The sequence below is a fragment of the Aphis gossypii genome, chromosome 1 (assembly GCF_020184175.1).
Source record: "Aphis gossypii isolate Hap1 chromosome 1, ASM2018417v2, whole genome shotgun sequence".
Classification (NCBI taxonomy): Eukaryota; Metazoa; Arthropoda; class Insecta; order Hemiptera; family Aphididae; genus Aphis; species Aphis gossypii.
Window position 1 is genome coordinate 74,475,077 of NC_065530.1, and position 66,918 is coordinate 74,541,994.

Consider the following 66,918-nt stretch of genomic DNA (forward strand, 5'->3'; position numbering starts at 1 on the left):
TACTCATGATTCATTCAAAAATTAAAATATCGTAAAAAACCAACGAGAAAATACAGAAAAAGTTCTTACCACTTTAAACTTTGATAAAAAGCCAATTCACTCTAATATCAAAACTAAAAGCTCACTATTGAAACTGAAGAACGAAAATTTACTTTGTCGTACGTGTGTGGACGGCGGCAACACATATGGGTGCGACGTTCCCTTAAGCACCTATTATAAGTCGTTGGTAACCTACATTTTTTTTCTGAATATTTTATCCTATTTGTTTTTTCGTGAGTTGTTTAAATAAGAAATTTCAATTCAATTTTTGAAAGTAATATTTTTGTAACATTATATATATATATATATAATATATTGTACTTAATTTTGAAGTAGTCGAATGCGTATAATTTAATCTAACCTTAAAGTTAAATATAACTATAAGTTAAATCACACGGGATTGTTGATAATCCTACAAAAAACACTCAAAATTGTAATGTTTAAAATATGAATATAAGTATATGTAACGGTATAATATCAGAAATAAAAATAACACACTACTAATATGGCACTTTAATAATTTATCACACTTGTCATATAACTATAATACATTTATATACGTACGTGTAAGGTGACACAATAAATTTATCAAAATATACCTGGATATTTTTGTCGCTGTATAATAAATGTAATAATATACTTAACAGAAAGTGTAAATAATATAAAATACTATAAAATACATCGTAATAAAAGTAGGTACTAAAGTTTTCACATATATAAATATTTAAATTTATATTTATTGTTGCACGTGTCGGGTGTCGGTTGAGCGAGTCTACAGATTTAACACATTTCGAATCGTACGACCCACGTTATATTATGTTAATATGTATAATACTACGTAACGATGGTGTATTGCAGATCTCGCAAAAGGTTTGTCACCGCATACTTCGCTTAATCTTTCTTTTAGCCAAACGGAAACGTCTGGTTGTTGCTCTCAAGCTCGCGCGTACGATATCTTAGGTCGTGATCTACAATCATTCTCTCGGCCGGGGGTGGTACACACATAATTATAATATATTATAGCTTTTACAATAATACTACGTACCTAATGCGGTTATATAATATTGTAGGTACTGTATATTACAATATCAGGCACCCGATCCGGTATCGATATACACCCGACTAGTGCCACAAATGGGTAAAACCAAGGAGGAGGGAGGAAGTAATTTATTCACAAAAATCGAAATCATAACCTAATCGTCGTCTGTTTTTCAAAAAAGTCTTATAATTTTTTTTTTATGTATTAGAAACAATCGTAGATAGGTACCTACCCACCCACATATCACTAAATGATATTACGGCGGTATATTAAGTTTACACACATGCGCAATTAAAAAAAGAAAAATATGACATAACTTGTTTGAGAAATTTATATGATAATAATATTGCGATCATAATAATTCATGAGATTATATTATAGGATTATTTTTGTAACTCAAATGGTGTGATAACGTTAACAGAATGTATTATTATTATACAACAGGAAAATGTGAAATAAACGTACTTTATGCACTAGTTTGAAAAAAAAGTATTTTTTATCTCATGATAAATATATATATATATATATTGCATTGTTTCTTTATAGTTTAGGGGCAAGTTCCCACTTGCCCTTCCCAATTACACCACTGAACCCACCTGCAGGAGACGAGCGTGGTCGTACTTATAAATGTATATCGAGCGTACAATATGTTATATATATACGTGGTTGCCGGAGGTCAGTGACTGAGAACCACGGTCAAGAGAAAAGAGTCAAGACCACCATCGTGGTATATTATTGAAAAAAAAAACGCGCAGTGTCCTGCATTCGGGGGGCGGCGCGCGACGATCGTGGGAGGCGAGAACCACCGCCGACGCGGTCGTCTTATTCCTGTTGCTTTCGCAACGTGCACGCGACAACTCGCTGCAGCGTCCAGATAACCGCGCGTCGCTGTGACTCGCGTTTCACATAACAGTAATATATTATTTTATTATAATATTGTTTAAAAAAAACACAAATATCAATATGACAACGACGAATATGATGACCGCTGTCGTCGTCGCCGTTTTTTTGTACTCTGTCGTCGCCGGGATCACGACGGGAAACACGATTGAGGTAAGTATTCCACAGACTGTCTGTTGCGATAAAAAATATTTAAAATATTTTAGGTAATATAACTGTACGAACAGTGTCGGAAGTATAGTTTTATAATTTATAAAAATAGTGACGTCGTTAATAAGTGTATAATAGATGAATAATTATTGTTGGTTGTCTTGTTACTAGCCAACATTTAAATATTAGATTATTAGGTAATAGTCGGGGAAGACGTTTTTTTTTTGCATTTGAATTTTTTTTTTTTTTATATATAGTTATACTTGACACACGTAGTTATATTTTTCAGCTATTTTACATTTACTATATAATAATTGTGTATATTATGTATAGTAGTCAAACGAAAGACATACAATAACGTATACACTAGTCGATAGTAACACAACATTTTATATTATACTGTTTTTGTATGTGTAATTTAGGATTTTAAAATTTTTACGTTTATATAAAATTTATGATATGACCATATATTGTGAATTTCAGTAACGTCTAATACAGTAATACGTCAAGTATTATTTTAAATAACTCGTATTTAGATATAAAATACAACTTGAAATAAACCTGATGTTATATAAATGTAGGTATTTATTCTAAAACTTATATTTTTTGTGCATTTTAAAATTCACTTACGCTCATAAAGTTTTGATGATAAAATAATTTATGATTTATTGGTATATGTGAAACGTTTTCAGCTAAAACAATTTTATGACAATTTAGATACTTACATTAAAAAATATTATCCATGGTTATGTGACCTAACCCATGTGTGATATTATCAAGTGATCCAATTTATTTATATTTTTAAGCACTTTTTATAAATAAGTAGTTATTCTTGTTTGAATTTCAAAAGTTTACTCTCGCACTCCTTAACTACACTTAAAATAGTTTTAAAAAGTTTGTAGGGAGGTTTATAATATAGATTTGTATTAAGTACTTAGTTTTGATTTTATTATTTTTTCTATTTTACATACAATTGTTATTTGTTAATAATATATTAAAAATTCTAGAACATATAATTCTGATTATTCAATTTATATTATACACTGACTATAATTATTTATTTTTTTTATTTCTAAATTAGAATTTATACATACTTCCATCTGATTGAATGTTGACGTTTTTCCGAAAAGAAATTTATTACCTACAAGAAAAAATGATCATAAAAAACTAAGTATACCTAATTCCAATTGACCACGTATCACTATCATTGTCACATTTTTTTTAGTTTCATTCAAAGAGTAACATAGTTGTTTATATTATTTTTGTTCGTACCATGAGCTATACATTTTGTAATATTATTGTTCATAGTATTTTATTAATTGAATATCAAATAAGTGTAGACGTGTAGTATACTCTCTGGGTTAGAAATATTATACTTTTACTGAATAAAAAATAAATAGGTACAAGCTTATTTTAGTAACTTATTCTAAATATATACGTATATATAATAATGAAAAATAAAAATAATTTTTTTTAATTGTATAAATACAATTTTGTGTGTTTGAAATATAATAGATTTTATTGATTTTAATATTAAATTAATACTATTATTGCCGTAATTGATCGTATTGATCTATTGTATGATAGAACATATTTATATTCAAGATTTGTAATATGAATCGGGTAAATAAGGTAGTAAGATTATAATTTATAATTATCTATATTACTATATAAAACGTGTTTAAGTATTTACTTTGTCACATAATTAATATTAAACAATAGGTAATATAATCTTTTAATAAATTATTGTTATTATGTGTAATACTTTAGTAGAAGAAAAATCAATCAGATATATTATTGTTATTAAATACACTTCTTTTTGTTGTATAACGTATTTATTATATATTAATATATTACGTGTAATTTATACTCATACGATAAGGACATAATAGGTATAATATGTATGGAAGTGTTTCAAATTAAGTAGGTATATAGGTATGTTGTTAAAATCAATACATAAACTTGAATTGAATTTAAAAGAAACAACACATTTCATGGCCGAATAGAATAAGGATTGTTATTTAACATTTAAAAAAATGTAGATATATGTATTATTACAAATCGTTCCATAAAATGATTAGTCTTAAGAAAGTTTTAAGAAAAAATGTACACTTGTACGATGTGAAAATCAATTGATTTCAGAACAAAAAAAAAAAAATATATAAAATCGTGAAACTTCGAATCTATTGTTAGTACTTACATTGTGTATGTTAAAATTATCAAGAACAATAAAATATTTTGAATTCTTAAAAATTCGTTGAAACGTAACAACTTGATTAATATTGAGATTATTTAGGTATACTTACTTTTACTTTAATATCAATATTATAAATATATAACATTCAATATATAGAAGTTATGTTTAATATATAAATACCTAATAATAACAATGTATGTTATAATATTATGTATTAAAAAATATTATAATGATATACAATTATGTTCTTTAATAATTTATACACACTCAATACCTCAATTTGTAAATATTGTTTTATTTCATTAAGTGATTTTTCTCTAAATTTAATTTGTGTTTGAAAATTTATAGTTTTGTATATCCATAGAGAGTAAATATAAGTGACTATAATCTCGTGAAATATATTTATTTACGTTATATCTATGAATATGATATTTTATTTTAAACGTACATTTTTATCATGGTTGCAACGGTATAATAAACAATTACTTATTAATTGACATAAGTAAATTATTTATATAATATATATATATGTTTAAATTAGTTTTAATTTACTTTTAAATTTCATATTGATTTTATTTTTTTATATCTACTTGTAAAATAGATGTCATGGAACAATTATCTTTTTAGTGTTGGGAAACATTTTTATTGATTGAATATAGAAATACAATTTTATGAAAACTGTTTTATCACTTGACAATTTTTTTGAAAATAAAAGCTTTAAACAGTTTCAGTCATAAGTTATTTTAGTATTTTTTTTTTTTTTTTTGAACGACTCATCATACAATTCATAACTTAGATATTAATGTTTTAACAATTTTTAAGCAAAATATAAAAAGAGGTTTTCCCGTAAATATTTTGGTTTAGATGAAAAAAGCACGAATTTATTTTAACAAAATATTAATTTTGGTAAAAAATCAACCTTTTTTTTAATGAGTTATGTCCAATTAAGAATTCAAAGGTATTATTAAACAATCTTTATAATGTAAATATTGTATTCCATATATAAAATTGGTAGACTCGTCAATATCAAATATGTTCCATTTAATGGGTATGGTATCATTTTCCATAGTCTTAGTACATTATCGCTAGTTTATGTTAGAGTATTTACTAAGACATCTTCTATTAAGTATAGTTTCAATAATAATGAGTACCTTATACCAACCGATGAATTATAACGTAACTACTAACCTTTCTGTCTTCCATAAAGCTTTTGTAATTAATTCTTACCTATTTAATTTTCTATAAAGATGTTTTGATTTTGAAATGTGCAGTTTTAAATTTATTATGCTTAAGTTTGAATTGTTGTATTAACGATGTATTAATTCAAGTATATAGTTGTACCTAAAAGAAAAAAAATATTTAATACATATTTATTAAAGAATAGTATATAAATATAGTGTATAAAACTGTTATAGGTACCGATATTATCGGTTCCTAAATTCTATAAGAATGGGTTTTAAAATTATTAAATTAATAAAAAATGTTCTACAATTAAAGGAAAGGTGAATACCTATAATCATTTAAAAATGATCATAAAAAAGCTTACAATACCCTTAACAGTTTTAATACACATTTTAAGCGATTCCAAACACTAAATATAATAATTTTACGTGAAATTAATGTCTCAAGTAAAAATCTAAATAGTAAATTAATAATTTTAATATTATATTACAATTTAATTTATTTAATATTTTACTTTTTAGATTTATAAATCTAAAATATAATTTTTTTTTTTTTTTTAATAGAGTGGTATTAACAATAAAAATGTGTAAAATCTTTTTTTTTTATTCATTTTTAGACAAGCAAGCCAACTTTTACTGTTGATTACGAAAGAAATGAGTTCCTAAAGGACGGTCAAGTTTTTCGATATGTGTCTGGTTCTTTACACTATTTTAGAGTTCCTAAACCTTATTGGAAGGACAGAATTCAAAAAATGAAAGCAGCTGGTTTAAATGCCATATCAACGTAAGTAAATATTTTATTATATATTTATTATATTTATACTACATAAAATTAAATTCAAAGTACTATTAATAAATATAGTTAGATACCTGTAATAATTAATAGTTATAAAATAAATTGTTAAAATTTATTTTACTATATGTTTACCCCTATTATTATTAAGCAAATATACAAATGGTAATAAAATATGGCAATGTAGTTATATAGAATGGAGTCTACATGAACCATATCCAGGTGTATATAACTTTGATGATATAGCCGATTTGGAGTATTTCTTGAAGTTAGTTAAAGACGAGGGCATGTATTTGTTGCTCAGACCAGGACCATACATTTGCGCCGAAAGAGATTTTGTGAGTAATAATATGCGAAAACGAATTAGAGACCGAATTTAAATTATTGTTTAACGTATTTTAGGGTGGATTTCCATTTTGGTTATTGAATGAGGTGCCTAAAAAACGTCTGAGAACTAATGATCCAAGTACGTACTAAGGGTTTCTATTGTACACGTCGAGCTTTTATTTATTATTTGTATAGATTAATATCCAACAATAAATCAATGTCTTTTATGAAAATATCAATTATAAGAAACAACAGTAACACAATTTTTTTTTTCAATCTTAGGCTATAAACATTACGTTACCAAATGGTTTAATGTTCTCATGCCCAAAATTGACCCCTTTTTGTACGGGAATGGCGGAAATATAATTATGGTTCAGGTATAGTAAATTGATAAATTTATCGTTACACGACACATATTTTGAAAATTAATTTTACTTTTCTGTGTAGGTAGAAAATGAATATGGTAGCTACAACGCTTGTGACCAAGAGTATTTGTTGTGGTTACGAGATTTATATAAAAGTTATGTTGGATATAAAGCTTTATTATACACAACCGATGGCTGTGGATATTCTTATTTTACATGCGGTGCTATACCTGATGTCTACGCAACTGTGGATTTCGGCGCCTCGATTAATGATGGTAAATATCTACCTAAAGTATACACCAGTGGAGTAGCGAAAAATTTAAAGGCCCACGGGTCTATAAGAAACAAAAGCCATTTTCCACACAGAAATGTTGTCTATAATATTTTCCCATTAAATTTTAATAAAAAAAATTAAAATCAAAAATATATTAAATAAGCAATAAAATTTAAATAAAATAGTGATTCTAAGAGCTAATAATAATTGTTTAATAACATAACAAATAATGTATAAATAACATTTTATTATTTATACATTTATAGAAACAATGCTATTAATATATTGTTGTATGATCAACATTTGCATAGCTATTAGGAATTAGATTATTTGAAGACTTAGATGGAACTGATTTTGCCTGTTAGTAAAAAATGTAAAAAATAAGTATTCAATTTTAAGCTATAATACTAAAATACATTCACTTTATCGGTACATATTCTCGACTTCATAAAAAACGAACTGATGCTCGAAATGTTATAATTTGAGCGCACTGTGTAGTAAAAACGGCTTAAAAGTCTACTTACTCTACTAATTATTTTGTTGGTTACATACATTTATGTCTGCTGCAACTACAACTTGTATAAATATATGAAAACATTAGTTTTAGAAAAAAAAATGTCAAATTGAAATAAAATATAATTGAAGCATATTAAATATACACTTAAGGTAATATTATAAAGGTAGGTAATACGCCTAAGTGGTAAAAATGTAGATAAAATTACTAATTGAATATAGGTACAACAATTTGGTTTTAAATTTTAGAATAACATTTATCTTAGTTGAACTATATTATGAGCAAGAAATTTCAATCTACTTACAATATCAGTCGTTTCCTCAGACATGGATTTTTTATTTAAAAAGTTCCACTCAAATGTATAGGTTTAGATATTAATAACGCAGAATAGATTAATTATCAATTGACAAAATAATAATAATAATTGAAAGTATAAATATAATATAAAAGTAAAATATGTAAATATTTTCATTAACAAAACTGTGAAATCCACATGTTATAGTAGTTCGTTACTTTAGAAATAATATTCATGGAATAGTTGTGAATTTTTGTGCTGTAATCACCATTTACCAGGTACAAGCTATGATAATTTAATTTTATAACTATAATCGCATGTTTGAAAACAAATGACACATTGATATTGACGTATAGTATACAGAATAATAAATGCCGTCACTGCACATTTTTTTCGTATTTTAAATAAAATTATTTACAACTTAAGTACAATTTAAGTTTAAATAAAAATGTTCAGTATTTTTTTTAATGCAATGATTAATGCAGGTGGTCCGTGTGACCCGGTCTAAATATGCCACTGGTATACGTATGGAAATTAATATCACATTTTTTATAACTGATTTCATTCTGGATTTTAGTTTCTCAATGTTTTAAATATATGAGAGCAACACAAAAGAGAGGGCCACTAGTGAACTCCGAGTATTATGTTGGTTGGTTATCACATTGGCGCGAACCATCGCCAATCGTCAATAGTTACGACGTTCTGGAAACTATGAAAAACATGTTAGCTTTGAATGCATCGATAAATTTCTATATGTTCCACGGGGGTACAAACTTTGGGTTTACTTCTGGCGCCAACAAATATGAAAAATTAAAAAATTCAGATTATTTGCCTCAATTAACCTCATATGATTACGATTCTCCACTAAACGAAGCTGGAGACCCAACTGAAAAGTATTTTAAAATTAAGAAATTACTTGAAGAAACCGTAAGTCATGATAATATAAATAAAAATTATTCGCTTTAATAATTAAATCCTTGTTAAAGAATTTTGCGGTATCAAATGAAATATCACCCGTACCAGCCCCTAAGGGTAATTATGGAACATTCACAATGATGCCGTTGGTTAGTCTTTTTGAAAAAGCCACGCAACGGATTAAACCGATTGAAAGCGATGTTCCACTTGGATTCGAAATCATGGGTATAAACACGGGATTTGTAATGTACGAAACTATTTTAACAAACGAACAAAAAGACAACAAAGTTCCTGTAAACCTTACAATTAGCACAATCAGAGACCAAGCAACCATATTCTTGGACCAGGTATGCATTATAATACCATATAATAAACGATTTTAATTTTAATGTAAAGAAAAAAAAACAATTGGAATTAGTTATTTCAATATAAATAATGCGCCATACATTTTTTTAGGTACAAGTGAATATAATACCTCGTAAATATGAAAACATACCAGTGAGCTTAAATATAAACAGTACAGTTCAAAAGCTAAGTATCCTAATAGAAAATCAAGGGAGGATCAATTACGGAAGCTTTATGGAAGACAGAAAGGTTGGTCAGGTTACGTTGTAGTTCATTGGTTTGTGATTATTATTGAAATTATACTTTTTTCAGGGTATTTTTGAACCAGTAACATTAGGTAATTATGTACTAGGACCGTGGAAAATGATACCACACCCTTTAAATGAAACATCTTGGCTTTCGACAATTGAACCACAAAAATACGCTGTACTACCAGCGTTCTATAAAACACAATTTACATTACCTGATAATCCTTTGGATACTTATTTAGATGTATCTGGTTGGAAAAAGGTTGGTTTAATAATAAATAGCTGGTGAATATTATTTTTTTATAATGCTTGTTGCATAATTTATTTTATTTTTTATTATTTAAAGGGCGTTGCTTTTGTGAATGGAATAAACGTAGGGCGATATTGGCCATCGGCTGGACCACAAATGACTCTTTATGTTCCAGCTACATTTCTTATCTCATCACCGGGATTAAACACCATTGTCATGTTGGAACTTGAAGAAGTTCCTAAGAACTTGTCAATATCTTTAACTGATAAACCTAATCTCTTCGGTCCTATAAATATCTTGTAAATTAATCATTTACAGTGCTGGGTATACTTGATATTTTTCGTTTATTAAATTTTGGTTAGTGTAGCTAAAATTAGTAGTTTCGTTTATTTTAATATCGTTAACGGTAATATACATCATTTTATTTACTCTGTAGTAATTGTGGGAATTTATTATGCAGTTACTACTATTGTTTGTGTTAAGTATTAATTGGTTAGTATTTTTTCTTTTAATTTTATTATTATTTTTAAATATTTTCAAAAAAGGTAGTTCCGATTCAATACTTTATAGTGAATTTAAAATGTTTTTATTATGTAAAAGGTATATAAGTAATAAGTAGATTATATTTACTAAACATTAATTAGGTATACAATTTGTATTAAATAATATTATTATGAATTTTCAAATTTACTAATTTTAAATCATTATTTTTGAACTTCTGTAAATAATATTAGTGTATTTGTGATATTAAATTACCTAAAAGGACATTACATTATTTTATAAATCCTTTTAAAGCTAATTATTTAATTATTATAATTTTTTTTTTGTCATAACGTCTTAGAAGGATTTATTAATTTAACGTGGTAGGATAATTTAATTACCGGTACCTCATCGTTAAATAGTTATACATTTCTGCAACACATTTTTCGCAATATATTTTATCATTACGTTAATGTAAGTTTTAGTATGTAAGAAATAATATGTTGAAATTACTTATTTAATTTTAGACTTTAAGCTGAAAAAGTGTTGAATTTTATAAAGTGTGTTTTAATTAAAACGTTTTTTAAGCTACACTAAAATTACTTCAAGCCGTATAAGCCTCATAGCCTTATTAGTTATTATCAATCTATAATCTATAGCAAAAAAAAAAATGTATATATATATAAATAACATTTAGCTAACATTTCATGTACCTTTCATAATAATTCTTTTTGAATTACAACAATTTATTTTTAAAAATATGCAGATTAATTTACTAATGTTATCACTTATATGACTAATAAGTTATAGGTAACATAAATATTTTATAATCCTTCCGCATTTGTATGACATTTTGGGCCTTACTTTATACAAATTTATATTTCGAGACATAGCCTAAAAAAAATTGCCTAAGTTCTCACTCCAACTTGAGTCTGGTGGTTAAACATTGTTTAACAAATCAACGATCAAATTTTAATCATTTAGTATTAAACAGTTTGTAATTTAGTTATGATTATTTATTATTTAATCAACAATCAAAATATGGTATTAAAGCTTTTATCCTAGAATATATATTATACAAAATATTATGTATAAATTATATATTATATTTTCATAATTTTTATCAGAGTTAGGTACTATAGTAGAACGTATTATTTTATGTGAAAATTGTTTATTATTAGTTATTAATTAATTTATAATTACTAGTAAAATATTAAATTATATTTTTTTCTATTTTTTTTTAGTTTCTTTGAAACCTCAAACCTTTAATTTGTATCTTGTTTCATACTGTGATTTAATGTCTATGCATTATATTACTTTTGTTTTTAATTTATATTTTCTATACTATGAATTAACTGTTTCTGTGCACCACGATAAAACTTTACTTATGAACTCTATAGTAAAAGGAGTTAACTGGACAGTTAATTTTATAGCAGAAAAAATGATTTGCTAATTAAATTAGTGACAAAGTATAAAACAGTTATTGAATGCTTAAAAGCGGATACTATAAGTTCAAAGTAAGAAAATAAAAATTTCATTTAATACTTATTTGTGATATAATATTTGTATATATATCATATATGTTAGTGGTTAGTCTCTTGTTTTTTTTTTTAGTGATGAAAGTATGAGATGAATTTAAAAGTTAGTTAATAGAAAAACTATGAACTGCAATATTATACTAAAAATTAAATATTAAGATAACATAATTAAATACAATGTGAAGTAGAAATAATTTGCTAATTTCTAATAAAAAATATTCAGTTGAGATACTGATTTAGGATTAATGACAATGTTTCTAATCAATTATGTAGCATTGACGAATTTATAGGTACTAAAAATGTTTTTGATGAAATGATTACAATCATACATTTTTGTAATGTATATTTTTGATGATAGTGGCATACACTTATTGGTTCATTGAAGAATAAAAAAAAAACAATAATAAAATGTTTAATTGTATAATGTCCAAGTATTATTTTTGATAGTTGATAAATATAGTTGTAAAAATGTAAACGATATAATGTAAAGATTGGGCGTTTAACTAAAAATTGTTTTAATAAATCAAAAAAAAAAAAAAAAAAATTTAATAAAGAAATTGATTTACTTATTAAATAAAATTATTATAATTACTGTGAAATAGAAAAAATTGAACATATCTGTCTATGATAGATCATCTACATCTACAAAATTTCGACTGATCAAATTATACTCCTGTTGTTCTAAATCAAGATCAACTTTAAAATTTAGGCTTATGGCAGCTGGTTTATATAATTTACTATGGATGATTATGAGTTGAGATGAAAACTTGATGTTCTTAAAACATTATAATTATTTATTTTCGAAAATTGGATTTGAGTAATATTTCCAGTTTTTCATTATTTTTTTTTTTTTTTGTTTTTCCTGATTAAAAAAAATACTAGGAATTCATTGATTTTGCACCTAGATTAGGTTTTCTATTTGTAAAAACTCCTATAATTTATGACCGAAGCATTTTTACTGTCCTGAAAAGCGATGAGTGATGATAGATAGAAACCTACATAATATTGTAAAATAAATACATTCATTGCTCCGCTTAAAATATAATATGAAAAAACAGAAATTTTTACTCAAGACCAATTATTGACAAAATCGATTTTTTTATTTTATTATCTACTTAATATATAAGTATACTGACATTTTTTTACGTGGTATAGTTTAAAAAATATCTTGACTGAATTATTTATAAACATTTAAAGTTTTTTAATTTTTGGTCTATTTTTTTTTCTCCAATAAGTTTAAATTAATTTTTTTATATGCGTTTTCAGTTTTTTAGAATTGTTTTATCAAATAAGTCTAATTTAAATATAACAGGTTCATAAACCATTAATGTAGCCAAACGAATAGATGAAATTACTTTGAACAGTAGATGGATTTTTCAGTTTTTTCTTATCGTCTATTTCCAAGAACTAACTTGATCGCATTAAACCTATTTTGTTAACTACTTAGTACATCTACTGTAAAAATTTAGAATAATATATTCAATATTAATTTGTGAAATTTGACTAGCGTAGTATTGATAAAGGTATGGCATGTTGAACAAAAAAATAAACTAGTAATTGCGGCCAGTGAATGTGAATAGTAGAAAGTAACAAGACCATTAGTTGATGAGAAACCGGTTGAACATTCCATTTTTTCAGTTTACGCAGCTGAGTATTAAATGTACAGTATCGAATAATGTTAATAATTTATTAATTTAAATTTAAAATTCAAAACACCTAAAGCCAAAAACTATTATATTTAATATAATATATCAAATGATATTATTACGTATATTCATTTTTAATACAGAACAAACATTGCTTTTGGTTTATAAGTTATAGTTTTACAAACTTTCTACCTCATGTTAATATACTGTGATATTTGTTGTTATATTAATTCATTTCATTTCGTTTAACAGTGGTCCCAGTGTATATATGCTATCTATTCTTGCCAACACAACGCAAGGATAAAATATATTAAACTATGTTTAACGAACATTATTTTGTTCAATGACTTTTATGAATAAAAAAAAAAACCACCGAATAAAAATTAATGAAATAAAATTCCATTTTATACAAACAAAATGCAAAACGGAATTATAGCTGTTATAATTTCGAATATTTACCATAATTCAAAATGGACAGATCTATGCATGTTTTAAACACGGCTGTCAGTCTTATCTAAACCATATTCGACTATAGACGTTGAACGTTCTCAACAAATCAACTTATACGAATGACAGGTAGGTATATAAATAACCATAATACACTTTGAAATTTTATTTTTTATAATTTATATTTATGTTTTTCACGGTGAAAATAAAATTTCTTCGATTTTATTTTATTAGACAATATTCATCCGAATAAGAAAGTTTACCATAATTTTGATGCATAAATTGATAATCCAACAGCAAATACCTTCAGTTTTAATACAATATGTCTTTATCCTCTCAAAACGATGAAACAGAGTGAGTACTGCAGTATAATATTCATATTATAAATATGTTCAAATGACTAACACATTAAATTAAAATATAAAGTAGGTAACTGCTTATTTTTTAACTAATTCATTGACTATATTGTTTTAGATATTTGATAAAAAAACGAAAACCAAGGTGTAACCCAAAACTATTGAAGTGTATTTTCATTGCATTAATATTCTGTAAATTGTCACTGGTTTTTATTTTAATTCTATACATTTTAATTAAAAATGGAATTCAATCAGAATCTAAAGAAGCATTAAAGGTATATTACTTGTTAATATTTATAGTTTATATAACTACTTATTATACAAAAAAAATTGTTTTATTAATCAAAACAATTTTTTCCCGATTTTTTTTTTTATATTACAGTCTAACCTAACAGTGATTCTTAACCAAAGTATCACTACACCTTAGTGTATCGTGAATTTGGATTAGAGGCTACGTAGAATTAAGAATATATAAAGCATTCATATATATTATTAAAGTGTGTACCTAGAGGATGGCCCGGGATTATTGTGAAACAACTAAAGGTGCCACAAACAATAAATGCTGAGAATCATTGCAGTGATAAATTAACAATAGAGCAACATAGACTCAACATGTAGGTATTAACACCATTTAATATTTTTATAAAATTTATTTTATTCAAATATAATATTTTCTCAAGCCAACTTAACTGGCTATCCTAGTTAATGAATAACATATATTTTGAAAACATATTTAAATTCGTTAAACAATTTCATTTAAAAACTTTTTTCTTTGTTTATAATTATTTATAGATAGCTGAGAGCACTTTTATTATCGACTATGAACGCAATGAGTTTTTAAAAGATGGTCAAGTATTTCGATATATCTCCTGTTCGTTACATTATTTTAGAACTCCTAAACCTTATTGGAAGGACAAAATTCAGAAAATGAAAGCAGCTGGTTTAAATGCTATATTAACGTAAGTAAAAATTATATATAAAAAAAAAAAAAAAAAACAAATATATAGGTTTAATAAACAATGTTGTTATCATGTAAATTAATTAATTGTTGATATTTATTTTAATGGGTATACGCATTTATACGTATAGTAGATAAATACAACAATAAGACATTTTTTTGTTGTAAATATTCATAAATAAATTTGAAACAGACATTTGAAGTTCAAATTTGGGTGAACCTAGGTATTAAAAACGATTTTAGTTATTTTGTTGTAATTAAAAAATATTATCTGTGAGGACTAAAAACTTTAATATATATTATTATTTATTATATAATATTGTATACCTACAAAACATTTTTAAATTATTTAGATTAATTTTATGCTATTACCTATTTTGATATTTACACCAAAAAAAGTATTTACTCTGTTCTATATAAGCCGAAATTAACTTAAAGGTTTATGATAATCATAAGCATATTAATTGATTTCATTTATATAAAAAATATATTAAAAAAATAAATCTATTGTTTTTTTTTTTTTGGTTAGAATTACGTAAAAAAATATTTTCAAGAATATTAATAGACTTTGAAATAATAAGTGTTATTTGATAAAAGAAACACTCAGTATAGATTTGTGAAAATAAAATAAATGTGTGTACTGTGTATAGATAATGTAAGAAAGAAATATGAACTATGAATAATAATAATTAAACAAAATAAAACAAACATACACAAATGTTTTGTTTTTTGTTGAAAAGGGCGTCGCTTTTGTAAACGGGATGAATATTGGTCGATATTGGCCTTCGTGTGGTCCACAAATTACTCTATACATTCCCGGTTTATTTTTAATTCCTTATCCTGGACTAAACAACATCATAATGTTAGAATTGGAAGGTGTTCCTGAGAACTTGTCAATATCGTTAGTTGACAAACCTAATCTAAATGGTACTGTACACAAAGAATTTTGAATATAAGTTGATATATCGTTTATTTTGTTATTAAATTAATAATGGTTTGATCAATATAGAATATTTATTGTATGAGTTTATGTTTAATTATTACTAAATTTTTTTTTAATAGATAATAATTATCAAAATTATGTTTGTAATTAGTAATAGTTGTATAATATTACTACAATTTTATTTAACATTATTTGTATGATATATGGGTATTTAAATATTTAAAAAATATGTTTATTCAAATCATTTTTAAGACCAAATGAATTAATTTTTCGTACTAGCTACAAATCGTTTGTTTCATGTTCAACAAATTGAAGTTAGTACATGTGCACTTAAGATTTAGAAATATATAGCCATTGGCAATTTATTTTTGTTATGGTATGGATTTTTTACTCTAGATTTGTGAAACACATATTGTTTTATAATAATAAAATAGGAATATGATTTGGTTTTTTAAAAATTAAGAACCTTATTGGTCATTCATCCGGTAGCTTAACATACTGGAATTCTTAACCTCTGCACTAATCAGTCACTACTTCCAAAGACAACGCCTCACTATACCCTAATTTATTATTTTATTTATAATAAAATATAAATTATTAAGAAATGTAGTATTTTAAAAATTAATTTTTATTTTTGATTATTATTTTCTTGAAAATTGTTCAAAAAAATATTGTATTTGCATTTTGTATATAAACGGGACATGACTACATGAGTATAAAATATTAAAATGTATTCTATAAATATACAGTTTTATTAAATATATTATGATTTCAATTTTAAGGTAGGTATAATGAAATTTATTGATATTAACAATAATTTTAATAATATATACCTAGTAACTACCTGTTTGTGTAGAGTATTATGAAGATGAATTGTTAGATTACCTACCGTTTAGTTTATGAATTCATGAAAACTTTGATTATTTGAATTTGTGCACTTGTTTCAATGAAACACTTGACAATTCTTTCGATTAGTTAGGTATGTTATTTGATAAACCAACAATATCATTGTAAATCAATTGTTTATATTTATTATACTTGACATGACTATATAAATGAATATAAAAGTATGTATCAATTTTGTAAATATATGTAGATAAATTTAATAATGATAAAGAATTAACTAAAATTATTCTGTGGAAACAAACGTAAGGATGGCGTACATGAACAATTAATAAATAGTTTACACGATTCGTATCTATTTGAATTATAATAATGTAAATATATTGAACAGTTGTTTGTTACCAATAAAGTATCGTTTTAATATCTAGTTTTTTTTCCAACTGTTAATGTTTTTTTAAGAAATAAAAAAATAAGTGTCATATATTTGTGAAAAGCTTAAAAAATATTTTAAATTTTGATTAAAGTCAACTAATGTTTGTGATTTTTAAAAATTATTTACTGATTCAAAGATATACTATGTTACAATACAGGAATCTTAAAATGCTTATACTGCTTGGTATACATTAGGATTAGTTTTTTATTGTTTAGACCAGGGGTCGTCAATTAAACTCGTGGTAGTCCAGATAATTTTAAAAAATAATTTTGATGACCAGAAAAGATTTAAATATCGGAGTTAACAATCGTTGTATTATTGTGACTATAGATCAAATATTATGTGCGAAAACCCAGCATTGAAAATATATATTTTTAGTGATCCATTTATTTCATCTGCACTGGTTGGGCTTACAATCCAAATTCAAAAATAATTATAAAACTTAATTAATAATTAATATTTCTCGTTTTTATTATTACGGGTACCTATATACTTTTAACGGAGAACAAAACAAACTTTAATAAAATACGTTATTATAGGTTTATTAGTTTTGGTTTTACAAATATTTCTAGTTATCTTTCTAATTTTATGCTACAGATCGTTTTTATACTAATTGTTCACTTGATTTCTTTTAACAGTGGTCCCGGTGCAAATATTATACCTATTTACCTATTCGTCAAAAAGACTCAAGGACAAATACGATTGTATCGTTTAATACACATCATATGATATTACAAGATATAAATAATAACTTATAAAAGAAACTTATAATTTATTATTCTTAGCTATTTACAAATTCAACTATTTTAAGCGGGAATCAAAAAAAAAAACTGGAATTAAAATGAACAATATTTATTCTATTTGATAGCGTATAACACGTTATACGTTTATTGCAATAGATGAATGCATAATTTACATATTCTTATGGCATTCACATCTTAACAGCACTCCACTATACACGTTAATAGTTCTTCTTAGGAAAAAATCTTACAACAAAAAGTATACTTAAAAGAATATTTAATATTAAAATTTTACTTTTTATAATTTGTACTTATTTTTTCTTTTATAATATTAAAATATCTGCTATTTTGTTTAATTAATTACTCATCAATAATTTTGCTGGATAAATTGTTATTTCAACTATAAAATATAATATGGATTTATTGTTTCAAAACAACGAAACACAGTAAGTACAACATCAATACAATAATTAATATTTAATCACATTATTGCTTTAGTTTTAGATTAATTAATTTTTTCGTTCCAGACCGTTGATAAAAAAACAAAAACAAAATTGGAAACAAAAACTTTTGAATCGTCCATATATTGCAATATTATTTGGTTTATTGTTACTGGTTTTTATTTTTCTTCTATACATTTTGATAAGAAATGAAATTCAACCAGAATCCAAACAAACACCAAAGGTAAGAACCACGTGCTATAACCCGTTCAGTTAACCTTGGTAATTGTCAACCGTTTTAGTTATTAAAAACAGTGATTAAAACAATATTATAACTTTCGAAAAAGTGTCATCATCCGACGGACTAAGACGAAAAATGGGATAAGCATATTTTTTTCAATATAAGTAACTAGTATTATTCGTTTTGTTTTCGGACCACTGTTTTTGTAAAACTGGTATGTTGCCAATTGCCCAAATGCCAAGGTTAACTGGATGGGTCATAAGTCTAAGTACAATAAATTATTATAAATACATTATTTTAATTATTATAAACTACATATGTTAGATTATCATTAAAATATACATTAATTAAAATGATTAAATATAATATATTTTTAAAATTATTGATAACAAAAATATTATAGCTATATAAAAATGTAATACAATATAATACATGTAGTGATATATAGGCTATTAGCTAATCTATTTTTTCTCAGAATCATTTTTCGGAAGCAATGATTTATCTTAATTTAATTAATTAAAAGTTAATATTTTAACACGTTCTTAATAATGATTACCAAAGTTAAAACTCGTTATAAGGTTTTTGTTTTTTTTTAAGGTTAGGTCCCTAAAAAATATAAGTAAAAATACTATTAAATACATCAATAATCAAATAATTCATTGAAATATGGCATAATATTTTCTGTTTAATAGTATGTAGTTAAGAAATTAAAAGTAGTATGATGGATAATAGGTAAACACCGATGTAAATCATGTACCTATTAAATAAATTATTTTTAATACACTTTCTCTTGGTGATTTCTGCACATGATAAATTACGATAAATTATTATATTCAGAGAAATGATTGTTCTTTATATATTTAATTATTTTTAGACAGCTGAGAGAACTTTTATCGTTGATTACGAACGAAAAGAGTTCCTAAAAGACGGTCAAGTATTTCGATATTTATCAGGATCGTTACACTATTTTAGAGTTCCAAAACTTTATTGGAAGGATAGAATTCAAAAAATGAAAGCAGCTGGTTTAAATGCTATATCGTCGTGAGTAAATATTTTAAACAAAAAAAATTACAATTACAATTCATATTTTGAAATTATTGAATACGTTATATAAATGATTTATAATATTTATATATAAATGAGTTACCTACACTAATAATATCTATCTGATACCTATCGTATAGTCACATATAGTGAACATCCATAGTATGAAATAAAAAATATAACTTTAAAACAAGTCAATATCCAATAAGTCATGAAGTAACACTTGCTACTTTATAGTAGATAACCGTTCTTGTTGCTTATAAATTGCTTATCAATAATGCAAACATGATATTATTCCTAAAATTAATTTTAACGTATGTAATGTGTATACTTTAGTCTTACATTTTGAATTTGCAATAAATTTGTAATTGCAGTTTAACATTGTTACTGAGAAAAGTAATGTAAAAGGAAATTGTACATTATTTTAAACTTAAATTTTTATAGCCAGGTGATAATTGATGAATGTGTATAATATTTTGACAGATAGAAATAAACAGATAATAATTAATGGAATTTTAGTTATGTAGAATGGAGTTTACACGAGCCTTATCCAGGAGTATACAACTTTGAGGGCATCGCAGATTTAGAGTATTTCCTGAAATTAGTTCAAGATGAAGGGATGTATTTGTTGCTCAGAACCGGGCCATTTATAAGCGCTGAAAGAGATTTTGTGAGAAATAATACATTTTAATAAATTAGAAACAGTATTTAAATGATTGTTGTCCGTACTATTTTAGGGAGGATTTCCATTTTGGTTAATAAATGTTGTGCCCCAAAATTGTCTGAGAACGAACGATCCAAGTAAGTAATAGCGATTTATATTATTGTTGCTAGTGGCTAGTCCTTTGACTATATGGAATAGTCTTTACGATACGTAATTTTACTGCGTTATGTGCATAGATGTATATTCTATAGGTAGGTATAATACCTGATAGGGCAATATTTAGACTATCAGTTACCTAATAGTTATAAATACATAAAAAAATGTTGTTTTTATATTTAAGATTTAAGCATTAAATAAAAGTTCTTTGTTAATTTTTCAACTTATAAATAAAGAAAAAATTCTACCAGTAAACCTAATTATATATTTATGAGTATTTCATGTTCAAATGTTTACGACATTGGATAATCACTAGTAAAATAATTATTTTTCTTTAAACATTTTTTAATATTTTATTCCATTAAAAAAAAAAATAATAATAATAACAATTGATACTTATACTTCTCGCCAAATGTTTACATTAAAAATTATTTATTTTTATTGAGCAATTTTGATGATACATTTTTAATTTTTTTAGTTTATTTTTTCTATAAATATCGATAAAAAATAATTCGTTGGTCAAATTTCTTGAAAATTTTATTCAAAACCCTGTAAAAGTTTTTTATTTGTATTTGTATAAAAATATTAAAAATACATAAGTACACATTTGTTTTAATATGCATTAAAAGAATTTTGTCGATTCATTAATTAACATAGTCCACAGCAAAGTATATGTTTAAAGTACTCGTATATTGGACAAATATTAATTTCAGTATCTATATAAATTTAATACAACAAAAAGTAGGCAAATAAAGTTTCGAGTAGATCGCTATTATATGTTAAATTTTAATTCAATCAATCATCATTGATTTTATTAAAAACGATTCTGAGCAGATAAGGCCAATCAGCTTACGACTTACCGAGTATTATATTTCTAAAATATTTAAAGATAATATATTTTTTTTATTGATTAAGATGTTGAATTTATTTAATAATTCATTTTATTTTTAGTATTTTAGTAGGTTGATGTAATTTCATGACGAGTTTTATAACAATTTAAACTTCAAATGCATGTAAAAAAAAAAATGTGATTATATATTTTTTATAGCTTTTATAAAAATATAAGAACAATTTTCAATTTTGTATTTAATAATCAAGAATTTCGACTATTTTCGTTATTGAGTATTACTGTTGTATACTGATGTACAGTTTCCATATCATTTATAAATTTTAATCATCATTTTATGTAGCTTTTATGATAAGTGGTCAGCATATGAATCATACGTAATTGCTGTATAAGAATATATATCCCGTAAAAATAAAATAAACGTTATTTTTAATGATACAATTAATAGTATTTTTTGATATATATTTTTTTTAAATTTAGGTTATAAATATTACATTGCTAAATGGTTTGATGTACTTATGCCTAAGATTGTTCCTTTTTTATACGGAAATGGTGGAAATATCATTATGGTCCAGGTAAAAATTTATTAGTTATCATTTATTGCCATTATATTTTGGAAATTCATTTTGTATACTGTAGGTAGAAAATGAATATAGAGTTACCTATGCATGTGACCACCAGTATATGATATGGTTAAGAGATTTGTATCAAAGTTATATTAAATCTAAAGCTGTCCTTTATACAACCGATAGCTGTGAAGTGGATACAACCAACCCCTTGAGTTGTGGTTCTGTAGCTGGTGTTTTTGAAACAGTAGATGTGCATGGTTGGACTACAAATAGTAAGTATTTTACATGCAAAAACATAAAAATACATTTTTTGATTTATTTTTCAATGAAATTTTTAGTTTCTCAATGTTTTAAACTGCAAGGACCACCAGCAGTAACCGAGTATCATACAGGTTTGCCGGGACATTGGGGTGAACTACCAAAATCTAACAACATTACTCATATATTTATCAAAAACATGAAATATATGCTGGCTTTGAATGCATCGGTTAATATTTATATGTTTCATGGGGGTACAAATTTCGGGTTTACATCTGGCTCCTACTCATACAAGATAGGTGGTTTTTACCCTGTAGAAACCACATATGATTTTAATTCTCCATTGAACGAATCAGGAGATCCAACTGAATTGTACTTTGAAATAAAAAAATTACTCAAAGAAACTGTAAGTGTTAATAATTGATACATACTAACTATTGTATAAGTATTTAATTTAAACGATGCGTATTGAAGAATTTTGTAGTATCAAATGATATATCACCTATACCAGCATCTAAAGGTGATTATGGAACACTCACAATGCAGCCGTTGGTTAGTCTTTTTGAAAAGGTCACTCAACGAATTAAACCGATTGAAAGCGATGTTCCACTAGGATTCGAAACCATGGGTATAAACTCAGGTTTTGTGATGTACGAGACTATTTTAACAAACGATCAAAAAGAAGTCACAACTCCTGTAAACCTTACAATTAGCACAGTTAGAGATCGAGCAACTGTCTTCTTAGACCAGGTAACTATATGGTATAATAATATACTATTGAAAAAAAAAAATGTAGGTATTAAAAATTTGGTACTTACTTCTAATTATGTACTTTTATATTATTTAAGAATAAATTAAAATTACACAATATTGTATTATTTACAATAGTGCATTAGGTATTTAACCAATTATAGATACTTAATAGTTTATTCACAAAAATCATACTATAACAATGAGTATTTTAAATGTCACTTAAACACACAATTGTCAGGTAATAATAATTGTAATATTTACTATTAATAATATTAATTATATTTTTCACAATTTCCATTTTCATTAGCTTACAAACTTATTATAGTTATTAAAGATCAATGTATGGGGAAGAATCTAGTAAGTTTTCAGAATAAAAAAATTTTTTGTTTTATTTTTTTAAATTGAGAACCAATACAATATTTGTAATAGCTGATAGTCCCCTAAATTAAGTAAGACAATGAAAATCTCTTTCTAGGTCCTCTTAATACAGGATTGGCTTTAATGTACTACTCTTTTTTTTCAGGTCATAGTGAGTATAATATCTCGCAACTATGAAAATAAACCAGTGAGCTTGAATATAAACAGTAAAGTTCAAAAGCTAAGCATTCTAATAGAAAATCAGGGAAGGTTAATTAATTACAGAAATTCTTTAGTAGACAAAAAGGTTAGTTTGTTAGATTCTACTTAACTATTTTTAAATTTATTTTGAATTCATCTCGTATCCAGGGTATTTTGGAACCCGTAAAATTGGGTAACCATGTACTGGGTCCGTGGAAGATGATAGCTTACCCTCTGAATGAAACGTCATGGTTTTCGACCATAGAACCACGCAAATCCGTCGTTTTACCGGCATTTTATAAGACAACATTTACGTTACCAGAAAACTTAACAAAACCTTTAGATACGTTTTTGGACCCTACTGGTTGGAAAAAGGTTTGTTTTTTTATGTATATATATAAGTATGAATTAAAGATTTTTTATTTGATTTTATGAATCATACAAATGTTTTGTTTTTTGTTGAAAAGGGCGTCGCTTTTGTAAACGGGATGAATATTGGTCGATATTGGCCTTCGTGTGGTCCACAAATTACTCTATACATTCCCGGTTTATTTTTAATTCCTTATCCTGGACTAAACAACATCATAATGTTAGAATTGGAAGGTGTTCCTGAGAACTTGTCAATATCGTTAGTTGACAAACCTAATCTAAATGGTACTGTACACAAAGAATTTTGAATATAAGTTGATATATCGTTTATTTTGTTATTAAATTAATAATGGTTTGATCAATATAGAATATTTATTGTATGAGTTTATGTTTAATTATTACTAAATTTTTTTTTAATAGATAATAATTATCAAAATTATGTTTGTAATTAGTAATAGTTGTATAATATTACTACAATTTTATTTAACATTATTTGTATGATATATGGGTATTTAAATATTTAAAAAATATGTTTATTCAAATCATTTTTAAGACCAAATGAATTAATTTTTCGTACTAGCTACAAATCGTTTGTTTCATGTTCAACAAATTGAAGTTAGTACATGTGCACTTAAGATTTAGAAATATATAGCCAATGGCAATTTATTTTTGTTATGGTATGGATTTTTTACTCAAGATTTGTTGAACGGAGCGTCGCTTTTGTGAACGGGATTTATATTGGTTGATATTGACCTTTGGTTGGACCAGGGCCGGTGCAAGCAAATTTTTATGTGTAGGCAAAAATCAAAATCGCGGCCTCTTGTTTTATTATTTTTTCTTATATGCCGCCTCTATATATAAATATAAATTTTGCCGCCATAGGCTTATGCCTACGCCTATAACCGGTCCTGGGTTGGACCACAAACTAGGTACTCTATATATTATTCCCGTTTTATTATTAATTCCTCATCTTGGACTAAACAACATCATTATGTTAAAACTGGAAGGTGTTCTTGTCAATATCGTTAATTAATACCTAATCTTTATGGTAAAATAAGCCAAGGATATTAAATTTCAAAGTATAAGGTAATATAAGTTCATAATTGTTTACTTTATTATTAATATTGGTGTTATTATTATTATGGAATATTTAATACCTATATTGTTATTCATGCAACTGATAAATGTATAACAGTTATCAAAAATATGTTTTTATTTATTTATTTTTTTTGTTTTTAATTAGTAATAGCTTGTTGAATCCATAAAAAAAGTATTTAATTTCTACTGAATATTATTATAACGTTTTTTTAATATATAATATTTCAAAAATTTATTTGTTCGAAGCCATTTTACGTTAATTATAAATTATTTTCTCTACATTCAAAATGTTCAAATTGGTATCTATGTTTTGATTTATGTTAAAATAAAAATAATTAAGACATTTTTTATTCAGTATTTTAAATAATAGTTTTACATTTACAGAATAACTTTTGTAATATTGTATCAGCATTTTGTTTGTAGAAAATTGGTACCTAAATAATGTCGTAATTAATTGTACAAAGTCATTATCTCACAGATTTCAATATAGGTAAAAAGACATGTTTTTGAATCACATTTTTTGTATAAATTATTATAATTTTAAGGTAAGTGTAACAAATATAATTGATAATGATTTATACTTAATACTCTGTTATGGATATATAATATTATGAAGGTAAAATGTTAGATTACAGTTTAGTTAAGAATTCATGAAATATTTGGTTGATTGAATTTGTGCACTTATACCAACAATAAGTTTCCATTTATTTAATTTAAATTGATGAGGCGTGTAACCAGAATTGTTATATTAATTATTGTTAAATAATAATATATATTATGTATAGATTATAGATACTTTAAAGTTATAATAAAAGTTGATTACAATCATTGAATAGATAAAAAAATTCACAAGTAAAACTTATAATTACGAGCAGTCCATTATTAAATATTTATATTTTATTGAATTATGATAAGTGATAACTTAAGTTTACCGAACGATAACAAATATAGATAAGAGTCGTTTGAGTTATTTATTTATTGATATAGTTAAAATAATCTGTCGCAGTGCATAGCTATTAAGCGTTTCATTTTGTATTATTCTCAACTGTGTACAACATATTATTTTATGTTTGAAAATTAACTCATATATTTTAATACAAATGATTTACAATTGTCGTATATAGCTATTAACTATATAACTATTTTATTCATTATTATAATATTCGCTACAATTTGTATGTGTGTTAAGTGTTAACATAACATAAATATATTTACTAGACAACAAAAATATAATATCATTATTAATTGTGTATACGACGTTCGCCATAGTGATTTGACATGGCCCTGCGTAGTCCTATCAAAGCACTGATTATTTCAGAGTTTTTTTTCTTCAGAATGATATTGGATTCGGACGGCTTAATTAAATCGTTTGAAGTACTATCTTCCATGAATCTTTTACTGACAAACTGTAAAAACAAAATGTGTTAATAAATATAACCAGTATTGCTTATATATCTGATTTAAATATATACATATTGATATTAAAGGAAAGTGAATATACAAACCACTAGGTGCTACTTGCTTACTCCCATTTAAGATTTTGAGCAAAAGACAAAAGTATGAATTTTTATAAAGTTAAAATATTTCAAACATCACCTTTAATATTTTTACTGGTATAAAAGTAAATCTAATTAGTACAAGAAGAGGAGAGAGACACTAAAAGAGTTAAATATGGAAATTTTCACACTAAATTAATTTTTGACAAAATCCAGTTTAATATTTTGCTGTGATTAAAAAAATTCTAATGTATAACCCCAGTAACTTATCATGTTTACTAAATATTTATTATAGCTTTTCTACTTATAATTCATAGTATAACTTTTAAAATATTTTGATTAATTTTAAGTTTGGATTAGGGATTTGAAAATTGTTTATTAAGTATTAAAACACTTATTTTTGGTAAAAATATTAGATATTTTATTAAAAAATTCCTCATAAGTTGATAAGTAGCTTTATTTAGAGTTTTAAAAAAGTTAAGTGTTTTACACTATTTTGAAAGAGTTTTCGAAGTTAGAATTTTGAGGAATTTCACCAAAACCCAAAAATTTGCCTTAAAACGTGGTTTTTCATTTAAAAAAATTAGTTGGTATCACCACTCATACAAATAATTAAATCGTATTATACATATTTTATCATTCATTTAAAAATACAGTGCTTAAATATACATAAAAATTATAATTTTAATACGGATTTTGTAAAGAAAAAGTAGTGGTGAACATGTTTACTGAAAAATCCTGTATAATATAGAGTTAACTATTGTTTAACTATATAGATATAAAATAGTACATAATAATTTAATTGGGGAATGGTAATAAATTGCTAGATATATTAAGATTGATTTAAATATATTTTACCAGTGCGGGCTTAGTGTTAATCGGTATGTTTGGTTCCTCAATAATGTAATTGTCGTCCGAACAATAATTAGGACGCAGTGGGTATCCGTTGGTCATGCTGATGAGGTACGTCATATACGTACAGATTAATAATAAGTGATGAATGTAGCCCAAGAGTTTCCTGAAAATTATAAACAAATTTTTAACTTTTGAGAACTGTTTATAAGTGTAATTAATAACAAAATGGCACGAAACTACAATACATAGCAGCCATTGGAATTATTTTATTGTAATTCATAAAATAACAATCTTATAGTGGTTTATTATTATTATTATTATTATTATTATTATTTTCAATATTTTTTTAATATAATATGAGAAAAATTAGAAAAAATTAAAACAATTTTCAAAAAAATTTAGCTACTTTTGTTATACAATATAATATATTTTATACATTATAATATAATGGAATTTTGAAAATTGCAACAATTTGTTTTATTACGAATTAAATGTTCTTTAATGGTAATTTATTATAACACATAACATTGTATTGCTATATAATGTGATAATTTATTTTAAAACAATTAAGTATTCAAATAATTAAAAACGTTACGTTATAAGTATAGTGTTACTTTTAAAATATATTTTATTTAAAAGTCATTGATAAAGTTTAAAAATAAAAGTGATCGTGGAATTTATTTGATTTTAATTTAAACTTATATGAATTTAATGATTATTTATTTTGAATTTAATATAATTAGGTATATCATTATGATTTATTGATGATTTTTAGCTTTTTACACAAATAGGTTAATAAAAAAAATTAAAATAAAAAATTGAACCAACAACTTACTCATAATAAAATATGTTCTACTTACATGTTGTTATCGTACTGTCTTCGATGATTCTGATTTTGCTACCGAAAAAAGGGATATTATATACCGAAAATGGATTGCAGTTATACAATTATATCATCTCATTATTCTGAATACACGTCAATCTAGTATAATATTGTGAGTTAACCGAAAACATTTCACTAGCAGATATAGGTGCTCAACAGGAGTCCACATACAGCACCGTATCCAAGAGGGGTGGTTGGATTAGGGTCGAAAACCCCCATCGCTTTTTTTTTATTGTTATTATTATTATATGACTGTACATTTTATGTAGTCTTATTTATAACTTGAATTTTTTTTGCACAAAAAAAAAAAAGAAATGACGGCTTGTCACATGCAATTCAACATTTTATCAAACTACTTTATTAAAAAATATATCATTGCACCATCGTTTTATGGTTATATTATCATATTTTTTTTTTGTGTATCTTATAATTAGTAGGTACTTATTTGGAACATTTTAAAATATTTTTTTCTCCATTAAACAAGCGTAAATAATTGTATTGAATAAATTTTAGTAAATAGTAATATTCATTACACAACACCATTGAGCGGTATTATTATGCAATAAAATTAATAAACGCACGTGTGTTATATACAGATGTACCTTTCAGATAATATATTACCCAATAATTTGAGACATTTTAAAATAAACTTGTCGAACATGTAATCATGATAAAAAACAATATTCCTAGTTCAATAAACACAAAATATATAACAAGAGAATCATACGATTCACATTATTTTTATACATTATTATTTATTACGACATTGTTTTTCGTTTTATCATTTTGTGAATTGCCACAATTTATCACAATATTAATGTACCTATTTTATACTTTCAGCGACTATCACTGATTATAATTTTTAATCTAATTGTTGCTTATTTGCGTGGCTTTAATGCATTACGCATAAAACTGTACCTACAATTAACGACAACTAAATAACTATAGGCTTATGCCTCAGTCGGTTGAAAAATGTCGAGTTTTATTTATATTAGCTGGTTTGTTCCAAGTTCCAACTCAAAATTTGAGATTAGTTTCCATCTGATCCATAATAATGAATTTGAATATGAATATAATGAAAAATTCTACTGCGCATGCTCCCGACAGTTCTATGATGGTTTGACCGCGTGTTGGAACAAACCTAATAATTTATGCGTCGTCATTACCGTATTTGAGCGTTTCTCCTTTTTTGTGAAATTATGACTAATAAAATGTTAAAGACTGAAGGAGAAAAATATATATATACTTTTATATTTTTTTCAAAGAAAATGGTAAGTCAATATGGAAATATAACAAATATTTAAAAAAAAAAAACAAAAAAAAGTGGGCAAGTGAGTACCGCTCTGCTGTACATTAGGTGCCGTATGGATCATTATTATATATTATAGGAGTGTTAAATTTGAATCCAATGATAGTTATCATTGTATACGAAAAACGATTCTGAACGAAGATGATTTGTCAGCCTAGGATATAATTTCTAGTGGTTGGTAAAAAAGGTGGTTTAAAAAAACCAGCTTATATTAAAAAATATTTTGAAAATTAAATCACGTAAAGAACGCGAATCTTAATAACTGGTAAAATTTTCAAGTATCTACGACTTATACTTTTTGAATAATAACAAATATTTAAAATCGTTTGAGGATAAATCGTTATCGTTACGCTATTTCGTTAAAATTTAAAATTCAAACGCACTTAAAATTTTTCCTATAATGATGCTTCGAGTTTTCTCTATAGATACTTGAAGGTAAACTTATGGAAAACTTAGTGTTGTATTTTTAATCCTTAGTTATAAACACAAAAAATTTTATGATTTTTCAACTTCAAATATTTCGCAAATATTCATAATTTTGACGAATTTTCGTCAAAATTTGAACTTCAAATGCTAATAAAAAAAAATTGTGCCTATGTATTCTTATAATTTTTTAATCAATATAAGAATAACATATGAGGAACTTTGTATTAAATTTTCAAGTATTTTGATAGGGCCAAAAAATTTTTATCGACACTTCAAAAATATTTTTTCAGAAAAATTGAAAATTTCAGTTGTCTATAAATAGCTCAAAAAAAGTCAAAATATTTTGAAATTTAAATCACGTAAAGAAAACGCGAATCTTAATAACTGGTAAAATTTTCAAGTATCTACGACTTATACTTTTTGAATAATAACAAATATCAAAAATCGTTTGAGGCTAAACTGTTATTTAACGCGGTTTTTGTAAAAATTTAAATTTCAAACACTCATAAAAATTTTTTGTCTGAATCCGGTAGAGTTTTTTTTACAGATATTTGAAGAAAAATGTATGAAGAACCTTGTACCAAATTTTCAAAACTTAGTTATAAACGAAAAAAATTTTATGATTTTTCAACTTCAAAATTACTTGCAAATTTTCGCGTTTTCGACAGATTTCGTAAAAATTGAACTAAAAACGCTTATAAAAAAAAGTTGTGACTAACGATTTTTAATTTTTTTTAGCTACATTAAAAACAACTCATAAGGAACCTTGTATTAAATTTTCAAAACTTTTTGGTCATCCAAAAATTTTTATCGACACTATAAAAAAATTTCTCAAAAAAATAGAAAATTTCAGTGGTCTATAAATAACTCAAAAAAAGTCAAAATTTTTTGAAAATTTAACTATATACGGATACCACTGACATTAACATTTGGTGAAAATTTCAAGTATTTTCAGTAATTAGTTTTTGAATTACAACCATAAAAAAAAATCGATTTGGTCGAAAACTGGTTTTGCGTAAAAATTGCCGTTTTTCCGTCATTTTTTTTTTGTTTTTCTCGATTTTTTTGAAAACTGTTGGAAAATGTTAACTTTTTACCTCTATAATGCACCAAGGATATTCACTTTTACATCGGAAACCACCCCCATTGTTTGAAATTGGAGCATTATTTCGACTAGTTATGCTGTACACAGACACAAAAAAAAAAAAAAAAAAAAAACACACATCATTGTAAAATCAATACATTCATCACTTCGTTCAGAATCTAAAATATTGAAGACGCGTTAATTTAAATCACGTAAAAACATTAAAAATATCGACCATGATGATCCAGACCACATTCCAAATTCAATAGACACTAGTCTTAAAAAATACTTAATTTACCAAAATAAATACTTATTAATAACAGTGATGTAAGTTCTCATTATATAGAAAAAATGGGAAGAAAAATTTAGAATTTCAGTATATATACCTATATATATATTACATGTATGTGTGCGGTGGCGGTGGATGAATGTGTGATGAATTGAAGTCGTGATAAATTGATCACGTCGAATTGAAGTATATCCTTTAATACCTTTGAAATTAAGATACATATTTATTCTTATGAAAAAAATGAAATTGTATGTGTTGTGTGATGCTAATTAGTTTATCCATATGAGTAAAAACCTTAGATAAGTTGTATGTGAACATACAGTTAATAAGTAATACTTAATAATTCTTAAGTTTTAAGTTATTACGGAGAAAAATAATAATTTATCTAAGTAAAAAAAAAAGCTAAAAATATATTTTTAATAAAAATCTGTAGAGTTCTACTTCAAATTACCTAATCGAGTATCTAACGATTCTTTTTTAATAATTTAATTAAAATATTGATAAAAATGCATCATGTTAATCCTTTTTATCGCACATCAGCTTTAATGGTTTAAACAATTACATGTTTGTGTCAACTAAAACTAAATTGTTAAATCGTTAAATCAAGGGATATTAATTAATTATAAGCTTGTATTAAAAATGAATGTATATTCAGCGTGATCAAAGCAAAGAAGTAATTCATTAATTATATTAAGTTGGTATTAACTTAAAATATTATTTTTATAACTTTAACAAAATTATAAGTTATTACAATGGAAATCGTATCAAGTTAAATCATATTTTAATCGGAAAATTAAAAATGAAATAATTAGTTGAGTTAAAAAGTTCAATAAATAACTTTTTAAAGTAGCTAAACTTGTTTAGCTATCTATAGTTTGATAGTTAATACCCATATTTTCGTTTTATCCTATAATCGGTTACTTTTTTTTTTACAAAGTCATCTAATAAGCTGTTATTTTTTGCAATTAGTTTTTAATGCAACACTTATTCACAATATACGGGTCGGGTTCAATGAATATTTCCGGTTGAAACTGTAGTCCAGTCTGACCTTGATATTGTGTTTACTGTTTACATTCAGTTTGCTAAATCGATGTACCGTAAATAATTACAGTATATCGCGTGCAAAATATTATATTTTTCGTACTGTTTGCACAAAAATTAATAACTTCTAGGCGCCTAATATCGTGTTTTATAACATATTATTGATATACACATCACTCGCTTGGTAACAACATTGGTGTGTACTAACCAACAAACTGTTAATTTATCGATGTACGAATGTTAAGTTTCGGTTGGATGACAACATCGCATGTCCTGCAGGTAGGTATAATATTATGATGTACCAAAATGGAAGAAAAACGAAAACGTCGAAATAGAGTATCACATCTGTTGATCACTTTATAATAGTTTGAATAAAATAGTAATAATTATATGCTAGCCACAGGTTTACGGTCGAAGACGTGTTAAACAGTTTAAAAAAAATGTTTACGAACCTAGTGGTCAGTACATCCTTATCGAGAACAACGATAAAATATTTCTTTTCCGGTGTATGATCATTTTGTTTTTGCTCCGGCTATAATAACATTCCGATCAAAATTTAAATTACTTTTGAGGTTAAAACCGTTAAAGTATGTACATTGTGCATAAGCGTATTTACTCAAAATACATAATATACTGATGGCTATTATGATGGGGACATACTCATTCAATATTCCTTATACATACTTCATTTTTGATATATATGTATAACCTATACAATACACGGTAATATTATAAAAAAACAACCAAAGTAAAAATACTGTATTTAAATGATAAGGTCATTTTGATTTTTAGAGAGTACTTTATCAAACATTTAAACCACTAAATAGGTAAATAGGATATTGCGGCAAAGTTTAAACCTATAAATAAATGAAACTTTAACACTGTTTAAAAATACATAGGCTAATAAAATTTAACAGACCACATCATTTCCCTTTTATGGTAAACAATCGAATTTTAGTGCTCAAGTAACACTTGTAATTATTGCGTTTAAGAGGTAAAAAAAAAATTAAATTTTCAAATTTAAAATAATATATTCGAATCTATTTTATAATTTCCAGAACTGAATGTATACGTATAACCACTTCAAGTGTACCTATATTATGATAGTAAAAAGTTATCATGTATTTATTTAATTATTTATGTATCATATACATCTGCGTGATTTTTCTGCCTATTGTAGCATGTACACAGCGGGGTGTACATACGTTTGTTAGGCATTTGGTGATTTTTTTTTTTTGATTTTTGATTTTTTCTTTTATATGAAATTTAAAATCTGTACTTAATGGCACAATAAGTAAAGATGATACAGGAAGAAACATATAAGGTATCAAAACACATTAGACATAGGCTAACAGTTTACAATAAATTATACATAGCACATGACGTTACGTTTGATAAAAGCAGCCACCCACTAGTGACATTTACGTGTATTTGGTGATTTAAACGCAGTACAATAATATTTGTTGTGAATGATATTATCATTTTTTTTTCATTTATCATAGAAACAAATGGATTACATTTTTGTGGATTTATAAAAACGTAAAAAACATACCCCACATACCCCTACGCTTCAATTATAGTTATGAACATAAAAATACAAATTATTATTTTTATATGTTTTATTGATAATGCGTTCAATATATATTTTATATAACACAAAAAATACTAGTTTGAATTTTGATTTTAATATGTCAACAGTTTCAGAAATATTAAGCACTAAAGAATTTAGAGTAGAAAAAGGATACCTTTATTTAATAATCAAAAGTTTATCTCTATACACCACTCTTAAGTACCTAATTTTGCAAAAAATCTCTAGCAATTTGAAAATATGGTATTTAAAATAAGTTATTTAAAATTTCTAAAAGACATAATATATATATATGCCTAATTTAAATAAATTTAATATTAAATAAAAAAAATTGGATTGAGTATACTTGATGATCCTGTATATTATAATAGGTAAGGAAACGGAGTACTTGAAAAACACACACATAATATAAGTAATATTACACTGTCGAATCCTATATTACTTCTTTACTAAATTTTCTACCGAAAAAAGGTTTATTCTTATTAACTATGTTTATATTATCTAAAATTTAGATAATAATTTTATAAGGTCTATGAAAATACTATTTTCACTAATCAATATACATATGTAATGCCAAAATTATACTAACCAGTGATTGTATTTTAATTTTAAATACCTGTGAGATTCCAATAATACTTTTTCATCTCTATATTTAGAGTGTATAGTATACACTGTATACCCTATTTTAAATCTTTGGGAAATGCACACATCTCCCCCTATTTTCCTGTACCTGTGTAAATGCATATTTATTATTTTTTTTCATTATTATTATCGAGACAACAATAAGACGACTTTTAAATGCCAAATAACTCGGTTAGCAAATTCAATAAAATCATAATTTTTATACGCGTATGTGAATGTCGTAATTACACCTGGAAATATATTATATTGTGTATTTTTTTTTAAGATTTTCAAACGGAGGGTTTACCTCCGGATGATTAAAAAAAATCTGGTTTGTATATAATTCACACAAACAAAAGTTTTTTCCCCTCCTCGAATAAAAAAAAAATAACCTTCTAGGGTAATTTTTTTTATTCTTTCATAATATATTTATTACTTCAACTGTGCTAAGGCATTTTTTTTACTTGTTGATTATTACCATAATATTTTTTTAATTTTGTTTTTTACTTGATACAATATAACAATACTACTTTATGTTAAATTAGCTAGGTATACCTACCTACTTACGTGACATATACGTTAAAATGTTAGATTGAATTATATAATCATTTTGAAATTTAATGAATTTTAATTTAATTTTTTTTATATTAAAATTTAAAATAATTAACGATATTTTCCAATTATACTTTGTAGGCACATATCCTAAAAATAAATCGATCGCCTTATGGTTTTTATGTGTTCCATTAAATTTCCAATTTAAGTTTATTAAAATATAAGAAATTATAGGTATTAAATGACGGCAAAAAATTATTATTTAATACTAAAGGGTGCAATATGTTCCAATTATTTCAATTAAAACTATAAATTAATTTATCAAACTATAGAGGTGTTAGTTAATAAAGTTGGAAACTAAATTTGATGATTTGACCATTAAAACTTTCATTAAAAAATATTTTATTATCCTCCATTTGAGAAAAAAACAAGTTAATCTGTTGTTTATGCAACTGTGCTATAACATTTTTAAAATGTCATAAACAATTAATCGTTTAAAACTTTAAAATAATGAAACGCGTCATTTTTCCCCTTTTTTAATATTTCCATAATCATTAAAAAAAAACCATGAGTTCAATGACGCATAATAAGTTATACATTATACATGGTGTTTTTTATCATTAACCTGCAGTGAACACTTATTGTTTTAAAAAGTGTAAACTTTTCAAAAAAATTTTAGATACATGTTTATCTAAAACTGTAAAATTTTTTTATTTTTTTCGCCCTTATATTAAATAGTAAAAAAACTATTAACTTTTGATTTTCAAATGGCAACCAATAAAAATAAACAATTGCATAAATTAATAAAGCTCTGTTTTTCATTAAATTTCACTTTCAAATTTTTAACTTTCGTTGATCCGTTGTTGAGTTATTATAGTTACTCAAAGTTGGGTGGTTTTAGAAGGTTTTTATAGGAGTAATACATATATTATATTATAATATTTAGGACCGTCGAAACTAGGATTTTTATTGATGGTAGATTATTAATTGTTTTTAGCTGCACTTTATATTCGACACAGTGTGCGTGTGCTGTGCATGCCTTAAATTATAATAGGTACAAAGTACAATGATTATCAATCATGAATTCAACGATATTAAATTCATTGCTATTATTGTAATCATACTCGTATATTGCATTAGATCAATTATTGTAATTATTGTACTTGCAAATAAAACCTCTAATTCCGACGGTACTGATTTGTATGTATAACACCTAAAAACCTTCTAAAACCAATAGGATGCCATTTTAAAACCAACTTTTTGAAATAATGAGTGTTTAATGACAAAAAAATCACCTTGTATAATGAGTAAAATATGTATATAATGAAAACAAACGCTGAATCACTGTAGGTGATCAGTCTTCTATCTATATCAGGTTATTTTCAATTTTTTTTTTTTTTTTGTAACTGAACAATTTGTGGCTAAATCTTATATTTACTAATATGTGTTTTATTTTTTGTATTAATAGACAATAATTCGTAAACTATTAAGTATAAAAATACATTTATACTTAAATTGTTTTATTTTCCTTAAAAATTATTCCATTTTTAGTATAAATAATATAATCAATATTAGTTATTTTGTTCAAGTATATCAAAAATATAATAAAACATATTTATCGTTATAAACCAATTAATTAACCAATCCTCACCATAAAATTAGAAATAATGTTTTCAATTTTTTTGTTGACTTTATGCTTATTGCATACGCTAAGAACAGAAACAAAAGTTATAGTACACAATAATGTGATGCTAATTTATTGTATATTGTTATTAAATTGTATAAAATAGTATAGATCAGTGAAAGTGCAGGTATATTTTATCAGTTACCAATGTTATCATATTATTTGCTCCACGCATCCCCATTACAAATAAAAATTTAGTGCTTTCGCAAAATGTTTGTTCAAACAAAACTTTTGGTATCTATGTATTAAAATACTCAGTAAAATAATTTATTTCAGAATATTATATTAATATTAAGGGGGCTGTAATTTAAAATAAAGTCACACAGGAAATACAAAACGGGTGTTGGAAACGCGTCTCGCTTCAATCACTTCTATGGGGTCGAATAGTGTTGTACTGTTTCTGTAATTACTTATAGGCAATTATTTTTATAAATTTTAAATCTTCGCATTAAAAAAATGATCCTTAGTTAAAATCGTACTAGCTAGTTACTTTTCTAAAAGTAGGTACCTAAGCAGTTGGTCTGATCATTTTGAAAAATTATATTATTGAAAACCTCCCTTTTAAAGAATTATTTTACAAAATATTTAATCGACATATTTGGGTTGTTTGAAAAGTAATCTTATATTGTTCATTGGAAACAAATATCGCTGTGAAACTAATTTGCACATTGCTCTGCAGAATTTGAATGTCCCTTATTATAATAAAATCTTGAAAAATCAAAGATAACTTTTTACAATTTTTCTGTTGTTATCGTTTATCATAATAGTTTTAAGTCTTTTACTGTGTATGCATAGGCACAACTTGGATCACATTAGAAGGGAGGTTGTTGTCTACATATTGTTTTAATATAATTTTTTATAAAATTTTCTCCATCGTAATTCTATAATAAACTAACAATATTATCTCTTTGCTCAAATTTTAGTAACAGTCTCATAGATAGCATATATGGTTCACAGTATATTTTTAACTCATTCAAAACGTTCGTGATTTATTGACCAATATAGGTAAATATTTGACAGAGCTATAAAATGTATTATTTGAGAGTAGGGCTCATCGACCAAACCCCTATTTAATTGCCCTCGTGCACACCTACTATGCGTTCATTAAAAACCGTATAAATCGTTTATTATTGGGAAAAAATAACTTTAAAATCGACCGAAAAGTAGATAAAATATAACGGTCGGCAACAAGTAAAATATGTATTTTTAAAGTAAAATAATAATATTATAATATATACATCGCGGATATCTGTTCTGAGCGTCTGACACATAATCGTACGCGTCATAAATAATTATTATTTTAATACAGTCGGCCAGTCGTTGTCCACGCGCTTACCTACGCGTGCTACTATTATCATATTATTATACAACAATATAATATTATCATAATAATTTTCTAATCGCCATCATGTACGCGTCTTCGCACCCGTCATAATAATTGCATACGATATATTCATATGGACCCGAGTAAATTGCAGGGCGGCGCACCGCGGTTCGCTTAACCCTTTTCCGCACCGTATCGCTACGATTAAGTGTCGGTTTCCTATCTACCCGTGTACATCTTCTTATATACATAATAATGTATACATATAGCGACGATGATACACAATATCGTTCCGGTGTCGCTCCCACAACGCGCTCGATGGCATAACAACATAATACATCTATATATAAAACAATAAAACGAATTTAACATTTTTATATCACATATAATATATTATATTATACGTACGCACTTTAATATTAAATTATAATAATATATTATTCTACTGCAGACTATACAGGGTGTTCCATATAATGTCCCAGTTTCAAAACGATAGGTACCTACATTGTTTAATAAAGTGTTATATGGGTACATTTATCAAATTGAAGCGGTGACCGATCAAAACTTAATGGGTTATCAAGTTTTTTCTAAATGTTTTTTCCCGTATACGTCCACCTCGCCGTCGGTTATGGGGTCGTAATGCGATGATGACCAAACTCGTCTCAAATCCTGTCTAACGCGTTTGCAGGTGTAGCGTAGGTAGTATTAAGCCGACGGACCCTTTATAGGTTCTTTGCGTCAGTCCTTCGAGACTTGACAGAGGCGGCGCAAAAACTAACGACTCGCCTACAGGTCCATCATATTTTGACAACCGCAACGATAAATCACTCTACAATGACTCACCCTGCAAACAACGAGGAGTTCTAATTTTTTGTTTTTGTTTTGTTTTTTTTTTTTTGAAACCAGGAGTCAAGACATTCTCCAAGGAGCACCCTGTATCGATGTGTTTACACGCGTATAACAAAATATTATGCGCCGTCCGAACTTAATCGAGTGCTGCGGCACAAACGGTGTATGCCATACGTCGTCATCGGTTCCGGACCCGTAACGTTTTTACGGACTAATGCGAGATCACATTATTCACGCATCCCACCGCCGCCGCCGCCGCTGCAGCGGCCGGTCGAAAAGGCGTGACCGACATCTGTTTTCGCGTGGCCTGCGAAATCCTCGTACTCGTTTACCCGTGTATATAACATGTATACGTATTATTCCTACGTGTGTATAATATGTCAGTATATTATACTATTATTATATTATGTATATATTGTATACCTATACGGCGTCGTCGTCACCTGGTCCCGGACCGGCGGCGCGTCCTCCGAGTGAAACGAGCGTTGTCCGAACCTGCAGCATACGAGCGCGGTACGAGTGGCGACGAGGGAAAGAGAAAAGGCCGTACAGAGATAGAATGGAATGAGAAAACAAAAAAAAAAAAAACAAACGTCCAAAATCCTCCCCAAAAACACCGCGACCGATAGCAGCGAACGCGTATATACGATATAATGTACCTATAGTTCTTTTCCAGGACGAATTCTCACGGTACATATACGACCTACCCTCAATGTATTATATGTGGACCGTTAGTGGGCATATAATATATCATATAATGTGCCTGGTGCCATATACGAGTGTATGAAAACAATGTCATGTATTATAATATTATTGTGTATTTAATCAGAGGCGAGCGAAAGAAAAAATACCGACTCGAGTCCAGTATAGATGTTGAGTTATTAGACAACGTTTGGGGGACGTTAAGTTATAACAATTGCATGTATAATATATTTGCTAAACAATCAATTTTAAAGTTTGAAGTCATTGCGAAGAAAACTATTATCTCATCTCCGTTACAAAAAAAGTTGTTTTATTTTTTAATACTGACTGTGAAACTTTCAAAAATGAATCCTATTATTTCTTCTTATTGGATATTAAACACCATCTGTTCATACCTAATAGTTTATTTATTCATAACTCACAGGTCTGTGTTCAATTAATCTATTTATTTACTTCGATTTAAAACCATTGCACATGCAACGCGATTAAACAATTATAAATTTAATTGGCTTTTAGTTTCATCAAAGTTATAGATTTGTATAATATATGTGATTTTAGTACTTACATATTTTTTTTAAAAAAATACTCAAAATGATATCAGCATGGACAACTGTAAATTAATCTAGTGAAGTTATTCAGTTGAGTAATTAGTTGATTAAAAAAAAAAAAAACTTTGGATTATATCAACAAAGCAGTGCCGTTTTAATCGTCCATCGTCTCTACCGAACCACGAACTAACGGTGGTAGCATGACATATTCGTTTTATTTGATTTCTATATTATAAGTATTATACAAAGAACGCTGTCCCTCGCCGATAAAACATATTACCCATTTACCCGTGTATGTATTCGGTTGGCTGAATATTCTGAAAACGATTTTCGAAAGAAAACAGACCGCTATAATGATTGTTATTAAAAATTACACATGGTGCGAAGGTATGTATAGGTAATATAATAATCGGTTATCGATGACGTAGGACGGAAAGAAAAAAAAACCCCGTGCGGAAGCGAATCGTCGGGAGGTCGTCGGACATATTAATATTATTTAAAACATGTGAGTCGTAAGAGCGCGCGTATACATAACACGAGGTACTTTCCCTTAAAAACTATTTACGAATACTTAACAAAAATATATTATAATAAAAATGTATTGTCCGGAGGCGAAAATAATAATAATCGGTTGCCCACGAATACCTATAAACACCCAATTACGAATAGTGCAGTACACACGTCACATAGTCTCACGCGGTATTTAATCAACCGTTAAAAACAATTTGTTTAATTATTATTATATTATATCGACGGTAATATTATTATTTTAATTATTATCATGTATTGTTATATTGATCGCACAACAACAATAATATCTGTATCATGGGTGTACTAACCGCGAGTGTATTATTTACGTATATTAATAATAATAAATATTATAATGGGTACACACACAGCAGGTATATTATGCACGCTGTAATCGAATCAGTATTCAGTTAACTTATTCCCGCGATCGAATTACGACGCTTTTATCGGTGCTCGTGCACTGTACACAATAATAATAATATTCATTACTCGATCGCAAAAATAATTATATTATAATAATTGGAATGATTGTTGATTCTGTCGATTTTATTTCTCAGGGGCGTGGATCGGCGAATTTCGGAACAAGTAAATCAGATTTCGAGAGAACCGTGGCTAATCGATTGCAAACAACTGACATTGTTTACAATCCTACGGGGGGTGTTTTTTTTTTTTATTATTATTATTATTTAATTAAAACGTACCGACGATGTTGAAATAGTTGTTTTGAATGTCCGTGTAAAATAGTCTTAACTTTATTTTAAAACGATAATGATATTTCTTAATTAGAACCAAATTCATTGTAACTTTTTTAAATACGACATTTTAAAATTGCAGTAAATTATTTGCTTTTCAGCAATAACATAAATAAATCAGCAGTAGTAATTTTTAAAAACTAATCGAAACTATCGAATAGTACATTATAAATTTAAATACAACCAATGAGTATAACCATATAGTTATTAGAGGTATACGTTTGGAAATTTGGGAATCATATTTTACAACATGCGGGGTTGTGTACTATTTCAGTAAATATAAACGGACGTTGAAATCGATTCAAATAATATAACAGAGCTATACAACACAATACTCTGAATACATCAAATTCATATGAGTTAGAACGATGATGATCAATGATCGCCGTCAGGATGCATAACATAATAATAATATTGTCTGATATATGTATTTAATGTGATGTGGGAGTGTGTTTTCAACGAAACGCTTTTGCCCAGTCTGCGATACATCGCAAAACGTTCGTTAGCGTCTCATTGTTCGCAAACGAAAACGGTTTCGTACGATATTATAGTTCGCGATACGTCCTAAGTATAAAGTAAACCTATAAATTATAACGCTAATGTAATGTCGACGTGCAATAAACGCTGAAATGAGTACCCTGCACACATCCGCACAAATAAACGGTTAATTATATTACATTTATTGGTATACGATAAAATGTGTAGCACTGAAAAACCATAAGGTTAATAATACGTAGGTTGTTTATATGTTGTAACGTTTACTGCGAGAACATGTATATTATGTACACGAATACAATGCAATTATTCAAATCTGATTTTTGGAAACTTAAATATTATACTTAAAGACCATATTTTTAAATTTTTGATCTAGATGTTTTCATACTAAGCGCTCGAAGAGTGTTTTTAAAATAACAACTCCCCGTCTTTTTTCAACTGTAAATTGTTTAGTGAATAATTTTTTTGAAAATATTGACATATCAAAATAAAAACTTGAATAAGTTAACAACTAGAAAACACTACTCTTTTGAATTGTAAGAATAAGTGATTCTTGTTTGAAAAACCGAAGTTTGTAAAGTAATAGAACACTCCTAACAACTTAGATAAGTAGTATAAACATTTGAAAATATAATCTTAGAAGTAAGTATATATAAAACTTTCAAATATTATAATATGAATAGGTTCATTATTAAATGAAAAATATGTTTAAATAGTTAATTTATTAAGTAAAATAGAAAATTTAACTAATTAGTCGAGTTGAAAAGTTAAAATTGAATGCATTTTGTAAAGCTATAGTTAATGCTCCATCGCCTTTTTATGATGTATATTTTATGTTATAATGCTATAATAGTGTTTTGTATGATCGATTATACTGCATACACATTAACGTTTCATTGTATAATATACAACTCGTACAAAAGTATAAAAGTCTTACAATTAAACGTAGCCATTTTATAAACATTATAATATAAGACAGTAAAAACGAAATCGGTGTTTCGCTTCGGCCTAAGTATATTTCGATCGTTATGCGTAATACGCTTTGCACAGTTTATAAACTCGTGTGCACCTATATATATATATATATTATATATATACACCCGTTGCATATATACACAACGTGTCAGTCCGCAACGGTTTCCCACCGCGAGCACTTACGTGGGCGGCGTGTCTGCTTGTCCCGTAGTAAAACCCCCCTTTTTTTTAAACTCTACTTCCGTCCCTAATATGCACCGTCCGAATTACCATATTACACCGCATAACGACGTCCATTAGTAAAATTACCTGACCCATTGTGGTGACTCCTAAATAATTATTGTCAAATGAATATACCGGTCTGGTTGCTTTACGTGTTGTAAGCACACATGTATATAGGATTCATATTATATAGGATTCTATTCGACATTGACGTTCCATTTAAATATTATGTCATATCCTCCGGACATACAGTTCATGTATATTATATTATTGTATAAACAGGGTAATTCACAGAGATTGTTCTACCACTTTTTTTCTTTTAGCAACGGACGTATTCAAATTCATAGTGTTTGAATTTCGAAGCGTACTTAAATAAAGAACCCGGTTTTAAAATATTTAAATTTATAAATTTCGTGACGATGTTATTTTTTTTTTTCAAATGAAAACCACCATTATTTATTGTAAATTTATAAGGATTTTTTTTTCTTAAATGCTGATACATAATATAAATTTAAATTCAAATGAGTAATTTATGAGTTATTAAAATTTAAGTACCTAATGACTAAGGATAATAGTCCATGCTAGTAGGTTAAGAAGATTGAAGGCTATGATGATTTGAAAATTATAGTAATTACCTATATACCTATTTTAATTTGTAAAAATTGTCAGAGTATAACAAGTAAATTAAATTGAATATTACATACATTTTATATTTAATAACTATTATTAAGTTTAATAATTCAGAAACTTTTCGTTTGGTAAGAAAATACAGTAAAAAAAAATAGTTCTCGTTTGAAAAAAAGAAAATTATATATCCACTGGATACTTTGTAAATTATATAAAATATCTACGTATTTAAAATTATGATTATAATTTTTTTTTTAATTTGAAAATTCAAAAAATTGTAACTGGAAAAAATGGGTATTATTAAAAGTTAAAAGCTAGTAAGTCACCCTGTTTATACGACGTGGTTCGGTAAAAATATTATAATTTTACCACAAGAATGGTCCGGTTATACCTCTCGATAACGGAAACCTCTTTAATGTCGACGAGTTTTTCTTTTCTACGCATCAGATGTATTGTAACACAATATAATATAATAACGGAATCCTTTATTGAATAAATTATGTTCGGTGCCGCCGCCGTGAACCTTTAGGCATGATATATAGACCAAAAGTACTATCGATTTTCGTTTCGGTACTACTTAACAATGCGAACATATTGTAATATTTAAACTGCGCGTCTTGGTAAACGTAGGGAGCAACGAAGCAGCTGAAACGCGTATTTCTGAATTCTATATGTAGAGCGATCATCTGATAATACAATTATATAAATTATTCAAAGAATAGTAATATAATTTTTGTTAATTATAAATAATGATTTTTCAGCATAAATCATTGAAAATCGAATGCACAAGTAAATATATTGTGCAAAGAGATTAATCATTAGACACAAAACAACTAAATTAAACGAACTATTTTAAAATGTACCCATGTAATACATATTTTTATTTTTCAGCTGTGTACATAGCGCGTGTTGTATAATTCAATACGTTTCTCAAATCGCTATCCCCGTGAATCGTCATTACTAATTACAATTCTTTGAAAAAAATTAATGTGTTTTTGAAATTATTTATTAATTTTTCGTTTCGATAATAATCATTCATTACAAGTCATGTTCTAGATGTAATTCAAATTACGATTAACCAATTTAATATTTATTCTTTAATTCGCACAATTATCATAAATAAGACATAAATTTGGTATAGTGTTCTAAAATAATGTGTTTTTTTTTCTGAGTTTAAGGATACAATTTTTTTTTGGCGTCAGTGGATCAATAGTTTTATTATATGGCCCTTCATCTACTCAGTAGATTCTACTGGCTTTCATAATTATTATATTATGTCAAATATATTTAACCACAAAAAATGATATAATATTTGTGGTAGGTGATGTTGAACAATTTTATTAATAAAAAATCTCACAGTTACTTAAAATTAAAGTGTTCAATAATTTCTCAAAAATGTATCGTGTTTAACAAAAATAGTTTTTTTAATCCTACAACAACATTATTTCTTCTTGTTGGTTTATTTCACGTCGTAAGTTTCTATGTTTCACAAAATTCACATAATATATTCCTAGAAAAAAATACTTAATTTATTCAAAGAAAAATGTTTAATAGACATTTTTCGTAAACTACTTTTAACATTTTTTCTAATAATGCTTGTATATCTTTAAAAATTAAAATTGAATAGGGAGATGAAAAATTTTAAATCTGCTATAATTAAAAAGTGACTATCGAAATTTTACTAAATTCATGAAAAGTACAAGACAACATAATATGGAAAATTAATAATAACAAAATAAACTTATTTAGAATAATAGTAAATTTAAATTTGTATGTATACATTTTATGTAAGACGTAAGTGTGTATTTTTTTTTTATAAAAAATCTTTACATTTGAAATGCTTTAAAGCTTTAATTCCCTTTTGAATTATATATATAGAAAACTAGTTAACAAAAATTAATTTTGTTATCTCGTAAAATTTGTCATGATATTGATAAATATATTATTATCTTATACTTTATATTATGTAATAAAATTATATTTCTCGTATTTATGGAAAAAGGTTAGGAAACACCTTTCCCTTTAGATTTCTAAAAACAAAGCTTGTCACTATAATATTATTTTGAAAGCTATAATTAAATAATTATAATATATTCAGTTATACAATTAATTAAATATAATTTAAATATCATAAAAAATATCTCATAAACAAAATTGCTTACTTATGAACAGTAATAATATTAATGATATCACCGAAGAAACAGCTATTGATATAAAATTCATATGTTCTGAAAAATAGTATAAATAATTATTATTATACATCGATAATTATTAATTATTAAAATATCCATACTTTTAATCGTAGTAAATCCAGACCAAGTAGACAATCTATATAATGTAAAAGAGATTTTATTCACGTAAGTATAAATATTTTGTTTTGTATTGTTATTAATCATTGGCCCTGTACTTATGAGAGCTGCAGACAAAAAGTCAGCACTGGGTGTTGAGTTGGTAACTAATGAATAGTAGATTTGTGGTTGTGTTTGATTTTCAGTTACATTTCTGGGCAAAACTGATTCTGTAGTCATGCTTAAGTTTTTTTGTACCTTAATAATGTTGGCCTGAGCCAATGGGCTATCGGCCGTGTTTGCATTTCTGATAATTCTCTTTGAAGTGTTTGTATCTAATTTTTTATTATTATCCATCCAGAAACTATTACATATTTTATTGAAATAGTCTATTGTTTTTTTCAAGTACTCGAAATATCCTCTTTCAAAATTAGTCTCTGAACCATAATCATCAAATATAGCTAAATTTGGTATGTACTCAATTTCTCTTGGTTCCAAAACATTTAAAGAAATATATTTTCCATTTACTTCATCGTGACAACACATCAAAGCTTATAAATATTCAAAAACATAATAATCATAATGAATAAATAGAGAAAAATTATAAAATTAACAATTTTATTTTATAATTTCAGATTGATATTTTAATTAAATAAAAATTAATAGGAAAAAATATAAGTACCTACATACATACATTGTATTATAAATGCTTACGATTATCACCATTATGTAAAAGCAATATTGCCCTTTCTAGTCATTTAAAATTATATTATTTTAATTTTAAACACAGTATCGTATAAACTATACAACTATTATGCCTATATCTGAATAGTACTCAAATATGTCTGAAAATAATTTTAATAGGTACCAAATCTATTCAGTAAATATATTCATAAATTAATAAAACCATATATTATGTTTATTTAAACATAAATTAAAAAAAAAAAAAAATAGAATAATGATGAACACATAAATATTTGAAAACTTAAAAGGTCGTATTTCATTAATTTAACTATGCGTAACCGATATTGATGCTTTGTTATTTGGTTAAGAGTCGTTTAAATCTGAACAGAATAATTTAAGGTGAATAAATAAATAATAATGATATTATTAATGAATAAGACTACCCATAAATCTTTATAACTATACTATGCTGAAAAATACTAAATACGTATTTGTATACTAAACTTATAATTTTACTTACCGACAAAAAAAAGTGAAATGCTGTAAAATATAATACTTTTCATGATTAATATTAAAGAAAAATTTAATTGTAAACAAAAATTCAGGACAAAAGTGAGAACGTAGAACTCAACTTCAAATATAAGACGCAAGTACCTAGTAAGACACTAATTTGACGTGGTAATAGTAGAATTCATATTTAGTTTATTTTTCTAAAATGGTCGTTATGGAAAAAATAATTCATAATATTTGTTATTTATTCATGAAAATAAATACTAAATAGGGTTATTTAATAGTATATATTTGAGTACAATATTTATCATTAAGTATAATTTAAAATATAAAATAAAATATCTCGCTCATGATGATAGTGGTAAAAACTGCATTTTTGGACATCTGACCAAGATTTTTAAACGGTTTTCGGTCGTTCAAATATCAGTATTATAACTTGTAGATAGGTGTTTAATATACCTCCTATTCTTTATTTTCTTGTTTAAATCAAAAAGGTTAAAACATATAAATTACTATACTTAATATTTTACTATTCCTTTCATTAAATTATTTAAAGTAGCATACCATAGAAAATAAGCACGACAAACGATTATGGACACTATTTTATATATTTATAAATTGCTTCTATAATTACTATCTAGGCATATCAGTTATTATCTCAGCTATAATAATAGTAATACTAATAATATTCATTCATAATAATACATAATATTATATCTTATTTTGTTATATTTATGCACTAGTGCTCCTATCTATTACAGATGATATTATTATCATATAAATACAATGAAAAATAAATTGATAATTCAAAAATAAACTATGGGAATAATAATTACATAGATACTTGCATATAGCTAGATATTAATGGTTGTACAAACGTGAATAACATATTACTGTTTTTTAATTAAATTGTACAATTGAAGTACTCAAGGCTCAAGTGAACATGTACAACTGCAGTTTCAAAATTATTATTATAATCTATTCAAAAAATTAAAATAATAAAAATTAATTTTTACTTGATACTTAATAGTGTTTTTGACGTCAACCGTGAAGATTTTAATGTTTACAATATTTAAGATCAGCTGTTGTTTAAGTGTCTGTTACAATTTAGTTAATATACACGTCATGACACTTCTTAAAAATATTTTTATACAGGGAGATTCACAAATCATGATAACCCTTCTCTGTTATCCTTTAATAGTATGTACTTATATTTAAATTCAAATTTTCGAAGTTTGTATTTATATTTTTAAATATTTTGAATAATCGTTCAAATGAGAATTGATTTTTTTATCGTAAATTGTTAAGCAGAGAATTTATTTGAACACTTCGATTCTATTAATATTATTTTAACTAGTATAATTTTATTTTTGAACGATAAAACTTTGTGTACTATAGAGTAGGTATAGATTATAGTCATTTATCATTATTTTTTATAACACACAAAATATATGGTTGTTATATTTAGTTTAGATTTCATTTTAAAGAAATCTGTTTGACAATTTACATTGAAAATATATAATATATAAATATTAAATAAATAATTAATTGTTTTTTTGACTAGAAAAAATGAGTATTTATCGATTTAGAGATCACTCATTATAAAATCATCAAATATCATGATAATACAATTATTTAATGATATAATGTAATTCTAAGTAAAAATATGAAAAAATTCCACCAATAAAAAAAAAATCAGCATTTATGTATAAAATAATACTTTTAAAGAAAAAGCAGGAAAAAACATACTTAACGAGCCAATTTTTATACAAGTTAAGTATTGAAATAATAATATATTCATAAAGATTGTTAAAATTGTTAAATTTTAAAGATTTTTATAAAAGAAAAACATCAAAAATAAGTATAAAGGAAATAGTATATTATGCACAAAAATATTGCATTTAAAGTTTAAACATTCTCATATTTATAATAAGTAATTGGTACTTATAAATTATTTTGAATTTATTATACTTTAAAAATTAAAAGTAGGTATAGGTACTATACAAATTATTTATTATATGGTATAAAAACAAATATTTTCTATACACCACCCATCGTCACTGGATATGAAATTCTATAATGAAATAATATATTTCAAAGGGCACACGGAATGACTTATTAAATAGAGGAATAATAATAATACATATAATATGTATAATATAGTCAGCTATAGTGTGAACGAGCGCCCCCATACGGTTGTGCACCCGCTTTGGGTAGTTTTCATACACACCGATGGGAATTTAATGAGTGTTTTCAAATTATTTTCTAATATTTATATCGTATGCGAAAGCCCCTCAAACAAATGGACTCCCTCGCGTGCATAATATACTAGTCGAAAATGATTTGATATTTTTTTGTCACGATTTGGGTAGTTGGGTACACTATTGAATTGGCTGATTATCTCGTTTTTACCATGCCGTTTTTACTAGGTGATTTCAACGGTAGGTCATGACCTGAACTAAAAATCATAAGCCGGTATAACGAATCTATATACGTTTTAAAAATGAAAAAAAAAATTCAATCTCACTGATGAGACACCCTAAAACGATGAGACTATTTTCTTTCAAAAAAAAAAAATACTAAACTATTATAATGCTGTGTGATTTAGCATTATTTTTTTTCAATTCCGCGGGTTTTTTTTTTTTGTTTAGGGGGAATCTATCGTAGCTTATATTTTGTAAATAGGTACCATTGTGCGGAAATACGCATTTGATTCCCATCATCGCGCATCGGTTCGAATTGTGTTCTATAGTAGAAATTTTAGGTACAGAAGATAATAAATTGTTACAATTATATGTTAAAAATGTTACAACACTTTTTTACTCACATTACGCAGGATGCGGCGCGAAAGAAACATTGTTATTTACACAGTTTATGTGTGTTCACTATGGAATATAAAATAATATATAACGGTTAAACGGTTGGTGAATTCATCTACAATGATGTGCGCACCCTCGAAACTGCGATCAAACGATTTCGTTAAAACTATACATGTGTATCTATACATATATATATATTAGGTGCATAATATTTCGGGAGTCGACGAAATGAACGATTTTTTTTTCTGTCGTCTTTTTCGAGAGTTTAAAAATTATAACAATGATATATTTATGTATAACCGCGTTTGAAAAAAATATAGGACATAATAATATGTGTTGCTATATCCGATCGCGCCAAAGGGGTTTTATGCACGTTCGTATATATACCTATATATTATGTTATATTAGCCATTCATCCGAATATATATTATAATAATATATTGTATGTACACTCGTAGTATAATAATAGGAATATATCGGTCAGTATATATGATAATATTATACTGTTACGTACCCATTGTGACGAATCGTGCCCGAAATAATATAATTTAAACATTTACGAAAGTTAAACGCACCCGCGATATTGTGCAGTAATAATATCACCTTTAGGACATGTAATATTATATAATATGCATATTACATGTACATACGCGAGTCGGGATTCTGCTGCAGCATTTACAACATGTATCGTGTGCAGCTGTCAACGGCACGTGTCGTAAGCACGAAACAATGCGAATAGAGCTAAAAAAAAAAAAAATCTGTCATTCGGTGGGCAGTGACTCGGCATAATTCAATTTGTTCCGGTCAGCGTGAGGTCATATAATATGCAAACGAGCCGTTTAGAGCCACCGCCGCCACCGCCGCGACCGAGTCAATCAAAAGGAAAAAGTAAAATAAATATTCGAAACGACATTTTAGCCGTCATTATAATAAACACGGCCGACTCGCACACACACTGCACGGGGGTCATTCGGTTTCTGTGACATGCACCGATCCTCCCCTAAACGGGGTGAGTACGCGCGCGCGAGCCCACATTATATAATACAAACACCACGGTGGTGGACGGTTCGCGCGGACGAAGGCGACGGCCCCCACGATTTTTCCCGCACCAAATCATCCTAACCCTTTTCTTTTCACTCGACCCGCTGCAGCGCCGATGACGGACTACGACAACAGCGACGACGACGACGACCGACCGGCCGTCCAAACGGGGTCGAGCCCATTTAAAACCGTGACTTTCGACTTTTATCCTCAACGGCCGTTTTCCCCGCGAAAAATCAAACCCGATCTCACCAACGGCACACAATTAATACATATATTTCTCGACGGAGGTGCCTCACATACATGCATAATATAGTCGTATGTAGGTACGACGTGTATACCTATACGACGAGCGTGGGGTGTAAACAGGCTTTACCATTTCCACCCTCTCTCACTAGTGTCGGCCGTCGTATATAATAATAATTAGTCGGCACAATATGGATGGCGGGTACGTTATTGCGGCGGCCACAGCAGCCACACCGCACGTCCACTATAATATTATAATATAACACAATATTATTACCTACGTAAGTCATTATAATAATATTATGCGTATTTAGGTGTATTAAAAAAAATATATATTTAATTATATATTATATACTTCGTGCGTGTTTTATATGGAATAATATTATTTGTATAAAGTGCGCGTGTGCAGTATTTTATGCGAAAGGGGTTATTATTTTATATTCGACGACAACGCGCGGCAGTCGAGCGGGAAGAATAAAATTATATGGAAAACAGGACTAACGCGTACCGAGCAGTTTATATTATTAAATATATATGCATGGGTATCTACGGCACGGCGATCGAATCGGTAGACCGTGGACACGCCGCGTATAGGACATGTGCGAGGACGCCGAGAAGGGCAATTTAAAAACGGCGATGGTTTCGAATCGCACCGGTGCGCACCGCGACAGATATCTCGCCAATTTCCGAATAATGTTTAATATTGCAGTGTACGACCGCTGTTGCAGGTATATATATATAAAATATTATATTTTTATTATTGCGACGGCGGCGACGACGACGACGATGATGAAGATAATAAAATATAATATTGTAATGACGACGGTCGATAATAATCTCCCCTATAATGATGATCTCGAGCGCCGTCGTCGGCCGTGTCTCGCGGGATCGCGCCGAGAAGAAAAGATAATATAAAATGTATGATATTATAACATATTATACGGTGCGATCGATGATAAATCGTCTCGCGGAACCGACGACTTCCTATTATATATATATATACATAATATGTGTCCGCGTGTCGTCGTTACACGGTGCATTTCGACTTAATATACCTGTGTAGTATTACACGCGGGTATTATTATTATTTTTTTTTTATTATTACTTATACATACGAGACGGCCGCCCGTCATCGACGTCTCATTCGCGACGGGTAATACCTACGCCGCCGGTGTTGTCGGGATGCGTGTGACGTAAACGTCGATTTTTTAGGGGCGACGGAAGAAGATTATTGATGATGACTCGCGCATAATGTTCGACGACGAAAAGGCGTTTTTCGCGGTGACCGTCGGGCGTGACGACGAAGAGTGACTATTTCGCGCGCGCGTGTCTATTAGAGATGGGTATAGGTAGGGAGGTATTGAGAGAGATAGGTAGGTAGATATTATATTATGTGCGTGCAAAAGTAGACGGTGTGTAGATGACATTTCGGCCGATATAAAGCCCCTCAGCGCCGTCCGTGTCCTGGGAGGTGCGGTGCAGTCATCTGTGCAACAGTTGAAAACGTGCGTTGTCAAACGTGCGAAAATCCTGCGATGTATATTATTTCATAGTATAATATTATGTCATTATTGTTACTCATTGTTCGCGTTTATTTATTTTTCACCAACACTCCGTCGTCGTAAACTGTATTTTATTATAGTATGAACGTACGAGACGAAGCATAGTAACGACGTATATATGGTATAATATGTACACAAAATAAATTATATAGTAGATAGATTATCCGACAACAAAAATTGGCCTATATTTATCGTTTGAGTAGTATAAATACAAAAAAACGAAAAGATGAAATAACAATTAAAAGATAGCTAATTGGTCACCCAAATATGTCACATAAATGTCGTTTTATGTGCCTAACCTGCGGTGAACCTCTTACAGTCAAGGACTTACTTGTGTACTGTCGAAACCGCATGGAAACTAAAAAAGCCTAATAATTTTAAACAACCTTTTTTGAATATCTGAACCCAATAATTGAAGCAACAGTAATAAAATCATCTAATTTTTTAAACACATTGATAATATATGTACAACAAAACCTAGAAAAACCAATGTATTTATTCACAAGTAGCATTAATATTCTATATTTTTGTAAGCAAATAAAATCTTATTTGTTGAAATGTTAAATAAATAATTTTAAAAAAATAATAATAAAATGAAATTATTGTCTACGTTTATGTATAATAATAATTAAATTTAAAATAATTATAATAGCATGCATTTATTTATAGGAATAGATCACATTTATAAGATCTAAGTTACGATTTTTACCAACCCAATTTATTTGATATTAAATGTTAATATATTATTATACAAAAATTTGGTTTAATGTATAATCATACAAAGTTATTTGGTACTCGTTATATATTTATAGCTGAATAATAAACATCAAAAGTAATGATACCATTTTTCAAGGATGAATAAATCAAATTAAATTTTAATTAATTCATTAAAAGGTAAATCCGAGCAAGTATTCAAACATTTATTATTTATGTTTTAAATCCAATTAATTTTAACCAAATATTAATTTGGTATGTTTAAAAAAAATTAACAAATATGTTAAACCGCTGGTTGGTGGTCATATCGAAATAATACAAACGTTGAATTATTTTTAAACTTAAATTCTAGCTTAATGTTAATTTTTTAGACTTAAAATTTAAAAGATACTAAAAAAAAATAAATAAGAGTATTTAGATACAAGATAGATAATGGGTAAGATATATAATATATAATATAAAGGAAAAAATGTAAGTACATTGTATCCAAGAGACTGGTTATGGTTATAGGCTATAATGCTATATTGTACATAAATATTTCTAAGGTTTTTAGCTCATATATGTTTCTTATTTTATATTTTTTCATATAAAAAAATTACAGAAAACTTTGGGTGGTGAGAAGTTATCTCAGTTCTCAAGCACCGTTGACTCCTACCAAAGCGTATCTATCATTGATTACCAATTTGATAATCAATTATTAAACAATGTTACAAATAAGTAGGTTAATAATTCTCTCGAAAATTTTTTATATTTTTTTAATAATAATTTAATTAGTAAAAAGTAAGTAGATAAAATAGTGTGGTACAGAAGTAGGTTCTCCACTAAAGTCAAAATATATCTGTAATGGTTCACAATACTCCACTCATTAACATTTTAAATACGTATACGTGATAATAATGATTAACTATTCGTTAAATATTTAATTTATTTGTTGAAATAATTTCTATAAAAAAAATAAATAAAAATATTTTCCTTTTGCTTCTATGGAATTAAAATGAATATAAATAAGAAGAACTTAAGAAATATTAAAAAATTTAATTATTTTTTTCTAAAATATATTTCCTTCAAATTTTCTAAAAAAGTTGTCTGCAATAAAGAAACAACTTTTCGAGAAAATGAATAGTTCAACACATTTAAAAATATAATCATGTATACCTACATTATACAACTTATTTATAAGTGTTGAAATCTTTCGTGAAAATCGAATGTATGTTATCAATATAGTATCCGTGCAAATATGCAAGACAAATTTGATCGTTCTTCTCAGTTCCCTCCCATTGTTAAAACTACCAATTTCCTAACCTTGACAATTTTGATTCTATACGAATACCAAATTTTATAACGTTTATTTTTTACGGTTGTCACGGTAAATCCTCCTTTTTTAAAATACTACAATTGAAATTATTTCCCCAAACGTACATAATTTATCGAACAATGTTTGACAAGGTGATCTACAATCAACCACTCGGAACTGGACCTTTATTAAATTGTGTAAACTATTATACTGTTTGAACTTTAATCATAATTCTATGTATATATTATTGTGCATAAAATAATTATAACATACATATATATTAAACATAGACAATATAGTCCACGAAAATACAATATTTTAGATTCTGAGAGAAGTGATAAATGTATTGATTTACAGTGATGTGCTTTTTTTGTGGATGAGTACACGATAAATCGTTGATAAAATGTTTTGATCTTCAAAAATGGAGTTGGTTTTGAATATAAAATTGAATGTAGTTTGTACTTCAGAAAATTTAAAATCTTAAAAATTCCCAGTACTTATTTTCATGAATAAAAATCGGGAAAAACAAACAAAAATGAAAAAATGAAGGAAACGAAAATTTTTAGGCGAATTTAATTGTTGATACATTTTTTTGATATGACTCAAAAATAAATAACCGTAGGCACTTCAAATTTTTGTCGAATGTTTATACAATCACTTTAATTATACAAAAAGTTTAAATATTTGTGTTATTTATAGGTATGATAAATTATAAATGTCAATAAAAAATTATTTGCTGGTAAAAATTGAAAATCTTGAGAATTTAATATAAGATTTCACAAAAGTATAACAATTTTAAAAATACATAAATGCAATGTTTTTTTTTACTATAGTTTACAATTCATAAAAACTTTTCTTTTCGTATTTAAGTTTTGAAAATATAATAAATGATTTTTTATAAGTAGTTCATACTGAAACTAAAAAACTTAAAAATTACAAGGACGATTATTTTTTATGGACAGTTTAAGTTCAAACTTTAATGAAATTACTTATTTAATCGATAAAATATGATGGTTTGTTAATTATTTTGTCATAATTATTTAAAAACATGATTCACGGGAACTTAAAATTTTATCTATCTTATTATTATGAATTTTACTATACACAATATAATTCTTGAATTTTTTAAAATTATTATCTATTTATAAGTACTATGAATCTATTTTAATTGTTTTATAGTATTTTCAGAAATTAAAAACGTGTTACTACATTTTTAATTATTTAAGTTGATAAAATATAGTAAACATTGAATGTATGTTATTTTATTATTTATTAACATTACCTAGTTAATCTGTTAATAGGTACTTATTAGTTTACTTATTAAAGTAAATACTAATAATAAAGCAAATGTAATATTTTTAGAAAAAATGTATCAATCTACTTTAATACTAAAAGTAAAATATAAGACTTCAATAGCTTATCAACAAAAAAAAAACCATTATTTGGTGATTTAAACCGATAGATCGTTTCCGCTCAGAATTGTTTTCAGTATACAATGATACCTCATTGAATTCAAATTTAACACATCTATAATAGTGGCCCCCTCGACACCTAATGTATTGCAGAGTGGTACCCACTTATCTACCTTTTTTAAATAATTCATTTGTGTATAAAAAGTAAGCGTGTGCCTGGTTATAAAAAAAAGTATTACTAATTAAATTATAATTTAAATGTTTATTAATTAGGAATATTATATCAGCTGATTTATTCTTAAGATCTAACATTGTGTGTTCAGCTGCACTAAAAAAAATACACGCAATTCAACTGAAAAATAATTCATGCGTCGATAAAATTATTTTACATTCGTGTTGGGTTATAAAAACTAGAAATTTACTCGAAAGAGATACATGTTGTATTGAATATAATATATATACCTAATAGCAAACACAGAAATGTATTAATTATTTTACCGTTCAGACCGAAATATTCCTAATATATTTTAATAATTAGTTAATACTTAACATGTATTTTGTAATTTTTAGAGAAAGTATCGAGTCTACGGATACAAATATAACGTTCAATTTACAAAAAATTTTCATGGAACACGCTATATTATGGAGTTACTGAATTTTTTTTTTACACGATACCAGTAGTACCACATGGGTCATATATTATAATAAATGTAGAATAAATAATTTACAACTCTCGCATCAAATTATTTTTGTTTTTATTTAGGTAATATTTTTAGTTTTAATTTTTTCAGGTTTCACATGAAGGTTTGTATTTATTGAAAAACAATTTATTTACGACCTACCTATATAGATTGCGTTCAAACATATTTTAATATAACACACAGGCTAAACGGCATACAAATAACCATAATTAATTTTCCGTTAGCCGTGTAATTTTTTACATTTCACCTGTTCTGTTTTCTTATGACGAATTGATATAGAACACAAAAATTCATTAGGTATACAATATAATTATTAATAGTCAGCATTATGTATGTGATAATATGTATTATTATTATCATACGGCCTAAAACGTGTGCAAAAAGAATATCGTTTTTTCAAAGATTCCATTTTGTGATCACTCAGCATTGTCATTTAACTCCACAGATGTTCTATCCGGGAAACTACAGTGTACCTATTATACGTTTATTACACTTGGAATTGGAATACGTTTGTTTTGAACGGTGTGAAATAATTCTCGTTATAACACAATATTATTCGCTTGTATCGTCTTTGTTTTGTCTAATCAATCAATCGTAATAAAACACTACATCATTGTGGATTGATATATGTAATAATCTAGGACACAGTAGTTACATATTTATGCTACGTTTAGTGATTGATCGATTTAACCCGTAGATAGGACGGATGACATTAAGACGGTTGAGTACGAAGTGATTTAAACAAATTTTAATGATCGACTTGTTATACATAATACGAAATCGTTTTATTATTAATCACCATAATTTTAGATCACATTGCATCACATACAGGATGATTTAACAACCATACATAATCCCCTTTTATGCTTAAATAATGAAATGAATTTATTCAAACTCCGTTTTCGAAGTTTTTATGTATACTTATGAAGGACCGTACTTTGAATAAACTTGATATAAATTTGTTGAAATACTTTTAAAAATGCGTTGTGTACAAAAAAAAACGATTTTTTTTCTAGTGCGGGCTATCCTTTTTTATTGTAATTTATTGAGCAAATGATTTTAGATTTTTTTTTAAATGTCTATACATCAAAATTTGATTTCAATCAAGCAGCTTGTAAATTATTTTAAACTGAATGTACCTTATTAACCCTTTCAGACCTGACTACTCAGTGTAATATTATAAAAAAATTTTTTATAAATTATTTATAGTCATGTATCCACGAATAATTTAATCCATGTTTGAAAAAAATCGGACAAATATTGAAAGACTTACGGATGGGTACACCATAGTGTACCTTGGGATTTAGTGGAAAGAAAAATATTTTTAATTTTCTCATAACAGAAAAGCGAACCTTGTTTATTAAAATAACTTAAAATAAAAAAAAAACAATATTTAATTTTCCTTTAAGTAAAAAATAACTCATAAATAATAAAAAATTTAAAATTAGTAAAATTAATTTCTGTAGGTAAATGTATTAATTAACATAACTACCAAATCGAAAAAAAAATTATTTGCCCACAATATATAATAAAAACGGTTAGATCTAATTTGAAAGTATGGGTTTTAAGTAGGCATACTTATGAATTAAAAAAAAAAAATTATAATTTTATTGAATGGATAGTTGTTGGAAAAATCGAGGGTGGCAGTGAGTGTGCTTGCGCTGAATCACTGTGTATAATAATATCATTTATATATATTTATATAATATATACCATGGCCAAGCCATGACGGAATCGTGCAGTCCTGCACAGCGGCCTACTAGAGCGGTTACAAAGTAGAACGCCGCAACAGCATTGTATACAGTATACAATATTGTTATACTTATATTATACTTGTTGAATTCATTTTTGTCATCAGAAAAAGCACTAGAAGCTTAAAAAAAACCGGTAAGTCGAGGACTTGTGTGACGGGGGTGACCCACGCCGCCCTACATGTAAGTATATAATATAGGTACCGAACAACAATAATAATATAATAGTTTGCTGCAGTGGACAGAAACAATATAATGTCAACCGGCCTCTTTGTAACGTGTAGGAGCATACTATACACATTATATATATATATATTAGTATGTATAGGTACCCACCCATATAAGTAGAGCAAAAGTCACCGCCGAGTCATCGATCAATATGCCGCGGGACGGTGCTCAACGTGCCTCGAGTGGGGTCTCTACATATACGTATATTTATTATAAAACCATTCAAGTCTAATTTAGGTGTATATATATATATATATATATATGTGTGTGTGTGTGTGTGTGTGTGTGTGTGTGTATGCACTATATATTTTATACCTTCGCAAACGCAATATACAATATGTTATATATATACGTATATTATATTATATAAACTAAATCCAGCCGTCGTGCGGCGAATATAACGGGCGTTCTGGGCACGCGTCTTTAGCCCGTCAGATTTATGTGAAGAAAAAGATGTTTGAAAAAAAAAGAACGTCCGGGATTTTTCTAGATCTTTTGTTGTGCGTAGTATTTTTTTTTTTTCGATACAAGACGACATCGCCCCTAAGCCAATCTCAACATCTGCCTCCTCGCGCACGACGTATACCTACCGACAAGCTACCACCTGCGACACCGTTGCGCCACACTCCTCGTCGTCACATCATTGTATACTGATAAACAATGCTGGCCCGATGGAAAATACATAATATATTACGGCGTGCGTAGCGTCGAAACGCGTAAGAACGGGCAAAGATTTATTTTTTATATTTCGGTTGTGGTTTTCGAAGAATATAATATAATAATATGTATATTTCTGTTGTACTGTTGCACAGCTACCGTCGAACCCGCGCGCGGTCCGTTCCGCGGCGTTAAAAAAAAAAGAGGTAAAACGACGGAGTAAAACGCGAGAGTAGGTATATTCTCAATAGACGAAAAAAAAAAACGAACGATCGCGAAACGGTTTTACGATACCATATAATATATTATAGTGTTATTATTGTAATAATTATTTCCCTCCGTTTCCGCGCGTATCGTCGTCGTTCAAGCGTAAATTGTTGTGGTCTGCGTGTCTGAATGCGGGCCAGTACAATCGGCGCTAATCCTTGTTGCGAATTCGTGTTGGCCGAGCAGTCTTATGTTAGTTTGCGCACATTGTGCTCGCCTGTATAATAATAACAATAATATTATAACGTGCACTATATGACACGATGAAGCGAACGTAATGTTTGTATCCGTATCGGCGGGGTCTTAGAGCCAACGTGTAAAGGGAACTGCGCGTTCCGAGTGTATTGGATTTTGGGATCAAAAATAATACACGCGGCGACTGCTGCCGCAGCTTTGTCAGATCGCCAGTTTACCACAATACAATATCATTATACTCATTCCACCAGTTATAACATTATATTATTATATTTGACATAGTGTGGCCATTGTGCGTGCATACCTATAACCTATAACGTGTAATAACTGGTAGGTAATATAGCGAACTATTGTCAATAACTGCGTGGTTTATGACGTAATAATATTCTTACAGATCCGTTTATTTTGTACGTTTTATAAAATATGTATTTTCAATTAAAATTTTTCAGTTGGTTAAATGTGGTGTATACGTATGCATTATTTATGATTTTTGGACTTGATTTAATTGCCGTTATATGTAGTGTATAATATGTAAGTATGAATATGCCTGTCGTGATTAAGTCTGCAGGTATCTACATTATTTTTAACGAAATAATAACTATATTGTAATGTCATGAAACTAATCAAACTCTGTGTAATAAATATTTTCATATTAACCTTGTTAAATTATATTAAATTATTGGTTTCAAAGGATAGAATTATATATGAAATTTAATTCTGCGTATATATTTGTATATTTTGAGGTTTGAGGATATTTTGTATATTTTAGCATATTCATGCATATTATTTTATTTATATATCATTTGCATTTGTTTAAACTATTGTTAACATAGGTACACTTAATATTTTTAACAATAAGCATAATTTTTCTTATCTATTAAAACATATTATTGTTTGAAAGAAAAAAGAAATTAAAAATACTACTGCTATATTGTATAGTGAATATAATCAATAAGTAGATGATTGAATGTTTAAAATAATGGTCAACCCGTAATTCCAATAATAATAATTTTAATTTTATCAACAAACGGATAAATAAAAATCCATAAGTTTAAATTAAAAACATTAAAATGAGATTATTATTAAAATAAAATTGTTTATTATTTGTTTATATTGTTTTTATTCATAGGTTATTTTTTATATTTAACTATTTAATTGAATATTTAACGTTTTTTGAAGTAGGTATAGGCACTTAAATGCATCTATAATATTATGTATTCGAGAGTATTTAATGCATAATATATTTTCACATGTCTGAATAACTCTTTTATTGATGCGGCGTAACTAAAAATCTGTTGGTAACTAAAAATGCAGCATACGCTATTTTTCGATAAACAAATACTCAAGGAAATATTTTAAATATTTAATTTGTTTTAATAAGCATATATTATATTTTAATACTAGCTGATCTTATATGGAGCTGCTTGTGAGTTTACGCTGTATAAGCTCCTTTAAATGTAAACTACACAGTAATTTGAGTGGATTTGATTAAATATAAAATACAGATTTAAAATTATATTTAATCATAATAAGAATAATAACTGTATTATTTTCTAAAACCAATGGTCACGATTATACTATATAATCATTAAAATGATTCAATTTGTATATCAAGCTCTGATGGATTAAAGTGCTTAAATTCATCCACCAATTACTTTGCACTCTTACTAATCTTATCATTAAGTATTATGGTCAGTCGTAAAATACAACTAAATAAATTACCTATTTCACTAAGGACTATAAATCTTGTTTTCGATCGTGTGAAAGTAGTATACATATTGATATAAAACTATATATATAAATATATATTATACTATATTGTTTCAAATGTTTCAATATTATATGTTTTTGTTTACTTTAACTGTTACAATAATATATTTATCTTATGTTATATCTATGGATAATACAATTAACTAACTGAATTTTTCTTAAAGAATACAGAATTTTACTGCGAGGCTCTTTTACGAGTATAATCCAACTCATGTAGTACCACTTCATCTGCTCATAACAAATCAAATCCTTCCTAAGATATACCTTGTCTTAAACTTCGTTAAATGCATATTTTTAAAACATTTAAATCTCTGTTTAAGCTATTTTTTAAAAATCAAAATTAAAAAAAGTTGACTTTGAAGTGAACATTCTCGGGTATAATATTACTTTGGTACCAAATTGCAATATCATGAGTTCAACTAACTTGGCTATAGATTGCTTACACGCATAAAAATATTTCCTAAAGATAAAATAATAGACATTTTTATAAAATCATTATAGTAACTAACAGTTAATTTATTATTTTAGTATGATATCTTTAATTTTGAAACATCTGCAAGAACGAATAAGAAAAATTGAGTTAATTTATGTATTGACAAATTATACGTGAAACTCAAAACATAAAATAGAACCAAATTAATAGTTAAGTAAAATATATATATATATTACTATTAGTTCTATACTACTTATTTTGTATTAACTCACAGTTAATATTTAATGTGTCGTGTTGAATAAATATTCATATTTTAATATGCATGCAGACCAAGACCATACAGTAAAAATGTATTTCTTTATTTTCTATATCAATGGTATAAATCGGCATTACAGTTAAAGAACTATAACATATTAATACAAATTGAAAATATTGCAGAGAGTCAGAATGAGTCTGTATGAAACGTAATAAATAATAACGTGTAACGCGAATGTTGTCGTCGGAAACAGCTTTACCTACACCATTTTGTTCACGCGTGTTATGATTTATAAATTATTATTTTTTACTATCTGTGGTCTGTCATCATACACATAAAGGGTAAGTGCATTTTTTAGAAAGGGCATTCTTGTTTTTGTTTATCATTTTTAATGGTTGATATTTTTTTATTTCTTTTACGATCGACATAGAGCAAGAGCATTACAATACGATTCTGAGTTTAAGATTCGAGAACCCTTCTTTGTATAATAATAATATATGGTTTAATTGAAAATGCATGCAACAGTTGTAGAATAAAACCGTAACAACTGTATGATTTATACGAATGGCAAAAAGTATCAATTTCATAAAGGTTACCCTTTGGTTGACAAATTCACTCTGCGTTATTATATATATTTCGGTATGTGTATATGTGTGTATGCGTGTGTGTGTAATGTGTATATATATATACGTAGACCATAAAACCATACGCTATATATACAATATAATATAATATTGTTATTTTTTGTGAAAGAGTTAACCGCGGCCTGACCCTAGGGGTATATGTTTTTCACCGCGAATCACAAACGAGACCATGAGAAACGATGACATTTGGATAACCGTACGTGTGAGAAAAAAAATTAGAGCACCCGAGGGGTGACGATGAAATTGAATGCTAGAAAAAAAAACCATGGAATTTTGACACATCGAGAGCAAATATTTGTTCAATGGGATGAGAAAAATGAATTTGTGTGGGTTTAAATATCGGAGGATTACTACGGCAACGTACACAGTGTATACATACACATTTGCCAAGTTTTCAATACGATTATTTTATATAATATGATGTGTACAATGTGGGTTTAAATATAATATATTTTTCATATTTCAAATAAATCATTGGATTGGAAATAAATGTATAAAAAGAATAACAACATAATGGCGAGTGGCTATAAGTGCAGCTGCAATTTAAAAAAATAGTTGATATCGACAATAATAATTAATCTGTCAAAATCGGTACATACACTATAATACCAGTAACACCACTCTTAGGTACTACTCAAAAATTCATAACTCTCAAGGTATCGTAACATATTATGTCAAATGCGCCTGGTGCCCTGGTGTCTGACTAGGTTAACGATATAGTCCACACAGTTCAATACAATGGTAAACTAGGGCTGATATTGAATTGGTTTCCATTTTACATCTTCTTCGTTCACTCATGAACCGTGTTTGTTTCGTTAGATTTTAAGAACATAGTCACAATATTAAATATTGAAATATAACTCTATATAGTTATTGTAGTTATTATTATCATCATTTTACCCTGCAAGTGTATTATGCTTACTTTATATATATAAAAAAAAAAAAAACTAGGTAATAAAACTAATGATTACACTCGTTCTTGCTATTACTAACAAGGTCGTTAAATATGTAACAGTTAACAATAAATTTAACTATTAAGGATAGTTATTTTTGAAACAGCTGTATAATAATGCCTTTAATGATTTAAAAATGCTAAATCATCACAGTATTCATATAAATTAGAGTTTGAAGTTTGCAGATTTAATTATTATAATTATTATTATAAAATAAATAACTAGAACGTTTAAAAATTGAAATAGGTAATAATATTAAAAATTGTTTCTGAAAAAATACAAATAATATTATTCTTTACCTACCTATATAATTGCTATAAAATGTAATGTTGTAATTATACATTATTTCAGTAATATGTAATCACTAATCACAACGAGTGAAATACACTGACAGATTTTTACTGTGTTCTACGTGTAAATTAAAAAAACTAAACGGTTTATGCTCGTTTTGCATTTGTTATAAAAAAAAACTATATATTCTAACTGTATACATTATATAAATAATACTAACTGATCCCGAACGGCGTTGCCCATGACAAATTAAATTTATATTAATTTATTTCGTTTTAATAACTCCGTTAAATATAAACTAGGTATACAGATTTTTAATACATTTATTTTGAGGGTTATTTTTTGCTATCAATATAATAGAAATAAATATATTCGTTTTTTCTGTGCCAAAAAATCCTTTTATGCACACGTTTTTAAAATGCAAATTTCGGAAAATCCTTTCTTAGTGTACCCCTTACATTATGGTGCAAAGTACCATAATAATTTAAAAGCTCTACCTATCAGAATTTTGGCTATATGTTAACTATGAATCAGTCAGTCAAGACTCCTTTTTTATAATATAAGGATAATATAATATAGAAAATATTATAAAAAAAAACGGAAAGGATTACAGCTCCACCCCGTCCCTACCCGGACAAGTTAGTTATACATACACCTTGAATCCTGATCACGATAAATGCATATTGCATACGATAATAATAATGTAATATATATTATTGCTTATTATGTATTATAATATTGCACAATAAATGAAACTGGCTTGATGCCTAGTACCAAAAATGCATTGTCTAAATACCAAATGAAGAGCGATATAAAAATAACAATAATCCTACTATTGTTACTATTCTCTTTTGTGCAATTTAACGTAGGTCAATTTGTCAGATGGTTTGTCATTGTATTCTATTATAATATAATGCGGGATCCGTAATTGAGCCATCAAAAATAATCTAGACTACATTTTATTATTATTGCGATAAACGGAATGATTGATATCATTTACGTATAGGACATTATAGGTGTATTTATCTATAACAATAAATGTATATGTATATTATAATGCGTATTATAATTATTTATTATTATATTATTGGTCAACAATATTTTTATAGTTGATCTATATTCACTGCACATTTTAATGCTACTTTATTCATGAAAATATAAATAGATGTTTAATGGCTGATATGCATATAATATAAATATATAGTTATACATATTGCAGGGTTGTAAAACATAATGCATGATGGCTATTGATGTCACTCTTTCGATTCTAATGGTGCATATATAATAAAATGAAATTGTATTATAATAAAATCATATTTTGATATAGCCCACGGGTAGATAATTTTATGTATACGATTATAATACACTAATCTAAAATACAAATAATCTTCAAGCAAACTTATTGTTCCCGACCATTCGTTAGCAATGCAAGTGACCTGTACATAGAGCTTACTGTTTTTTAAAAACTATCATACAAATTCAAAATACTCATCATTTATTTATTTGTATTATTATTACAATAAGAAACACAAATAATATAATGTTATGACAATTTGCTCACTATGGAAACATATAATATTATGCATAAAACCATTACTTTTCTCGTTCACTGCAACCATTGCACCGGTAATAGTAATAATGACATTTAAAATATATATTAGCTATTATTATTATTATTATTATCATCATCATTATCTTTATTATATATACACTGTAATCGGGCACGAACCGCACCCTCGGTCGCAAATGGGCTACCTACTATTGGTGGCGGGGTTGACGGGCATTAAAGTCACTGTAAATGACACCGAACTGCGATTCATGGGCCGTTAAACGCCCATCACGTAGCCACTTTCACGTCCCCTTGTCCGGAGTACGAATCGCCGTTTCATTCACACTATATTTTTACGCTTGCATAAAATGTTTTCTAATTAATTCGTAAATTGAATTATCTATTGTTTGCATTGCGGGTACATTAGTCTCTGTTTCAAGTGCATTATAATTGACCGCCTCTTGAGTAATAATATATATATATAATATAGTGTCATATATAAATCGTGTAAATAAATACTTCTGAGTTTTACGTATAATGCTCAAGCTCAGGCATTATGCAAAAAAACATGCTGTTTTGTTTTACAACAG

The 66,918-nt window shown here is 26.8% G+C and overlaps 3 protein-coding genes across 7 annotated transcripts; 2 read left to right on the top strand and 1 right to left on the bottom strand.

Annotated features, from left to right (window-relative positions):
• Positions 1-1,868: 1,868 nt before the first annotated feature.
• On the top strand, positions 1,869-16,282 carry LOC114119959 (beta-galactosidase-like). Of its 2 annotated transcripts, none has more exons than XM_050198230.1 (11): positions 1,869-2,131; positions 6,124-6,290; positions 6,487-6,637; positions 6,702-6,765; positions 6,909-7,003; positions 7,074-7,266; positions 8,652-9,001; positions 9,061-9,336; positions 9,446-9,583; positions 9,647-9,844; positions 15,998-16,282. In XM_050198230.1, the coding sequence occupies exons 1-11, from the start codon at positions 2,042-2,044 to the stop codon at positions 16,205-16,207; spliced, it is 1,932 nt and encodes a 643-aa protein (XP_050054187.1). In that variant the 5' UTR covers positions 1,869-2,041; the 3' UTR covers positions 16,208-16,282. The 2 variants fall into 2 exon arrangements, with proteins under 2 accessions (XP_050054187.1, XP_027837509.2); XM_027981708.2 differs by lacking the exon at positions 15,998-16,282 and adding an exon at positions 9,929-10,911 and having other exon boundaries at positions 1,873-2,131.
• LOC114119925 (beta-galactosidase-1-like protein) lies at positions 13,782-24,790 on the top strand. 4 transcript variants are annotated; one of them, XM_050198226.1, is made up of 17 exons: positions 13,782-14,072; positions 14,178-14,297; positions 14,418-14,574; positions 14,682-14,917; positions 15,092-15,258; positions 18,115-18,662; positions 18,744-18,900; positions 19,772-19,938; positions 20,461-20,611; positions 20,679-20,742; positions 22,089-22,183; positions 22,248-22,449; positions 22,516-22,841; positions 22,910-23,185; positions 23,712-23,852; positions 23,915-24,121; positions 24,214-24,790. In XM_050198226.1, exons 6-17 carry the CDS (start codon positions 18,631-18,633, stop codon positions 24,421-24,423), a joined length of 2,028 nt encoding a protein of 675 aa, XP_050054183.1. In that variant the 5' UTR covers positions 13,782-14,072; positions 14,178-14,297; positions 14,418-14,574; positions 14,682-14,917; positions 15,092-15,258; positions 18,115-18,630; the 3' UTR covers positions 24,424-24,790. The 4 variants fall into 4 exon arrangements, with proteins under 4 accessions (XP_050054183.1, XP_050054182.1, XP_050054184.1 ...); XM_050198225.1 differs by having other exon boundaries at positions 14,682-14,913; XM_050198227.1 differs by lacking the exons at positions 13,782-14,072; positions 14,178-14,297; positions 14,418-14,574; ... (1 more) ...; positions 15,092-15,258; positions 19,772-19,938 and having other exon boundaries at positions 18,520-18,662.
• A 20,688-nt stretch (positions 24,791-45,478) lies between these two features.
• Positions 45,479-47,739, bottom strand: LOC126549354 (uncharacterized). The gene is made up of 4 exons (XM_050198234.1): positions 47,556-47,739; positions 46,357-46,902; positions 46,226-46,291; positions 45,479-45,573 (listed from the first exon to the last, which is right to left on the bottom strand). Exons 1-4 carry the CDS (start codon positions 47,596-47,598, stop codon positions 45,494-45,496), a joined length of 735 nt encoding a protein of 244 aa, XP_050054191.1. The 5' UTR covers positions 47,599-47,739; the 3' UTR covers positions 45,479-45,493.
• Positions 47,740-66,918: the final 19,179 nt, after the last annotated feature.

Bases quoted from the DNA above. Each gene is read 5' to 3' on its own strand.
- LOC114119925 (XM_050198226.1), top strand. From the start codon at position 18,631: ATGGATTTATTGTTTCAAAACAACGAAACACA. The intron at 22,842-22,909 runs GTAAGTGTTAAT...TGCGTATTGAAG, and splicing joins AAAAATTACTCAAAGAAACT to AATTTTGTAGTATCAAATGA. The intron at 23,186-23,711 runs GTAACTATATGG...CTTTTTTTTCAG, and splicing joins CAACTGTCTTCTTAGACCAG to GTCATAGTGAGTATAATATC.
- LOC114119959 (XM_050198230.1), top strand. From the start codon at position 2,042: ATGACAACGACGAATATGATGACCGCTGTCGTCGTCGCCGTTTTTTTG. The intron at 6,766-6,908 runs GTACGTACTAAG...TTTCAATCTTAG, and splicing joins TCTGAGAACTAATGATCCAA to GCTATAAACATTACGTTACC. The intron at 9,002-9,060 runs GTAAGTCATGAT...TCCTTGTTAAAG, and splicing joins AGAAATTACTTGAAGAAACC to AATTTTGCGGTATCAAATGA.
- LOC126549354 (XM_050198234.1), bottom strand. From the start codon at position 47,598: ATGAAAAGTATTATATTTTACAGCATTTCACTTTTTTTTGTCG. The intron at 46,903-47,555 runs GTAAGTAAAATT...AATATTTATAAG, and splicing joins CATTTCACTTTTTTTTGTCG to CTTTGATGTGTTGTCACGAT. The intron at 46,292-46,356 runs GTATGGATATTT...ACTATTTTTCAG, and splicing joins TGGATTTACTACGATTAAAA to AACATATGAATTTTATATCA.